This window comes from Balaenoptera musculus, chromosome 6 (genome assembly GCF_009873245.2).
Source record: "Balaenoptera musculus isolate JJ_BM4_2016_0621 chromosome 6, mBalMus1.pri.v3, whole genome shotgun sequence".
Lineage (NCBI taxonomy): Eukaryota > Metazoa > Chordata > Mammalia > Artiodactyla > Balaenopteridae > Balaenoptera > Balaenoptera musculus.
This window is the reverse complement of record NC_045790.1, coordinates 20,510,245-20,582,333: the sequence shown is the minus strand read 5'-3', so window position 1 is coordinate 20,582,333 and position 72,089 is coordinate 20,510,245. Positions and strand designations below refer to the sequence as shown.

Genomic DNA, 72,089 nt, shown 5'->3' with positions numbered 1-72,089 from the left:
ATGTGTTAATGTACACATATTTGTGAATTTTCCAGCTTTCCTCCTCTTATTGATTTCCAGTTCACAATAATGTGTTCAGAAAAAGATACTTGATATAATTTATATCTTCTTGAATTTATTGAGATTTGTTTTGTGGCCAAATATATGATCAATCCTAGAAAATGTTTAATGTTTGCTTGAAGAAAATGTGTATAGTTTTGTTGGTGGATGTAATGTTCAGTTTCAGTATATGTCTTTTAGGATCATGTGATCTATAGTGTTGTTCAAATCCACAGTTTCTTTATTGATTCTCTGTCTGGGTGGTCCTTCCATTGTTGAGAGTGAGGTAGTAAAGTCCCCAGCTATTCTGTGGGCAAGGCCACAGGCTGTGTTCAGCAACCAAGCAGAGCTGTATGCTGGGTTCCATGCCTGATGGTACCAAAGACTGGGATCTGAGGCTGCTCAGGGTCAGTTTTTAGTCTTCCTGGTTATGTAGGGCCTGGGGGTATGCTTAACAGTTGGGCAGTTGGGTGGGGCTGCTTTGCTCCACACAGGCAGATCATAGGATGAACTCTGTGACTGTCAGACATCTGTGATTACACTTCCTGGAGGGGCAGGATTGGAGGCTCAACTCAGCAGTTGGGTGGGAGTGCAAATATGCTCCCCTGCCTAGGTAGGCCTTAGGATGTGTTCTATGGCTGCTGGGAATCTGTGGCTATGCTTCATGGTGTGGTGCAACTGGAGGCTATGCTGTACAGTTGGGGGGAGTGAACATTTGCCTCCCTACCTAGGTGAGACCATAGAATTAGCTCCATGCCAGTACATCCCATTGGCTGAGGACCCAAATCAGGCAGAACTACCAACTAAGTTCCCTGGCAAGATAGGACAACTGGCTTGGCTCTGTAGATGGACAGAATTGCTGGATGAGATTTCTAACTGGGGGGCACTGAAAGCAGAAGCCAATACCTTAGTGTAAATTGCTGTAAGCACTGCCCCTTCCTCCATTTCTATATGATATTCAGTGGTCAAGCTTAGTAGATTTCCCCAGTAACTCTCATAAAGTGACAACCAAGTGGGCTTCCTGGGAAGCTTCCTGCAATGCTAGGGAAGCTGGATGCCCACAGTGGGTTCTCTTTTTTCCCACTGGAGAAACTGTACGCCCAGAGGAGATTTTTTAGCATAACACTGTACCAGCCTGGGGAAGAGGTGATGCAGACAGAGTGTAGACACTCCTCTTAACTTTTCTAATGTCGTTTTTCTTGGCCTCTGTTTTCTAAGGGGTGTTTCAGCCTCACCCCTGAGTTCTGGGATTTTCACAGTAGGTTCCTATCTATAGGCAGCTGTTAGTTGATCTTCATGTGAGGGGGATTGAAGTTGGAAATGTCCCATGACACCATTTTGATGGCATCACTCCCCATTTCTATGAATTTGACTATTCCCAGACACTTCATGTAATTGTACTTTTGTGTCTGGCTTATTCCACTTAACGTAATGTCCTCAAGATTCACCCATGCTGTAGCATGTGTCAGAACTTATTTTATTTTTAAGAATGAGTAATATTACATTGTATATGTATACCATATTTTGTTTATCCATTCATTCATCACTGACATTTTGCTATTTCCTCCTTTGGCTATTGTGAATAATGCTACTGTGAACATTGATGTACAAATATTTGTATGAGCCCCTCCTTTCAAATATTTTTGATATTTATCCAGAAGTGGAAATATGGGATCATATAGTAATTCTATTTTTAAGTTTTAAGGTTCCATAATAGTTTCCCCTTGTAGCTGCTATGTGTTTTACATTCCCACAAACAGTTCTCCACATATTCCCCAAAACTTTTATTTTCTGTTAATAACCATCTTAATGGGTGTAAGGTGATATCTCATTGTGGTTTTGATTAGCATTTCACTAATGGTTAGTGATGTTGAACATTTTTTTCATGTGCATATTGTCAATTTGCATATCTTCTTTGGAGAAATGGTTATTCAAATTATTTGCCCATTTTTTAATTAAGTTGTTTTTGTTATTGTTGAGTTGGAGGAATTTTTTAAGTTTCTGGATATTAACTCCTTATCAGATATATTATTTGCAAATATTTTCTCCCATTTCATGAGTTGTTTTTTCACACTGTTGATTGTATTCTTTCATGCACAGAAGTTTTTAATTCTTATGTAATCAATTTATCTATTTTTTTTCTTTTTACCTGTGCTTTTAATGTCGTATCTATTGGTGTCATTGGCAAATCCAATGTCATGACACTTTCCCCCTATGTTTTCTTTTAAGAGTTTTATACTTTTTAGCTCTTATGTTTAGATTTTATGTCTATTTTGAGTTAATTTTTGTATTAAGGCAAGGGTCAAACTTCACAATTTTCAATGTGGATGTACAGTTTTCCCAATACTATTTGTTAAAAAGACTGCCTTTACTCATCAAGTGGTCTTGTTATTCATGTTTAATGTCATTTGATCATAGATGCCAGGGTTTATTTTGAGCTCTCTATTCTATTCCATTGTTCTCTATGTCTATATTTATGCCAGTATCACACTGTTTTGTTTATCATAGCTTTGTACTAAGTTTTGAAATTAAGAAGTGTGAGACCTCCAGATTTGTTCTTTTTCAAGATTGATTTGGCTATTCAGGGTACCTTGAGATCCATTTGAATTTTAGAATTGATTTTTCTATTTCTATAAAAACGTTGTAATTTTAGTAGGAATTACATAGAATATGTAGATTCCTTTTGGTAGTGTTGACATCTTAACAATATGGTCTTTCAATCCATGAACTATGATGTCTTTCCATTTATCTGTGTGTCTTCTTTAATTTCTATGAACAATGTTTCACAGTTTTCAGTCTACAGGTCTTTGTCTCCTTGATTAATGTTATTTATAAATATTTTATTCTTTCATATGCTATTGTAAATGGAATTGTTTTCTTAATTTCCTTTATAGATTGTTTATTGTTAGTGGATAGAAGTGCAACTGAATTTTGCATATTGATTTTGTATCCTGTAACTTTATTGAATTTGTTTACTAATTCTCAAAGTTTTTTTGTTTTTTTTTTGTTTGTTTTTTTTGTGGAATCTATAGGGCTTTTCTTTTTTTTTTTTACATATAAGGTTATGTTTTCTGTAAGTAGAGGCAATTTTACTTCTTCCTTTCAAATTTATATTTGATTTCTTTTTCTTACCTAATTGCTCCAGGTAGGACATCCAGTACTATATCAAATAGGAATAACAAAAGCTGGCATCCTTTTATTGATATTAGAGGAAAATTTTGGGCTATCACCACTGAGTAGAGAAGGAAATAGAAGGAAACATTTGTTGTGAAAGTTGGGTTCAAAAGGGTGCTAAATTTTGTTAAATGCTTTTGTTTGCATCAATTTAGATGATAATGTATGGTTTTCTTCATTCTGCTTACGTAGTGGATTGCATTGATTGATGTTAATTTTTCTTAAATGTTTGGTAGAATTCACACGTAAACCTATTTGATTTGAGGATTTTCTCTGTTGAAAATTATGAGGATGAGGTTTTTAATTATGATTCAATTTCCCTACTAGTTATAGGTGTACTCAGATTTTCTATTTCTTCATAAGACTATCTTTGTAGATTATGTGTTTCTATGAATTTTTCCATTTATCTTGCTTACCCAGTTTGGAGACAAATGCTTGTCCATTGTACTCTATTATAATCCTTTGTATTTCTACAAAACCTGTAGTAATGCACCCCTCTTTCATTTCTAAATTTAGTTATTTAAGTCTATTCTCTTTTTTCCTTAGTAAATTCTAGCTACAATTTTATCAATTTTGTTGATCTTTTCAAAGAACCAACTCTTGTTTTATTGATTTTTCTTTATTTTTAAAAATTCTCTATTTTGTTTATGTCTGCTCTAATCACTATATTTCCTTCCTTCTGCTAACTTTGTGTTTAGTTTATTTTTTTTCTAGCTCCTTAAGGTGTAAAATTAGATTGTTGATTAGAGATCTTCCTTTTTTCTTTTTTAATATAAGGATTTATGCTATATGTTTCCCTCTTGCTTGCTTCCCTCTTTCCTCTTTCCTTGCTTTCACTGCATCTCATAGTTCTAATTTCCCTTGTGATTTTTTCTTTGATCCATTGGTTGTTAAGAGTGTGTTGTTTAATTTCCACATATTTGTGGATTTTTCTGTTTTCCTTCTTCTATTGATTTCTAATTACATTCCATTGTGATCTGAAAAGATACTTTGTTTTCAATCAGTCTTTTACATCCATTGAGACTTATTTTGTGACCCAACATATGGTCCATCCTAGAGAATGCTCCATGCACACTGTAGAGTGGAAGTTGGGTGGAATATTCTGTATATGTGCCTTAGGACTAATTGGTATATAGTGTTGTTCACACCCTCTCTTTTGTTAATTATCTTCTCTCTCATTGTTTTATCCATTACGGAAAGTGGAATACCAAAATTTCCTACTATTGTTATGAAGTTGTCTGTTTCTCCCTTTAATTCTGTCAATGTTAGATTCATATATTTAGGAGCTCTGACATTTGACACATATATGTTTATAATTGTCTTATCTTCATTGTGAATTGATCCTTTTGCCATTATATAGTATCCTTCTTATATATCCTTCCTATCTCATAACAGTTTTTGACTTAAAGTCTAATTTTGTCTGATATTAGTATAGCCACCCCTGCTCTCTTTTAGAAAATCTTTCCCCATATTTTCACATTTAACCTATGTGTGACCTTATCTCTAAAGTGAGTCTTTTATAGACACGATACAATTGTGTCCTGTTTTCTGTCTATCTTGCCAATCTATATTTTTAGATTGCAGAGTTTAATCCATTTACATTTAAAATAATTATTGATAAGATAGAAATTTTCTTATTTGCTTCCAGTGTGTCTTGTAGCTTTTTGTCCTTCATTTACTCCTTACTGTCTTCCACTTTTTTAAGATGATTTTTTTATTAACACATTTTGATTTCCTCCTCATTTTATTTTGTGTATATTTTATAAATATTTTCTTTGTGATTACCATGAGAATTACATATAACATCCTAAAAGTATAACAATCTATTCCAAATTTATAACAAGTTAACTTCAGTCACTTACAAAACTCTACTCCCTTACAGCTCTGTCCCATTACTTTATGTTTATAATGTCATAAATTATCTCTCTATATGTTGTACCCATTAACATAGATTTATTATTAGTTTTTGTGCTTTTGTCTTTTAAGTCCTGTAAAAGACTAAAAAGTGGAGTTAAGAACCAATATTACAATAATACTGTTTTTTATATTTTTCCATGTCTTTATCTTTACTGGAGAACTTTATATTTTCATACGGCTTTGAGTTACTGTCTAGTATCATTTCATTTCAACTTGAAGTTCTGCCTTTTGGATTTCTTGTACGCTGGTGAAGGTGTAATAAATTCACTCAGCATTTGGTTATCTGGGAATGTCTTAATTTCTCCTTCATTTTTGAAAGACAGTTTTGATGGATACAGAATTTCTTTGTTGATAGTTGCATTTCTTTTGGCATTTTCCCACTGCCTTCTGGCCTACAAGATTTCTGCTGAGAAATCTGCTGATTATCTTATTGAGGACCCTTCATTTTGACAAGTTGCTTTTCTTTTGCTATTTTCAAGAGTCTCTCTTTGTCTTTGACTTTTGACAGTTTTATTATAATTTGTCTCAGTGTAGGTCTCTTTGGATTGATATTATTTACAATTTTTTATGCTTCTTGTATTTGTATATACATGTGTTTCCTCAAATTTGGGAATTTTTGGTCATTATTACTTCAAATAATCTCTATGGTCCTTTCTCTCTCTTCTACTTCTGGGACTCCTCTAATACCTATATTGATCTGCTTAGTGGTACCCCATAAGTCCCTTAGGCTCTTTTCACTTTTCTTTAATCTTTTCCTCTTTTTATTCTTCACACATGATAAAATGTGTGAAATGACCTCTCTTCAAGTCTGCTAATTCTTTTTCTTGTCTGTTTGATTCAGCTATTGAAGCTCTTTAATGAATTTTTCAATTCTATAATTGTATTTTTAAGCTTCAGAATTTGTTTGTTTTTTGTAATTTTGATCTCTTTGTTGATATTCTTATTTTGTTCATATGTTTTTCTGATTTCTTTTTGTTCTTTGTCCACGTTCTACTTTAGCTAATTTCTTTAGTGTCCATTTCTGGAGATTTATTTTATTCCTCTTAATGGACCACAATTTACCCATTTCTTTGTATGCTTTGTGAAGTTTTTTGGAAAACTGGGCAATTCAAAAAAACAGCCAACTTTCCCAGTCTTTGCAGACTGGCTCTGTGCAGGGAAAGACCTTCACTAATTAACCTGGCATACAGGCATAACGTCTTCTTAGGCCTTTTGGGGGCATGCATCTTCTCTGGGACTGTACATGTGCTTTTTCCCCTGATTTTCCCATATACATGTCTGCTGTTTTTTTTTTTTTTTTTTAATTTTATAGCTACTTTTATTTTTATTTATTTATTTATTTTTGGCTGTGCTGGGTCCTCGGTTCATGCGAGGGCTTTCTCCAGTTGCGGCAAGTGGGGGCCACTCTTCGTCGCGGTGCGGGGACCGCTCTTCATCACGGTGTGCGGGCCTTTCACTATCGCGGCCCCTCCCGTTGCGGGGCACAGGCTCCAGACGCGCAGGCTCAGTAGTTGTGGCTCACGGGCCCAGCCGCTCCGCGGCATGTGGGATCTTCCCAGACCAGGGCTCGAACCCGTGTCCCCTGCATTAGCAGGCAGACTCTCAACCACTGCGCCACCAGGGAAGCCCCATGTCTGCTTTTAAATGTCTTAATGTGCCTAAGAGTCTCACCCCTGCTTTTTCCCATGGCATTAGATGTTCTATTGTGTTCCTCTATGTAATCTATGGTCTCCCTGCAGTTTTCAAGTGTTGTGACACCTGATATACAAATATTGCCACTGTAGAGGAAGAAAAACTTCTCTTTCTGCTCTTTTAGGTTCTGTGTCTAAAAGTTAAATTGACAGAGACAGTTTAACAGGAGAAAGAACAATTTTAATTATTTATGTATGAACAGGAGTCTCACAAAAATATGAGAGTCAAAGAGGCAGCCAGATGATGGAGGTTTATATACCATCCTGAGATAAGAAAAGAGTAGGGGTTTGGGACTTCTAGGTGTGGGGAAAGCACATTTTAGGAAGATAAGGAAAGGAAATGTATGTTAAATCAACGTTGCTTTATTATGCAGATAAGATTCTCTCAGGAAAAATTTATCTCTGGAAATAGCTGTCTTTCTGGTATAGATATCTTTTCTAATGGAAATTTCCTGTATAAAAGTAGATTTCCTTTACAAATAGGGAAATTTAGACTTTATCTTAGGCAGGTAAGGGGGAAGTAAAGAGCTTTTCCTGAGTCTGCTGGTTCTCTATTGCCTTCAGCTCAAAATAATTCATATGCCAAAGTGGTATATTTGGGGGCGGCATACTCTGAACGCCTTCATCATCATTCCTATGTGATTTCTGAGTCAGGCAAGACAGAAACTTTGTCCTTTGGACAGCTGCCAGACAAGCTAGAATGTTGCAGATAAGTTCACTTTTTTCTTTTGACCCAAGGGAGGTACTAGGAATTGGGTGCCTTCCTCTGGACCACACTCTTCCTGCCTCTGACTCCAGACTGGGATCAGGGTGAGTAGAACCAACACATAATTTCCTACTGCTTTGAGTGTGGCCTTTTCTTGATTGGGCATTCACTTTGTTGCTGTATATTCTTGACTGGTTTTTGGAGCTCCCATAAACTTACTTCATTCAGTCTGTTGTCATTTACTTGATGTTTCCATGGGAGAACAAGGGTCTGGACCCTCCCAGTTTGCCATCTTGCTCAAGTTTTTTGACCTCTGTATATTCTTAATTGGTTTAGAACTTGGATGGGGAGGGCATGGCATTTATGTACTTCACCCTCAAATTTCTTCAACCCAACATACTGGGACAGTGATGAATGAGGCATTCATGGTGCCCACATTCATTTAGCTTATAGGCAAAAAGGGAAGACAAAATAAATAAGTATAAACAGCTAATAAATAAACAAATAGAAAATGTAAATTAATCATGATCTAGACTCTAAAAGAAGCAGAATCTAAGGACTGGGTGATGGGTGGTGTATTAGTTTGCTGGGGTTGCTGCAACAAAGTACCACATACTGAGGGGCTTAAAGAAACAGAAATTTGTTGTCTCACAGTTCCGGAGGCTGGAAGACTGGAAGCCACAGTTCACAGTTCTAGAGGCTTCAAGTTGTTCTCAGGGCCAGATTCCCTCTGAAACCCAGGGAGAATCTTTCCTTGCCTCTTCTAGCATCTGGTGTTTTCTGGTAATCCTTGGCTTTCCTTGACTTGTAGATACATCACTCCAATCTCTGCCTCCATCATCACATAGTTGCCTTCTCCCTGTGTATCTCTTCTCCTCTTCTTAGAAGGATGCCAACCATATTAAAGTAAGGGCCACTCTACTCTAGCATGACCTCGTTTTAACTTAACCAGTTATTGTGGCCACAAACCTATTTCCAAATAAAGTCACATATTGAGTTACTAGTAATTAGTACTTCACATATCTTTTTTTTGGGGGGGGGGGCACGATTCAGCCCACAGCAGGAGGTGATGAAAGTTGAAACAGGGCAGTCAAGGAAGGCCTCTCTCCAGGCAATGCATTTAAGAATAGATTTGAGGCAAAGAATGTAGTGGAATGACCATGGCAAAATATGCTCACAGAGCTGAGATGCAGAGCATGTGCAACAGCCTTGTTGGGAGGAAAGCCTTGGTGCATTTGGGGAATTGAAAGAAGGCCAGTTTGGCTGGCACCTGAGAGCAGCGGGACATAGGGCATGAAATGAAGTTGGAGAAGCAGCAAGCCACTGGATCATGAGAGCCTTGTGAGCCAACATAAATATTGGGCTTGATTCTAAAAGCTCTGGGATTCTCCTCCAGGCTCCACTCCTCCTCACTGCTTGGGGAACAGACAGGAGATCCCAAGCATAGATGAGGGGAGAGAGCTTAGAAGCTCAGACTCATCTGATGATACTGTCAGTCTTTTTGATTCTTCAAAGGGGACAAGAGTGAGAGGGACAGAATACTTGTTTCTGCTACATATTTTACAGATAGAAAAGGGAGAAATGATGATGTGGAAGAGACAAATGTTTAGAATGAAGGTAAGCCTGAGCACAGTGGAGAAACTGGCCTGCTAAGGAGGAGGAGTGGCTGTGTAAGTGGCTAGAAAGGGGGATGCTTGAAACCAATATCCCATTGTCCTGTAATGTTTACATAATGATGCCAGGGAGCAGGATGTGGCCATCAGTGGTAATGGCTGGGGTATGGTGGGGGAAAAAGTCACTGGAAACAAGGAGATGATGGAAAGAAGAGAGCAGAGCGTGGGATGAATCTTTTAGGTGGTACCGGATCCAGGTAGAGAGAAAGACCACCAGACCCAAAGCATGGCAAGATGAAGGGAAGAAGTTGTCACAGTGTAAAAGCAGGCAGGATTTTGCAGCCAGACAGGGAGATATGGCTCAGAAGATACAATGCATTGAGATCAAGGAGGTAATGGAGCAGAGAGAAAAAACAGTCTCTGTTTGAGATGCTACAGGAAAAGTGGGGACTGGAGAACAATCAGCTTTTAATTAGGGCAAAGGGGTGGCAGGCTCTCCCACAAAACAGTGTAGGATTTAGAGGAACTTGATGAATAAGGCACACGTGTTCCATTGGCTAGAATGGAAGGTTAGGGGAGAAGGGAAGGCAAGGGGTTTGATGGGCTGGATCCGGGGATGTGCAGAGCAGTGCACAGGGTTGCACTTTATGGATAGAATCATCTGTATGTATTCACTAATATTTTAGTAGACCAAGAGAACTAGGTCAACCTTAGATAAGGCAAGGATGAGAAACTCTCTGAGATTACAGAAAACAGATGTCAGCTTTAGTATCTGCGTAGCCCGGGTAAGCTGAAAAGATTAATAACAGATAGCAAGCACGGTGCTTCGTCCTTTTTGGGCTGCATATAATATGGAGGGAGGCAAAGAAGGAGAGACGCAAAACCTCCTTAGACTTAAAAGCATCTGGTACATTTGTACAGAGCCTGAAGGGATGATTAAAAATACAGAAGCAGAATGAAAACTAATGGAATAATATAGAACTTTTATTCTCTGTAAAAAGATCTGCCTCTGAAATTATTTATTCATAACAAATTGATGCCATTCTCTACAAGTCACCCTTGGCTTCTAAAGAGGGTGCTGCCACCCCCCACCACAATCACCCCTCGGGACTGAAGCCTCCTTGCCCCAGTAGCTGGAGTGTTGCTGTTGAAGGCTGTCAGCTGATTTCCTTCCTGGGATTTGCCCTCAAAAGGGCCTGGAGGGAGAATAGCATACATACAATGACTAATCCAGCGGGGGTTCTCAATGTGGGACATCTTTGAAGGGCCAACCCAACTTCAGAGGTCTTGTTTTGGGGCCGGGGAACTTGTGGACAAAAATCAATGAAAATTTTATTTTCTTCTTCCCTTATGTTCATGGGCCTGGGTTTCTTTTCTCCACATAGATGTGAAAACCTTTTTGCATTTCAGGGCTGAGATCTTAGTTTGGAGGATCTGGCCTATATAGGGGTTAGGCTGGAGTGACTCCATGGGGAAGAAGATAGAAGTAGGAGTTTGAGCAGAAGAGAGCCAGCCCTGGAGGTGGACGTCCCGACTGCTCACAAGATTGCTGGGAAATGGGGTGGTCTTCTGGCAGTGGAGTCCTACACCCCACCCTTACATGGTAAAACCTTAGAAGGGATGGCTGCATGGCCAGGTGCTATGGTGCTGGGGAAATGTGAAGGACAAGAAACATCTGGGGAGGGGGTGTATTGCTTCCAGAGCACATTCTATCCAGATGATACCCTTTCAACAATTTGTAAGGAGATATGTTGACATACATTGGTTAAAAATAAAATAAAAAAACAAACTTTAGTGCAATGTGTTTCAAACTCTACTCTGCATCATCACAATTACCTGATCACCTGGATTGTTTGCTAAAATGCAGATGGCTGTGCCCCCCTTTCAGAGATTCTCTTAGAGTAAATCTGGGGTGGGGCTAAAATGTCCATTTCTAAAAATTTCCCAGATGATGCTGATACTGCTGGTGCCCAGAACCACTGTCTTAGAGAAAACAGGATGAAATTGAGACAACGAGACATGTAAAGAACACAGCCCAAAGGTATATCTTTTCATTATGTGCTTGCTTGCTCAGCAGCAAACTAGAGTGCGTCCCGCCTTATCCCTCAGCTTGTGACCCCACTGTTAGAATGTGGCTCTACCTCTCCCTTGATGGTGTCTGGCACTCTGCGGCTCTGTAGGCCCAGGTCCTCAGTGGAACTGCCAGCCCTCACCTGGACTATGCTGCCCCAGAGGAGGAGCAGAGTTGATGAGCTTGGTTGTGCAGTTTGCATGATGTACAAAGGTGACCAGCAGAGGGCGAGAGTGGCGCTGGGGTTCAGCAGGTGCCCCACTCACCCAGCTGGGGACCTGACGTGGGCTACACCTGCCCCAGGCAGGTTCTTTGCACAAAGGGTCCTCTGTCCCTTAAGCCATGTGCTGTCTTGGGGGTGAGGTGGGGAGAGATTGTGTGCACCCAGAGCAGAGTCCTTTTTCTAACTTGCACAGAGGCTAAGTGTACCCGTGCAGAGTCTTAAGTCGAAGGGCAAAGTGGGAATGCAGCTGGAGAGCTTCTCTTTTACAACCCCCCCTCCCTCACCACAGAAGGTCCTGGGGCACGTGTGTAAGTCTGTGGAGAAGCACGGGGCTTGCTCCGAATGGGGGACACTGGGTTGACTGAGCCAGTTTCAATGTGCTTTAGAAAATAGAGGAATGTTATGCTTCTCGAACCTGAGCACATTACCACTTGTTATCAGTGTCTGCATTACCTGGGTGGCTGAGCTCCGTGGGTCCCAGCTGCCAGCAGCCTCAGCGTGACCAGGGAACTTGTTACAATCACACATTTTGGGACCCGCCCCAGCTGTGCCGAATCAAAAAACCTGGGATGTGGTCCAGCTGGCTGTTTAGCAAGCTCTCTCCCCCCAGGTGATTCTGATGCAAGTTAGAGTTTGAGAGACACTGGCCTAGAGCATCCCACCTCCAACAAGCCTAGAAATCTTCTGAGGATCTTATTACATCAGATCCTGAGACTGTAGTCCTGGGAGCAATCTGTTCCTTCTGGCTGATGAAAAGTCAGGGCTTGTGGAGAGTGACAAGAGACACCAGGGCCATCGTTTGAAGCATGTTGTTGCTTGTTTAAATGTGCCCTCTGGGACCCCTGCTTCATATTCTCAGAACAAATAATGATTATATTTGGCAAAATGCAGAATTGCACTGCAGTGTGGAGTTTGCAGAATCAAACTGGCTTCCTTCACCACCTCCATATTCTTGCTCCCTACTAGTTTGGTGCCAGAACTTGCTTTTTACCTTTAATATGTTTACCTCTAAATCTTTCACCCTTCTCTATTCAGCCCTCAACTTCCATTTTATCATTTAACCTGATACCTACATTTTGGGATTGTCATGGGAAACACCTCGATTTGATGGTTCTTTCAGATTGAAGAAATGCAGGCAGACACTGAGGGTCTGTGTCTCTGAGTCCTCCTTTGGGACAGCTTTCCTAGTGGCCATCCACTCCTTTGTAATGACGAGAAGACTGGGAAGAGAGTGATACCCTGTTTTCAGCCATCATTAAAATAGTAGATTTGCTGATGGTAGCCTTAAATGACAAAAATGGTTTTTTATTCATATTCCAATGGCCATAGCTTCAAGGTCAGAATTAGGGTGAATTAGTGAGCAAAATAAATTTTCTTGATTACACACATACTAAAGTAAGATTAAAAAAACAACAATACATATTTCCTGTGAATAGCAGGGCAGAAATTTACTTTGGAAATGAACATCAAAGGACAATGCTAACTGAAATTGTAAATTGGAAACAGTCTTAGAACTGACAAATGCGATTCTTTAAGCGAAATCAAATTTAAAGAACACAAAAATATTGCCCAATTCTTTTAGAAAATTTGTTATTAAAAAAAGAATGAGTTATAATAGGGAGAAGAAATCTTCCTCAAGTGTAGTTTAAATATGGATCAGTGTTATAGGAAAGCATTTTTTTTAAGTGTCGGCACAGAATTGTTAGCCATAAACCTAATTCTTGCTGATTTACCTGTTTTTGATCAATGCTTCTTTGACAACATGTTTTATCAGTGTCAGAAAATATACCTGGTTATTTCCCTGAAATACTAATGTGAAACTACTCAGTGTAAAGGCAATTTTAGCCCCAGATTGTTACAGGAGCCTATTAAATTAGAATGTATTAATCTGCAACGTGGGGTTGGCTGTTCATCATGGCCCGATTTCATCTGCCTTATAAATGAGGTTTTTAATTTAGTAGCTGGACACTGAAAGAAAGCCTTACGCGTTTAGTAGTAATTATAGTTGGTAATGTGAACAATCGAAAACAAAAGAATCTGGTGCACTTTCAATGAAATTATTTTAATTCATTGAATTCGCTGAGAATTCCAGTCTTGACCAATCTATTCCAGGAGCACGCAGTAGGTGGCACCTAAAAGCTCTTTGGAGGCGAGCAGGCGCCATTTAAGCAGGAGCATCTGCCGCTGCAGCAGTTGGTACAGCTGAGAAGTCCGAGATTGAAGGGGGAAGAAGGACGGGGAGCCGGAGGACTGTGGGGCGGCTGTGACCGCCCCGGGCCCGCCCGGGCTGGGCGGCGCAGGTGCGCGGGGGCGGGGGGCGCACGGGTGCGGGCGCAGGTGCGCGGGGGCGCAGGGCGCGGGGCGCACGGGCGGGCGAGCAGCTGACAGCATCGTCACGGCGGCGCGAGGGAGCGCGCGCCCCGCCTGCCTGCGGGAGGAACCCGCATCCTCACAGCCTGCGCTGCCCTGTCCTATGCGAGGCGAGCTCGGAAGAAGCTCTGAGCAGAGTTGCGTTCATCCTCAGGTAACCGATTTCTCTTCCTTTGCTGTGGCTTCGCTGCTTCTTCACTGGGGCACCGACGGCTTTGGCATCCTTGTTTGCCAGCCCCTGAGAAGGGACGCTATCTGGGAGGGCGAGTCAGCAATATAAAGATTGGAGTTGGCGAGGGGGGAAAAAGCTGCATTTCTGTATCCTTGTCAGGGCGGGTGAGCATGTTGGTACACTTTTCTAAAACATGTCCTTAAAGAGAAAAATCTGCATCTTACACATTATTTGGGATTCCTTCCAAAGCAGGAGTTCGTGTTTTAGAAAATTCTACGGTGCAGGTGTTGCTATTAATGTAGAAGTTGATTTAATGGATTTACGAAAGTCCTGAAAAGATGTGGTCCAAAGTGAGTGAAATGCGAGGCACGTTAGGGGCTGCTGTTTTGTTTCAGCGTGTTTTCCTACTAGACCGGAGCCCTTCGCGGGCTTGGCTGAGACTTGGCTAAATATTTTAATTCTCCTTTTAGAGAATGTGTTTCATGACGTTACAAGTGTTTTTTCCTGTTTCGTTGTTGTAAGAACAGAAGATGGGAAAGGCGTTGCATCCCATCTCTAGTTGTAAGATTGTGGTTCCCATTAAGATGACAATGACTGCTGACAGCTCCCAGGGTCTCCTGCAAAGCATTGCTGGCTTCTCGCCATGTGGGAACCTGCCTGAGTCTTCCATCCTGAAAAATGCTGTTTTTCTCCTTTAAAACTCCTATTCACGTTCTATGGGGGTTTGGGAGACTTTTAAAGCTAGAAGCTCTGTGAATCATGTTACATTCATTGAATGGTGAAATACACCGTTGTGGTGGAATTGTTTCTTCCCACTGTGCAGTGACACAGCTTGCCTTCCTTAGGAATTTATTCTACATATTTGCCCACGTTGTTTTTTGAATGACCCCCTTCCGTGTGAGAAGCCAGTCTTAGCATAGGGGACCTCTTTTGCTTTGAACTAAAAACTTACAAAAATATATATTCTTTTTGAGGAAGATTTTCTAGATAACAGTAAAAGGCTGGAGCATTTTACATTCCAAATCAGTCCAAATGCGCTTCTTTTCCAGTGGCATTTGGATTCGAAGAGGTGGAGTGGGAGGGAGAGAAAAGAGGAGGATAAAATTAGAATAAATTTAACAAATTTGTGGGGGAATACTGTTTTTTTGGTTGTTGCCTGAAATTGCAAATTGTCAAGAATTCTATCTCTGGAAATGCAGGAGATCCTATGGGCTGAGGTAAAGGAAAATCCATAGTTCATTTTATAGAAACAGAAGACACAAAGCAGGGAAGCATTTTCATCCCATTTAACACATGGCATTTAATTTGGTAATAGGGACCATGGTGCCTGGTGAACACAGGACGGAAGGGGAGAGAGAGGTGATTGTCTCCACCATCGCACAGAATTGCTGCTCAGTTATCTCTGCAAGATGGCAAATATATGTGCACGGTTATTGCAGAAACCTCCAGAATCTTTTCTTGTTACAGCTTTAATAGAGTTGTTCCAAAGAAGAGACTCAGAAAACACCTGAATTGAATTCCAAGTTGTGGAAGTCCCTTTTCAGCTTGTGTCTAGCAAGCTAGCATTCTCAGCAGTCAGCAGTGCCATCTCACCATGAGAAGAACAGAGAAGACTTTATTCATTTCATGCTGTGCATCTCCTAGAAAACATACCTGATTTTATTAGAAACATATTATTTCAGGAGTAAATACTGTCTCTAATCTAATACCTGCATATCTTATTGAAAAATTAAAACCTTTGAAAAATAACAGGGTTCTTTTTATCAAAATGAGAGTGTAGCTGTGATAATAAACACATATGTTCATTTTTCTAATTTTGTGGCCATAGTTGATATATATTAGTATATTGCAAAATAACATTAATTTAGACAAAATCATTATTTTCCCCCAAGATAAAGGCAGTCAATTTTTGCAGTAGAGAATTTCTTTGTTACTAAGAGGAACATTTGACTGTCTGAGTGAGGAGGTTGCCTGCCAGCTGTTTTAAGTTAAAATGGGCTCAGTGCTGACCTGTAACATTCAGTTCAGATGACCATGGTGCCCCATGCCCGCTTATATGGTGAATCGAGTCTATCATCTGTCTTGTCTGTCTATCATCTGTTTATCATCCAGCTATCAATCATTTATTTATCTACTTGGTATGGATGTTTATAATGGACAGATGTCTTTTTAAAGGCAGAACTGATTTCTAGGACACTGGTTTTGGATCTGATTTTTCTAGGAAAATAGCTGCTCTTAAAAGGGGAGGTGGTGATTGTCATGTTGTCACAATTGCTAATGTTCTTTCACAAGTAAAATTGACGCATGCATGCACATTTAAGGATTAACGTAAAAATTATTTGATTTCAAATTATGTTTTAGTTTTTATTTTTATTATGTGGCTTGCAAGTCTGGCTTCCTTGACCAGGTAAGTACTTTTTAAAGTACTCGGAACAAATGCCGTCTCATCCTCTCCTCCTTTGCTCTTGTCACTAGCAAATTCAGGAAAGGAAGATTGCTGTAGCTCTCTCCTTAGTGCAGTTAAGTGTTTTCCCATAAATCAGTACCGTCCAATAGAAATAAAGTGTTTGAGCCACATGCATAATTTAACGTGTCTTAGTAGTCACAATAGAAAAGTAAATATAAACAGGTGAAATTAATTTTAATAATATATTTTCTTTAACCCAGTATATTAAAAAAATGACCATTTCAAGATGTAGTCAATACAAAATACTAATATTTTACATTTTTTTATGTTGTCTTACAGAGCATCTCAATTCAGATTAGCCATGTTTCCAGAGGTCAATAGCCCATGTAGCTAGAGACTGTTATATTGGCCAGCACAACTATAGAACGTTAACCTTTTGACAAAGCAATTTAAAAGCTGAAATATTAAATTAAACTGGTTACACACTATCAAAAATAAATATATAAATGATCTCAAATTGCTATAAGACCTGTGTCCTACCCTGCCCTGCGATTAAGTAGTTGTGCAGTCTTGAACCTATTTTTACTACTTTATCGGTAAAACAAGAGGATTGGGTCAAATACTTCCCCTGGTTTTATGAAAAATAACCAGTAGATGTGCATTCAACCTGCAGGCAACCTAGAGATCTACTGTAGCAGAAAAAAAGGGAGCAGACTTAGTGGTGGGCATTGCCATTTTGGACCAAGTTTGCTTTGGTCCAGTCCCTGAGGCCCCATGCCTCATTGGAGATCATTCAATTTTCATATTTAAATTACTTTATTGGGCAAGTAGCAGCAAACCCATTGTAAAATCAATAGATAACTAGTGAGCTAGTATTTAGATCTTTTAATATTATCCTTCACTAGCATGCATATCTTTGTTCGTATCTATTTCAACACCCTTAAATAAAGTTTGGTGAAATGTAATGCTTTATAATTGACTGATCCATGAGTACTGACTTCCTGAAACACAGAAATGAATACCTTAATGAAAAGATGTCAGTTTCTTCACCCAGTCTCTGGATAGCTTGTGTGATCAACGAGTGCTGGGTACCATTTCCATCGCATGGCTTTCTGCCCCGGCAATCATGACAGGACATTTAAAGAGAGCTTTTTTTTGTATGAAAGGAGTTTATGCACCGTTTTTCTAAAACTAATTAATGTCTGGAAAGTGATGTTTTTCTGAGGAAATAAGAGAACAGAGGAACACTCCATTAGGCCTCCCTATAGTAATTTGTGTCTTTCTCTGTGTGTCTCTGTCTGTCTCTCTGTGTGTCTTTCTCTCTCCTTCATCCCTCTTCCCCCAACACCCCTTAACTTCCGAAGCTGGGCTCCAGAAGAGTCCAGATAGTCATCAGCATTTAGACAGAGAAGCCTTTGCAGGGGTAACTTATGTCCTCTTTACATTCAGAGGTGTTTTATTGGAGCACCTCTGTGACTTCCGAATTTGGAGTTTATCTTCAGATGATGCTGAGCAAAGAGGAAAAATGATCAGTATCCAGGACTCTGCATCCAGAGCAAAGTCAGGAGTTCTCTCAGGTCTCTGTTACATTAAAAATCCAGCTCAAAGGCATTTTCCTTTTGGTATAAACTTGAACTCATCTCCCCAACCCCACCACCCAGCTGCCACCCCCCTCCCCCCGCCACTTACATATTCACCCATAAGAGCAGTGGGTTATATCATTGCCTTCTTGAAATAGACCCCTGAGATTTAAAGAAAAGTGTCTGTGGAATAGTCCCCTACACTTAAAGAAGAATTGTGCTTCTCTTTTGAGGCCCCTTTGGGCTTCATTGGGTTCTTGACCACAGAGTAGTGGGAGGGCATCGCAAAATGTAAAACTGACCTTACTGTTTTTGTAAGGTGTATGTAAGTGTACATCTGTGTAGGGTCTGTGTAAGCTCTATGCAAGGAAAAAAGAGCCTGGAAATGTTGAATGATAGAAATGACTGGGTGACCTAGATTTTGAAAATTTTCCAGGATAAATTTTCCAGGATATCGTGACAACCACATGTTTATATATTTTTGATTATTCCAAGTAGATTTACAGATGGCACTCTGGGCACCTCTTCTTTGTTCTGCCCTTCTTTTAAATGTTAACTTAAATTCCTCTAAATATACCATCAATTTCAAGATGCAGAAATAAATCAGATTGTTGGAGCAACTATTTAAACATAAAGAATGAAAATGTAGATATAGAGAATGTTTAATGATCTCAGAGTAGGGAAGAATGTTCTAAGGATGATGCCAAACTGGGATTCTAAAGAGGAAAAGCTTGTTAAATTTGGCTTCACAGAAATTTTAAATTTCTGTCCAGGAAAAAGAAACAATATTGAAGGACAAATGGCAGCTGGGAATAAACATTTTCAACTTATTTAAGATGAGGTCTAATTTCCTTAATACAGTAGGTCTCAGATTTTGAACATTCAAATCACCTGATGGGATGGTTAAACCTGAGATTGCTGGGTTCAACCCAAGAGACTCTGATTCAGTGGGGCTATGGCAGTTGGAGCGTGGTCCCAGGTGAGGGGGACAGTGCTGGTCTGCTGAGCACAGCTTGAGAATGACCGCCTTGAAACAGGACAGATACGATCGTTGCAAACTAATAGGAAACTGAGCAGAGCACAGGATCATGCAGGTCTCAAAGATACAAATTACTTTTAACATATGAAGAAATGCTCAGTCTCACACAAATTAAATAAATACAATTTAAACAGTCATGAGAAACAGCCTTCTTGTTACATTGGGGAGGATCCAAGAATTGATAATACATCCCCACTGGGCTATGCCAGGTGTGAGGAAGTAGCACTGTCACACACCATTAGGGGCAAATCGGTGGTAATTTTGGAGAGCAACTGGCAATCTCTACCAAATTTAAAATGCACATACACTTTGATCCAGTAGTTCCATTTATAGGAGGTTAGTCTACATGTAGACTCAAAAATGTGATGAGATAATTATATGTTTGTTGAGCAAAAACAGCAGTCAGTGAGAAACTGGTTGATAAATGATGGACCATCTCTGGAGTTCTATGCAGCTGGTAAAAAGCACAATATGGCTCCGTATGTACTAATATGGATCTGCATGAACACTGGATACTACACTCGCCTTTGTGTGTGCGTGTTTCTGTCACTAATGAGCTGTCAGTTGATACCTATCCCTCTTTGCCTAGATACCATTTTGTTAACACCTGATACCACTAAACTCATAACACATACTAAATGTTTCAGTACAAACCCTCCTGTCCCATTTGATTTGTGCTCTTGACTATTTCTGGCGATTGAAACAGAGATCATGTTGCATAAGATGCCTCTGTGAGTTAGTGTGAAAAAACAAGCCTGATCAAGTTAATGCATTGGAAATGGATATGACATATATATATATATATATATATATATATATATATATATATATATATATATATATATATATATATATATATATATAATGTCATTTCCAAACATGACATATTGGCTTTTTTTTTTTTTACACTGATAATTGTTTTATACTATTTTCATTATTACAGGGACATTCTGAGAATTTTCTCTCATGCGATTACCCATTACCCAGCTCTGTCCTTTAGGACAATTCCAGGTTCCACTGAAGCTGTTCTGTTTCCATTATGGAAACACAAGCCAGGTTTGGGGCACAGGGATCTTGGTCTACAACCCTGAGATGGCCAGTGTGACCCAAACCTTAATTGCAGGGCTTGTACTAATTAGGAACTGTGAGTCTTTAACTCAGCATTGAAAGGCATGTGAGTCATAAACATTTTTGTATCATCTCATTGCCTTTTCCTAAGACCTGTGAAGACCAGCAAAATCAGAGTTCCTACTCTGACTACAGTCTCATGTGGCCTGGCCCTCCATTGGTCAGCCTTATCAGGACATTTTTGCCCCGGCATTGGGACTATGTTAAAATACTGATTCAAATATCCATGACGTAAGTATAACCCATGTTCTCCTACAAGCAGGTGTTATATTAACCACCTGGTATCGTTCCTCAGAGTTCAGCTTTTGATGTGGACCTTTTATAAGGCATCTCTAACCTTTTTGATGAATCAGAAAACATCACAGTCATCCATTATTCGCTGCCTAACATCATTGTTACATTTTTTAAAAGAAATACGAGATGTTCTGAAAATTGCTTGGCAATATTACATGTTAGTGTAAAAAAACTTCCTCCAACACTTCATAATCCAGAGCTCCTTGTTCAGTTGTTTCTAATTTGGATTGGCCTGAATGTCTTATTGGGTTTGCTAAACCTGGGTTGAAATGCAGGTTCTGCCACTTACTAGCTGTGCATCAGTGCACTGTTTGTTACTTTAACCACCTAAGTTCTCACTTCCCTTATCTGTGAAATGGTGTTGCTGATACCCAAATCAGAGACGTTTTAAAGATCAAGCTTGTCTGGGACCTCTCAACACTGGCTAGATGGTCAGGACTCCTGGGCTGTGTTGGTGTTTGCTATATTACCAGCATCTTAATGGTTCCTCTCTCTCACCATCTCAGATTTATTCTCCTTTACAACCTGGCATGAAGCCCATTGTCTCATAGTTGCACGTTGCTTCTGGATGGAATTCTGGCCTTTAGTTTTAGCTTTTCCTAATTTACCTAGTATGTACACTCTTCAATTCATCTAAAAATATTGACTTTTTTCTTTACATCTTTGTCTTTAAGCCAGACCTACAGGACTCCCTATTTTGTATCTGGTTAAATCCATGTTCCCTCCTTCACCAGCACTGTTTTCCTCTGGTCTTTGACTGAGCTCATCTCCCCTCAGGCAGTCCTGACTCTAACTGAGCTCACAGTTTTGAGTATGCAAGAATATCCCTGCTTGATAATTTTGTCATTCTGGTCTTGAGTTATTTATCTGTATAATGACTCCAGGGGTCCTGGCCTTGAAGCCTGACAAGGGCTGGTGGTACTACGGCCTGTCTGATGTTGTCTGTCATTGGATTCTAGACACATCAGGAGCTATAGCCTTTTACAGCGAATTTTGCTGACCTGCCTAGTAACCAGAGAACAGACACAAGTATGTATTCACTGATTAATGGTTCCCAATTCCTGACTGTATGCCCTTGCCTTTTCTCATTCCATCAGCTTCGGAAGTCCTGGATATTCTACACTCACCAAGGGCATTGCCCTCTGGTTTAGTCTTCTCACTCACCTTATGTTCAAATGTCATCCAAGTGACTTCAGTATTTTCCCTCCACCTCTCTTAAGCTCCACACCCACAGTCACAGGGGATCTCATCAGTGCTGGAGGCTCTCACACTTCCAGAGAGAATCTTCTCTCTGACCACAGCAATCTGATTCTGCAGCATCCTTGCTCAACTTCTCCTTGAGCCTCTCCCAGAACTTACACTTTATCTTGCTAATATATTCAGTTACCGTCCCATTAACATTTAAACATGTTCATGTCTCTATATTTAATCAAAACTGGGTACCACTCAGCCACCAATTCACAACCAGTCTCAGGAAATATTTCTAAGCTGCCTGTATCAATGTCTGCATCTCATGATCACTCCTCAACCTATGGCAATCTAGCTTCCGCCCAGGGTGCTTTTGGAGCATCTCTTGCTAGTGTCACCAGTGACCTTCACTGCTTCTCAACCAGCAGGTGCTTTCGTGTTCTCACTGTACTTTACGTCTTCCTACCAGTTTACATAGTCAAGCCCTCTTCTTTTTTGAAGTCCTCCCTTTCATTGGCTTCCACAAAATCCCCTTCAATGCAGCTGCTTTTGTTTCTACTATTTGTTCACTCCTTCTCTTAATTCTTTGCAGATCTACTGCCTTTTCAAACAGTACAGTTTGGAGTCTCCTGAGGCTGTCTCTAAGTCCTGTTGTTTTTTTCTCTGTTCTTACAAGCCATCTGATCTATAGACTTGGCTTCAATCCCTACCTCAGCACAGATGACTCCCACCTGTGCATTCCAGCCCCCGATGCTAGAGCTGCCCTGAATGCATTTCCACTTGCCCACTTGATATGAGCCCTCGACTGTCCCAAAGGCACTTGGTGCTCTGTCTGCTGAAAATCAAGCTCATGATCTTCCCCTAAATCCTGGCCTTTGATCTTATCCCATCTCTCCAGTTCCACCAATTGGAAACCTTAGGAGTTTTCCTTGACACCTTATTCTCTCTTACTCCACGTCTTAACTCTTTCCTCCACCAGCCATCACTCATTGCTGTTGATGTCACTTTAACTGTTTTCTGTCTTTCCTGCTATCACTCTAGTTTAAACTGTCTGTTTTGGGCCCTTTTTATTTTATTTTATTTTATTCATCCACTTTAAAAAAAAATTTATTGGAGTATAGTTGATTTACAATGTTGTGTTAGTTTCAGATGTACAGCAAAGTGAATCAGTTATACAGATATATATATCCACTCTTTTTTTTTTTTTTTAGATTCTTTTCCCATATAGGCCATTACAGAGTACTGAGTAGAGTTCCCTGTACTATACAGCAGGTTCTTATTAATTATCTATTTAATGTATAGTAGTGTGTGTATGTCAATCCCAATGGGCCCAATTTATTATAATAGACTTCTTGTCCTCTTTATACGGTAAAGCCAGACCCCTTCAACGGCTGTGGGTTGCCCTCTGAAAGCCCATATGATCTTGGCCATGCCTCCCTTCTACTAGCCTCACCTCATATCACTTTCCTCTTGCTGACAGTGATGTTCATGCCACCCTCCTTCGAGTGTTTGGAGGGCTCTGTCTCCACAGGGCCCTCACATGGTCTTGGCCTGGCTTTGTTAATACACTCCTGTAGCAGAGGGCCGTGGACGAGACCTCTCCAGTGGCAGAACTGCCCTGCCATTGACTTAGTGGTATGGTCCACACTAGTCCTCTGTCATTGTAGCCTGGAAGCCACGTCTGAGATTCCGTCCAGCCCACCACCAAAGCAGGGGTAACTACCGCAGGTTCATGCCAGGTAGAGATGAAGCCCAAGGTCTCTGCTCACGTTGTTCTCGCCTGAGGCGCGTTGGTTGGCCTGGCCTTCCCAGTTTGTTCATTAGAAGTAAAGTGCAGATTCATTCAGACACTGAACGGATTCTTATTGTGCACTTTTTATGGGACAGGCAGTGTTCAAGCACTAGGGAGACAGCAGTGAATGAAACAGATAAAACCCCTCATGGAGCGTATAATGTAGTGGAAATAAACATAGTTTTAAAAAGGCAAATTGCAAAGCGTGTCAGAAAGGGATATGTGCTATGGAAAAAAATAAAGCAGGAAGAGGCTAAAGACTGCCAGGGTTGAGGCTAGAACTGTAAATTCAGATGAGGTGGTCAGGGAAATTCTCACTGAGAAAGTGACATGTGAACATAGGTGTGCGGGAGGTGATGGGGGAAGAGTGCTCCAGGTAGAGGGAACAGCCAGTGCAAAGGCCGTGAGGCAGGAGCATGGCAGGCATGTCCAAGTAGCAACAAGGAGACAAATGTGGCTGGAATGAAGTGAGCTGGGGGGGCAAAATAGTAGGAAGTGAGAGTACGTGTGGGGGCAGAGCCCTTCACCTGTTACTCTCAGGGAGACAGGGCAGCCAGTGGGTTTTAAGCACAGGAACGATGTAATCTGGTGTCTGGGTGGGGAGCTGATTGGAGTGGCTCAAGGCCTGAAGCAGTGACCACTTAGGAGGCTGTGGCAGTGATCCAAGTAAGAGGTGACGGTTGCTTCGAGAGCGTGAGGGCAGTGGGGAAGATGATTTGTGGCTAAGTCTGGGCATGTTTTGAAGATAATGCTGACACACTTTGCTGATGGGATGGACATGACGTACAAGAGAACAAGAGGGGTTCAGGAGGGCTCCAAGGGTTTTGGCCTGGACAGCTGGAGAGAGAATGTGGGTACTGATTGAGATGAAGAAAATTGTAAGCAGTTTAGGGTGATATAGGGGTTTCAGTTTTGCACATATTATATTTGGGATGTCCCCAAGGCATCAGAGTAGAGATGTTCAGGAGGGAGAGAGACTTATGACTCTGCAGTTTAAGAAAGAAGCCTGGCCTGTGGGTATGCAGTTAGTTGGACATTGTTGGCATGTGGATGACATCTAAAGATGTGAAACCCAATGACACTGATGAGAGGGTGATCATAGCGGGGGGTGGGGGGAGGTAGCAAGGATGGAGGAGTGAGGTGGTCTTCTTACTGGCTTGTTAATTAGGAGTGATGACACTGACCCACCTCCCCTGCCACCACCCTTGCCCCAGCTGGACCTCCTGACTGTCTCCTGCCCCTCAGAGTCCTCAAGGAGGTCTTGGCACAGCGTGAGTCAGACCTATCACTTCTCTGCTCAAAACCCTCCATGGCCTCCTGTCCTTCCCACAGTAAAAGCTGCCTCTACACCACCCCCCATCCCCTGCCATTACCTTGCTGGCCTCATCTACCTTCCTCCCTCCCTCCATTCTAGAATCCTCCCTGTTCCTAGAACATGTCATGCTAGCATCTTTGCTTATACCTGCTGTTCTTTCTGCCAGGGAAGTTCCTCTCCCATGTATTCAGAATTCACACCATCACTGCTGTCAAATCTTTGCTCCAATAGCAGCTGGCCAGGGAGGCCTTCTCTGGCTTCTGGCCACCTCTGATGTCCACTGTGCCTCCTCAAAATGTAACTGAAAGATACTGCATTGATGTGTTTTGATCAAATGCACTCACACCCATGGAAACCCTTCATCTGAAAGATTTAAGATGATAAAATAATGATTTTCAAGTTTTTAATTGTGCAGATAAGAGAGCTTTTAAGGGAAACATTTGCATTGCTTTTGGTAAAATCATGTATAAAAATGCCTCCACCGTTACATCTACTTTCAAAATGCTCTCTCCATAGGACAGTTGTTTTTCCAAAGCAGGTACTGATCCCTCCCTCATGTTTTAAAATGTCATCTTTCTATTACAGGGATGGAGAGGGGTGCTTATTTTTGGAAAATACCTGCTGTGTGGCATACTGCTAACAGCCACCTGCCACCCAGAAAATGGTTATGAATGTAGAACAATTGCTTTTTGTATAATAGAAAACCACATGACTTGCCTTTTAGTTCTGCAACACTTATATTTTCTTTGCAGCAAGAGGACTAGTGAACCATCATATAGTAGAAAATATTTTCATGGTGGTTCCTTATCTTCTTATAAAGTATTATAAGGAATCTACTACGTTGTAAAGGTCTTATTTCTATATATTAAAAAATAAAATATCCAGGGCTTCCCTGGTGGCGCAGTGGTTGAGAGTCTGCCTGCCAATGCAGGGGACACGGGTTCGAGCCCTGGTCTGGGAAGATCCCACATTGCCACGGAGCAACTAGGCCCGTGAGCCACAATTACTGAGCCTGCGCGTCTGGAGCCTGTGCTCCGCAACAAGAGAGGCCGCGATAGTGAGAGGCCTGCGCACCGCAATGAAGAGTGGCCCCCGCTTGCCGCAACTAGAGAAAGCCCTCGCACAGAAACGAAAACCCAACACAGCCAAAAATAAAAATAAATAAATAAATAAATAAATAAATAAATAAATAAATAATTTAAAAAAAATAAATAAAAAATAAAATAAAATAAAATATCCAAATGCATGATATCCAGAAGCTCCTGCCTACTTTTGGCTTCAGCTTCTTTGCTGCAAGAACTGACTGATGAACAGTGCAATAAATTCATTCACCTCTGGTTCTGTCTATATAATGTCACCACAGATCCTCATGTAATTTTTTATTTCACTTGACATTGCCAACCTATGAGCGGTTACTCTTACGCAGATTTTTCAAAACTTGATTTTGTTACTTTAAAGAGTTCATTGATCTTTTCTGGTACAATTTTCCTTGGTCAGCTCACAAAAATGTATTTCAACAGCAGATAATCAACATGCGCTAAAGTGTTTCTGATGTGTCCGGCATTGGGTTGGATAAAATAATGGGCTGGTGGGTGAATTCCATGGGGTCCCTGCCTTAATGGCACTGATATTGGAGGGAGAGGGAGAGAGAAAACACAAATAAATAAATACCAAGAGAGAAAAAACAAATAAATAAATACCGAGAGAAGAATAAGTATCTTATTATTGAAAGAGAATCATTCCAACAAATAATAGATGTGCTGAAGTGTGTTTGAAATATTTCTGCTTTGCTCTGTTTAGTAAATATCTCCCCTGTGAAACTTCTAATATTGGCTCTTTACACCTTCAGCATTGTTTTCTAATTATCTTCATACAGGACTCTGAGAAAGGCATGCATTTTAGTTTGTCATCATGCATTTTGGTGTATTATTTTATATATTTTATTATGGCAGAAAAATAACTATTTTTCCAATGACTTGTGGCATTTTGCCTTTCAATGTTAATAAGAAGAAGATTCTAAGCATTTGAAAAAATCAAGTTTAGTTAAATTTTGTAACATACTGGATTAAGTATAATGTGTTAAACTTTGCTAAAAAAGTATAGAGATTTGTTCTACAGTGGTGCAACCCAATAGATAAACAATGTGAGCCACATATGTAATTGTGTATTTTGTAGTAATCACATTTAAAAAAATACACAACTGAAGTTAATTTAAATCATATGTTTTATTTTACCCAATGTATATGAAATATCATTTTAACTTGTAATCAATATCAAACTTATGAATGAGATATTTAACATTCTTTTTTATACTAAGTGTTCAAAATCCAGTGTGGGCATCTCAATTCAGTCTAGCTGAGTTTCAAGTGGCTACAATACTGGACAATTCAGTCCTGTGGGCTTAGTTTTAAACGCAGTGGCTAAGAGTGATGTGTCACAGTACCATTGATACAGTATAAAATTAGGGCCTGGAAGTAGGTGTAAAATTTAATTGGTCTTCTCAAGAAATCTGACTTTTTTAGCCTGGTCGGATTGGATTAGATCCTTATTGCTATTACTGTGTAATGTGGATGACACAGGAGAAGGGCTGTCTGCTCTGCCAGTGCTGCTAAGAGCGTGGTTTTTAATTCATAGTTTTGTTTTTGCTAAAAATATTTTACTTACAGTCATGTATTTTTAATGTAGTAAAATATACATAACATAAAATTTACCATTTCAATTATACGATTCAGGGGCATTAAGTACATTCACATTGTCGTACCACCATCCATCTCCAGAACTTTTCATCTTGCAAAACTGAAACTCTGCACCCATTAAACAATTAATCCCCATTCTCCCCTCCCCCCAGCCCCTGGTAAACCACCATTCTACTTTCAGTCTCTATGAACTTGACTACTCTAGGGGTATTTCATGGAAGTGGAATCATATGTTATTTGTTCTTCTGTGACTGGCTTATTTCACTTAGCATAATGTTCTCATGGTTCATCCATGTCGTAGCATGTGCCAGAATTTTCTTCCCTTTTAGGCTGAATAATATTCATTTGTGTGTATATACTATATTTTGTTTACTCATCTGTTGATGGACGTTTAGGTTGCTTTGGCTGTTGTGAATAATGCTGCTAGGAGCATGGGTATATAAATATCTCTTCACTTGTTTCAGTTGTATATCTATACAGCAATTATATATCTGTTTTAACTATGTTGAGTATATACCCACAAGAGGATTGCTGGATCCTATGGTAATTCTTTGTTAAAGTTTTCCCACAGTGTATGCTCTGGTTTAGATTCCTAGTCAAATTGCACAAGGATTCTAATTTCTCCACATCTTCCCTAACATTGTTATTTTCTGTTCGTTTTTTGTTTTGATTTTTGGTAGTAGCCATTCTGGTGGGTGTGAGGTGATATCTAATTGTGGTTTTGATCTGCTTTTCCCTGATAACTAGTGATGCTAAGCATCTTTTCATGTGCTTATTGGCCATTTGTATATTTTCTTTGGAGGATATCTATTCAAGTTCTTTATCCATTTTTTAATTGGTTTTTCTTTTTACTATTCAGTTGTAAGTGTTCTCTGTATATTCTGGATATGAGATTCTTATCAAGTATATGATACACTTTCTCCCATTGTGTAGGTTCTCTTTTAACTTTCCTGACACTGTCCTTTGTTGCACAAAAGTTTCTAATTTTATCAAGTCCAATTTATCTATTCATAACAAATCGCAAGGGGCGCCAAATAGCCAAAACAATATTGACAAAGAACAAAGCTCAGGCTTCATACTTACAGATTTCAAAACTTATTATAAAGATACTGTAGACAAAATTGTGTGGTACTGGCATAGGAAGAGACATATAGACCAATGGAATAAATTTAAGAGTCCAGAAATAAGCCTAATTTACATTTACAGTTAATTGAGTTTTGATAAGGGGATCAAGACCATCCAATAGAGAAAGAATTGTCTCTTTAACAAATAGTGCTGGGACACTGGATGTCCACAGGTAAATGAATGAAGTTGGATCCCCTCACACCATATTCAAAAATTAACTCAAAATGGATCAATGGCCTAAATATACAAACTAAAACCATAAAACTCTTAGAAGAAAATGTAGAGGTACATCTTCATGATGACAATGGATTCTTAGATATTCCAACGCCAAAAGCATGAGTAGCAAACTAGTTCATGATTGTGTGAAGGAATCTTTTTTATCCACTTGCCAATTTTGTAAACTTTCATTTGGCTAAAACTAGAAATCTACCTAACCAAGTACACGTACATAGAATCATGTTCCAATAGATTGACAGTGAAGGAAGGGCCCCAGGCTGCACACAGCCGCACCTTAAGCCATCACCCCTGGCTGTGAACACTTTCTTCTCCTTGCTGGCAGAGTTTCCATCCTCCAGTTGTCTTCATCTTTTGGCGTTGATTTCCCCGCATGGTTATCATGCTGCATTGGGCAAACTTGGTAACTGATCCTTTGACTAGGACAATACTCTTTTTAATCCACATAGTTTACCTTTTTACTTCTCTTACCCACATAGAAAAGAAATAAAGCAGAAAATGGCCCAAACATAGTCAGGCTCTTGGCAGTCTGAAAAATGTCACTAAGTGCATTTTATTTGGCTGTTTGGGCTTCTTGGCTGTCATATTTTCCCCAAATGGAATTGTTTTAGACAAACATCAGTGAACTGTATTTCTGTGCCTAAACTGTGGGCTTATTTGCCTCTCAGTAATGAAACTCTTAAAGAATAATTTATTCTACCCCTTCCATTCCAAGAAATGTTACAACTTCTCTATTTCATTGTTGCAGATATTACTAGTCTTGTGATGAGTGCCTAAGGATTCCCCCCCTGTATGGGACGGGGGCTCCATTATCTGGGTGCAGATGTGTCACCTGCTTTAATAGCACCTGCACTAATATTGCTAGGGTGGGTGTCTCCATAACACTATGAAACAAGATTCCTGAAAAAAGGATTCTGCTTCTTTGGAGAAGGATGAGCCATGGATATTTAACTCTTCTTTATGATCAGGCAGGCATTTCCCACTAATAAATCTCTAATTTTTTATGTTCAGCTAAGAAGGTACATGAAATGGATCCTTAATTAAATTAAGATTCTAAAAATATGTCAAAGTACACTCTCTTACCTAGAGAATGTATGTTCTGTTAAAAATTGTTAATTTCTTTTTAAGTTATGCTTATTTATGTTGTATCAGCAATAGTCCATATTTTTACTTAAATGACCCATTTGCCTTTTATTAGTAGTAGTTTTAAATATAGGCGCTCAAGTACCAACTTTAAATATGGAATTTGCTTAAAGGTAATAAAGTTTAAATGTTGTAATGAAGACAAATCTACTTGAGGAGAAAGCATTGTGGAAAATCAAGGCAAAAATTGAGCAGTTATAGCCTATATAAACTTCAGGAAATGCAGGTGCCCTTGATCTCAGACTGCTGATGGGACTTTTTGGCAGGATAGTATACTAAATTGTCCAGCTTTTCCAAAGGCTGACAGCTGAATTCTTGTAATCTATGATTTTTCTCTGGTTTCAACTGTTTTTTTTTTTCCTGCATTTGTCATTGATTTTTTTTTTATTGAAGTATAGAGTTGATTTACAATGTTGTGCCAATCTCTGCTGTACAACAAAGTGACTCAGTTATACACATATATTCTTTTTTTTACTATTATTTTCCGTTATGATTTATCCCAGGAGATTGGATATAAGACCCTGTGCTATACAGTAGCACCTTGTTGTTTCAATTATTTGTTTTTTGCAGCAGGCTTAATTCAGGGTAAAATGCAGATAAAGATGGTGGTTTTACCTGAGAAGGTAAACCTTCTGAGAAGGTTTTACCTGCTGCTTCTTTCTTCTTCTTTTTTTATTTTTAATCTCATGCACATGAATTTAATGTGTCTTCCAAAGGATACTTGAATAGGCAACTTTTGTGACTCAGGAAATCAAAGTCCATTTTCCCTATGATCCTAGGTGGGCCTAGGATAAGCCTCTGATAATTCTGCACCCAATTACAATGTGGAGGAGGTTTCCCCACACATCCAACGATTCTCCAGACACCAGCTGGATGTCCTTCCATTTGACTCAATTCTGACACTATCACCCAGAGATAGCATCAGCCTCCAAAGTTTGAGGGCTCACCTACAAGACTGCTCCCTGCTTCAGATGCCAATCGCCAAGTCCAGGTTGTTACCAACTAGCTGTAAATCAGAGGTTCCTGCTAGCCCCTCCTTAGGTTTGATTAGTCTCCTAGAGTGGCTCACAGAACTCAGGAAAACATTTTACTGACTAGATTACTGGTTTATGATAAAAGGATACAACTCAGGAACAGCCAGATGAAAGAGATGTATAGGGAAGGTATGGGGAAAGGGCACGGAGCTTCCATGCCCTCTCTAGGTGCACCATTCTCCCCATGGCTCCATGTGTTCACCAACCCGGAAGCTCCCCTAATCCTGTCCTTTTGAGTTTTTGTGGAGGCTTCATTACACAGGTATGATTGATTAAATCATTGGCCATTGGCTACTGATTCAAGCTCCAGGCTCTCTCCTCCCCTTCTCCTCCCGGGAGGGGGGAGGTGGGGCTGAAAGTTGGTTAGTTATCCTGGCAACCAAACCCTAGTCTTTAAGTATTTTCCCAAAGTCACCTTATTAACCTCAACCCAGGTGATGGAAAGGGGCTTGTTATGAATAACAAGACACTCATATTACACCTTTATGGTTCTGAAGTGTTTTTAGGAGCTAAGGACCAGAGGCCAAATATTATAACAAAAGATGCTCCCACTGCTCTTACCACTCATGAAATTCCAAGAGTTTTGGGAGCTGTGAGCCAGGAACCATAGACAAAGACCAAATATATATGAGAAATACATTTTGGTCATCTGCATGACCAAATATATACTTCTTATCAATCAAAATATTGCACCTCTAACCTGATTTTCAGTATTTAAAATGTCTCATTTTGAATCTTTATTATAAGACACACATTTTTATATTTTATGATACCTTGGGATGGATAGTTTACTGCCTTTCCTTGATACTTTCCCTCATTTGTCTGTTTATGTATACGCTTTTTAGAAGCGTAAGGGACTGTAGAGACAGTTTAGTCCAAACAAGTTCAAGAAAAGGAAAGTAGAAGGGTGTATGTAAAGTCATTCCAGACAGCCTTCCTATATAGGGGCCAGGCTGTTGGTGAACAGATCTGCGCATCAAGAGAATGCACTCTAGCTGCCCTTCCCAGCCAATATGATACTTCTTTAAATCAGTGGGCTACAAGAGACCAACAGACATATGGTGAAGCCAACCATATGAAAGAGAAGGAACACAATGAAGAAATGGAACCAGAAGTATCTCAGATAAGAACAGCAGCAATAAATCTCAATTAGCATTCTTATTGAAATTCTGCATCATATCACCTTTCCTGAGATAACAAAGTGCTTCTCTGAAAAAGAAAAAAATCAGAGTACAAGAAAGTTTATTGACAACATAAGGAAAAGATTTTGAGAAATCAAGAACAGGTATACTTGGTCCATCCTGTAATACAAGTTTCAGAAAGAGGAAAAAGATATAGGGATTGGGATGATGTAATTTTAAAAAGAAAAAGAAAAATTTCCCAAGCTGCAGAAAGGGTTAGGTTTTTAACCATCTACTTCACCCCCCTGCCCCCCCCCAAAAAACCACCGTAGTTAAAAAGCAGTTCTAGATATAGCCTAGTGAAATGTCATGACTCCCAGAATAAAGAGAATATCCTAACCCTGACAAAGAGAAGGGAAAAATACAACTTTGCTACAAAGGAAAGAGTATCCTACTAGCTTTGGATTTCATGTCAGTAACCATGGATGATAATATTAAATAATTTTTAAAATCTGAAGAAAAAAGAATATGAACTTAGTTTGGCTGCAGAATTCTATCAATCAAGTGAGGGCATGAGCTCAGAAATTTTAACATCATCTAAAAGAATTTATCAGTAATGTTTATACCAAAGCGTAAAATGAGTCCAAGGAAGGTGATAAATTGAAATACAAAAGTTGTATTACTTAAGCAAAAACAAACAAAAAAGCTAGAAAAAGTAAGACCCCAGTGTTGCTGACACAGAAAATTATGCAATCAGCAAAGTTTAATGAAAATGACGTTTCCCTCTCAGTGGGTCCAGTCCTGTCTACTTCTGCAATGAAAAATCTTTACAAAGTCCTTTTAATGCTGTTTATTGATAGGGTTTAGAAACAACCTGCAGAAGAACCACAGAAGACAATTTAAATTTTGAAACAAATTGCAAATATTATATCTGGAAAACATAAATACTGACATGTACTTTAAAAACACAGTATACCTAACAAAATTAGGCAATGGAGGAAGGTAATAGTGCTAATTTCATAGAGAGAGATGTTCCAAAGTCAGTAAATCAAGACATTAAGATCTATTATTCAAGCAATGAATGCATTATTTAAAATTTAACCGTGAACACCAGGAAACAACTGAGTTTCCATTCTTTTTAACAGTGGTTATTTCTGGAAAGAGAGACTAGGGCTGCCGAAGGAGGGGGGTCTGGATGTGGCTAGAAGAGTATTTTACAATTTTGTTTATTCTTTTTTTAACCAAGTACATGCATTATATCATTTTTAAACAAATTTATTTGCTTTTAAAGTTTTTAAGCTGAACAGCAGGGTTGGTCTGGGAAGGTTTAATCGGGGCTTCCTCTGCCGTCGCCTACCCTTCCTTCTCTCCCTGAGGACCAACGTGCTGTGTGTGCATCCTGAATCCCAGTGGCTCCTGCTTTCTTCCAGATTTGCTCCATCAGATATCCATCAGCAGACCCATACAGATACTCTTTCCCACCCGTCTAACCCTTATCTTAACCTTTGCCAATTGTCTCTTCTCCTTTCCCTAATCTCCAAATTTCCTTAAAGAGAAATCTACACTTCTTGTCTTTGAAGCCATCTCATCTCGTCACTCTCATACCCATTGCAGAATGTCTTGTACTCCCCAACACCACTTAACTGAAACTTTGCCAGTCTTCCTTTACTTCTGAGCGACTGAGCCACACTGACTCCATTTTGTCAGCTCCATCGTAGTTCTGCAATCCTACCCCTTCTCTTCTCTGCATGACTGAGCTTTTGCCTAACTCACAAAGAATATGTCCAAGCCAGATAAATTTCTTATCAACTTCTACCCTTGCCTTCATCTGATATGAAAACTGGAAGAGTGCCTTTGCTGCCACAGATGTTCATGAGACCCCCTCTGGGGAGGAAAAAATCCCGGTTCCTGACAGGTACAGACGTGCTTCTCACTTGGTAGTCAGATTCTATATTTCACTTTGGCCCCTTTAAATTCCCCTGTACCCCTTTCAGCAGGGTGGAGTGCCGCTGTGAATGCTTCTGGATTGCTGTCTGCCTGATCCAACCCGTATGTAAGTTCACTTCAGTAAACTTCATAATTCTACTTTATGGGGTTGCCTGCTTCATTTTTCAGTCTCGAAGTTCCTTCTCAGTTTGGGAAATATTATTCAGTATCCCTATCTTTGAACAACTTCCTACTCTCCAAAATCAAAGCCTTACTTTCTAGGTCTATCATACTTGAACTCTAACAATAGTATTACTTTAACTGGGGTCTGAGAATGAATCCTATTAGATTTCCCAGTTTTTAAATTTTTAAAAAAATTTGTGATTTTATTTCCATGATAACTTTAAAAGAACAAAATCATTCAGAATAATCTGTATAACCACCTTATAACAGTGTAGTGTTAACACCTTTGTAACCACCACCCATGTGAAAATATGCACATTTCTAGCACCCAGCAGGCTGCCTAGCACATCTCCACTGTCAGATTCAACCAGGTTGTTGCATGTATTATTCTTTGTATTGTTCTTTGCGTTGCTTTTTCTTATGGTATGAATAAATTAATTCAGTGTATTGCTTTTTATAGTATGAATATTCCATTCTTTGCTTATCATTTCTACTGTGAAGATGTGTGTTGTTTCCGTCATCTGGCTATTAGGAATAAAGCCGAGCCTGTTAACGTTTAGCACGTTATTTCTCCCACCGAATCAGTTTCAGAATCAGTAGACAATGTCATCACATACAGTGGAATGCTGCCCTATACAATGTCTTTTTTAAAACTACAGCTTTATTGAGATATAATTCACCCAATTAAAGTATACGCTTTAGTAGTTTTTAGTATATTCACAGGGTTGTGCAGTCATTACCACAGTCAGTTTTAGAACGTTTCATCACTCAAAAGGAAACTCTGTCCACTCACTTCCCATTTCTCCCCAATGTCCACGTCACCCCATCCCTAGGCAATCACAAATATCCTTTCTCTGTCTATAAACCTGCAATTCTGCATGTTTCATATGAATGGAATCATACAATATGTGTGGTCTTTCGTTACTGGCTTCTTTCATTTAGCATCATATTTTCAAGGCTCATCCATGCTATAGCACTTATCAGTACTTCATACCTATTTATTCTTGAATAATATTTCATTGTATGGATCTACCACATTTTACTTATCCCTTCATTAGTTGGTTAACATTTGGGTTTTTTCCACTTTTTGGCTATTATGAATAATGTGGCTATGAATATTCACATACAATTTTTTGTGTGGCTCTGTTTTCATTTCCCATGGGTATAGAATTATGGAAAACACTGGGTCTTATGGTAATTCTGTTTAAGCTTTTGAGGAAGTGATAGAATGTTTTCCAAAGCAGCTATACCACTTTACATTGAAACCAGCAATGCACAGGGGTTCCAATTTCTCTACAACATTGCCAACATTTGTTATTTTCTGGTTTTTTTTTTTTAATTTGTGATTTTGTTAAAGTCTGCCAAGTGGCTGTGAAGTGGTATTTCATTGTGGTTTGATTTGCATTTCCCTAATAATTAGTAATAGTAATGTTGAGTATCTTTTCAAGTGCTTATTGTCCATTGGTATAGCTTCTTTAGAGAAATGTCTATTCAAGTGCTTTGTTCATTTTTAGTTTTTTGGGTTTTCCTTGCTGTTATTGAATGGCAGGAGTTTATTATATGTTCTGGAATTAATCACTTGTCAGATATATGATTTGTAGAAATTTTCTCCCTTTCTCTGGGTTGCCTATTACTTTCTTGAAATCAAATTTACCTATTTTTAATCTTGTTCATGCTTTTGATATCACATTTAAGAAACCATTGCCAAATCAAAGATCACAAATTTATGCCTATATTTTCTTTTAAGAGTTTTATAGTTTTTGGTCTTACATTTAGGTCTTTGATCCACTTTGAGTTAATTTTTGTATATGGTATAAGGGAGGGATCCAATTTCATTCCTTTGTATGTGAATATCAGTTGTCCAGCATCATTTGTTGAAAAGACTATTCTTTCTCTATTGAATTTTCTTGACATCCTTGTCAAAAATAAGTTGACTGTAAAAGTCAGAGTTTATTTCATATATTTGTCTCTCCTGTGCCAATATCACACTGTCTTGATTATTGTAGCTTTGTAGTGAGTTTGAAATCATGAAGTATGTGTCCTCCAACTTTGTTCTTTTTTTTTTCAGCCAACATTGGTTTGACTATTCTGGGTCTCTTGAATTTTCCTGTGAATATTGGGATCAGCTTGTCAATTTCTGTAAAGTAGTCAGTTGGGATTTTCTTAGGGATTGCATTGAATGTGTAGGTGATTCAGGGACTATTGCTATCTTAACAAAATTAAGTCCTCTGATACATACACATGGGTGTCTTTCCACTAATGTAGGTCTTCAATTTCTTTCAACAATATTTTGTAACTTTCAGAGTATACATTTTGTACTTCTTTGTTAGGGTTATTCGTAAGTATCTTATTCTTTTTCATGATATTGTAAATGGAATTAGTTTCTTAATTTTAGATTGTTCATTGCAAGTGTGTAGAAATACAATTAATTTTTAAATGGGTATTGTATTCTGAAAACTTGTTGAACTATTTTATTAGTTCTAATAGTTTTTAGTGGAGTCCTTAGGATATTCTATCTACAAAGTCATGCCACCTGCAATATAGTTTTGTTTCATTCTTTTCCAATCTGGATGGCTTTTATTTCATTTTCTTGCTAATTCTCCTGGTTAAAACCTCCAGTAAAATGTTGAATAGAAGCTGTAAGAGTGGAAACTCTTTTTCCTGATCCTAGGGAGAAAGCATTCAATCTTTTACCATTAAGTATTGTGTTAGTTTGGTATTTTTCATTATATGCCCATTATCTGGTTGAGAAAGTTCCCTTTTATTGTTGGTTTAAGTGTTTTTGTTTTAACATAATGGAGTGCTGAATTTTGTCAAATTTTTGTATCTACTGAGGTATCATGGATTTGTCTTTTATTGATATGGTGTGTTATGTTATATACATGTCATGTATATATATATGTGTGTATATATATATATATATACATACATATATATATATATATATATATATACATATATATATATATATGAAACCAACTTTGCATTGCTGGCATTGCTGGCATAAATTCTACTTGGTTATGATGTGTAATCTTTCTGTATATTGATGGATTCAATTTGCTAGTATTTTGTTGATTTTTATATCTATATTCATAAGAGAAACAGGTCTTTAGTTTTCTCATGACATCTCTGTCTGGTGTTGGTATCAGGGTAATATTGGATTCAGAAAGATTAAGAAGTGTTTTCTCCTATTAAGTTTTTTGGAAGACTGTAAAGAATTGGTATTAATTCTTCTTTAAATGTTTGCTGGAATTCACCAGTGAAGCCATCTGGACCTGGGCATTTTGTTTTTAGATAGTTTTTTGATAACTATCCAATTAATAGTTCTATTCAGATTTTTGATTTCTTCTTGTGTCAGCTTGAGTAGTTTCCATCTGTTTCATCTGAAGAATCTAACTTGTTGGCTTACAGTTGGTCATGCCCTTATAGTCTTTATTTCTGCAAGATCAGTAATGTTTCCTCTTTCATTCCTGATTTTAATAATTTGAGTCGTCTCACTGTTTTGTTTGTTCAGTCTAGTGCAAAAATTAATTTTGTTGATATTTTCAAAAAACCAGATTTTGGTTCTATTAATTTTTTCTGTTGGTTTTCTATTCTTTATTACTTTCCACTGTAATCTAATCTTTCATTTTTCTTCCTTTGGGTTCAGTTTGTTCTTATTTTAAAAAAAAATGTAACCATTTAAAACATCAAAGTATAGTTAATTTACAATGTCGTGTTAGTTTCAGGTGTCCAGCAAAGAGAATCAGTAATACATACATACATATATATGTATGTATGTATATACATATAGATGCTTCTTCAGTTTTTTGCAAGGTTAGGGATTCCAAAGTGTGCACAAGAACAGCTGAGTATTTAATTGAGCAGATTTGCAGGCAGATGTACATGGTGAACTCAGAAAGAAATCAGGAGATGAGATGCCACAGTCCTGGGCTTTGATCTGATCTGTTTGCCAGTAGACATCAGCTGCACATACCCATTTCCTTCCATGGCTAATTATATTTAATTTTTACTGGTGTCTGAAAATGACTTTGAGCAATGCCTTTTATTACTGTCCCTTGGTTACTCTAAGATCAGAAAAGTGAAAGTCAGCACAATGTTGCCTGGAGAAAATGGGTTCCATGCTTCACATTACCGTATTACGTGTCTACTTTGTTTTAAAAATGTTGGCTGTTTCTTGATTCTCTACTTTTTTGCATGTCATATGCCCTTTCTTACCAAAGAAGGAATAGGATGAAAGATGTTTGATAATCTATATGTCAGGAAAGGGGTGATGTTTGTGATGAAGGGAAACCCCATTCTACTCCATTTTAATGACCATTAATAGTGGTTTATATTACTATCTTAGTAACACTTGACTTCTTATAATTCTTAAAAATAGAGCACCCATAATCATTTTAAATTTGATTAATAAAAGGACCCTCCAAGCTTCTTAGTTAACTGTCAACTCCTACTGCTAAATGAGAGTCCACACCATGGCCTGAGTAGTGCCCAGGCCCCTGTGGCCAGCTCTCTGTCCAGCAACCTGTGGGACAGCAGCCTGTGGGACAGAGATACCCACAGTTTACATCCCTGCCTCACCTCTCACTGGCTGTGTGAAGTCGGGGACATTACATTCCCCTATTCCTTCTGTGTTTCCTCATTTCACAACAGGGATAATGACACCAGTTCTGCAGGCTGGTGAGGATTTCATGAGTTAATAGAAACACTGAGTAAAAATTGCATTCTCCTCGCCTTTAACCCCCTCCTTGTACTTTTAAAAAATTACATATTATGACCAGTGTATTGAGTATTCACAGTACTTCAGGTTAAATAGTAAAGATCTGCTGTGATTGTGTGTGTGTGTGTGTGTGTGTTGGGGCTTGGTTAATTTCCATCTCCCCATTACCTTTCCTGGATTCTGCTTCCCTCGGGCTGACTTGGCATCTTTTCCCTGGGCACAGGGTGATGTGAGAGCAAAGCTGCTCAGAACCATGGTCCAATAAGGAGAAATAGACTGGCTCAAGTTATCCACTCAGTAGATCAACAGCCCTATTGAAAACTGGAGATTAGCTATAATTATTGGATTTAGAATTACAGAATTATAAAATGAAATTTGAATTTTTCTTGTGTTGGGAAAGTGAAAGCAAACTGTACCATTTCAATTTTGTTTTAAGCTATCAAGAGAGGGTAAAGCAACCTTTTCCTAGATTTTTCTTTTACCAATTCTCTCAAACATCTGGTTCCTTTGCTAGGTGCTTCCTAGTTGATCGTTGGAGCCCTCAAGCAACATGCCAGAGCAGAGCAATGATTACCGGGTGGCCGTGTTCGGTGCAGGTGGTGTTGGCAAGAGCTCTCTGGTCTTGCGGTTTGTGAAAGGTACATTCCGGGAGAGCTACATCCCCACTGTGGAAGACACCTACCGGCAGGTCATCAGCTGTGACAAGAGCATCTGCACCCTGCAGATCACGGACACCACGGGCAGCCACCAGTTCCCTGCCATGCAGCGGTTGTCCATCTCCAAAGGGCATGCCTTCATTCTGGTCTACTCCATCACCAGCCGGCAGTCCTTGGAGGAGCTCAAACCCATCTATGAACAAATCTGTGAGATCAAAGGGGATGTGGAGAGCATCCCCATCATGCTGGTGGGGAACAAGTGTGACGAGAGCCCGAACCGCGAGGTGGAGAGCAGCGAGGCCGAGGCGCTGGCCCGCAAGTGGAAGTGCGCCTTCATGGAGACCTCGGCTAAGCTCAACCACAACGTGAAGGAGCTCTTCCAGGAGCTGCTCAACCTGGAGAAGCGCAGGACCGTGAGCCTCCAGATCGACGGGAAAAAGAGCAAGCAGCAGAAGAGGAAAGAAAAGCTCAAGGGCAAGTGCGTGATCATGTGAACTCCCTCCCGTGGGAGCAGCAATTGTGTGTCTCCCTCTCCTCCCCTCCCCCTCCACGTGAAACCCACAGTCGTCAGGGTAGCATGTCAGATGCCCACGTGTTAAATATTGCATTTTGACCGAGATGTGCGCTGTTGTCCTCAGAGGGCATTTTACACCACGACCAATAAGCACCCCCTCTCCAGAATCAGGGAATCTGACAAATGCTTAAAATGAAAACTAACATGCTCAGCATCGCAGGGAACCAAGTGGGGTGCCAGCCGTTTATGGAGGCATCGTTCGCCATCAGGAGGCGTGAGGGCTTGTGCCCTCGGAAGCACTGTGTGCCGATAGGGGGAAGTACCATCTGCATGCATGTGAGAGCATGTTAACCCAGAGCTGCAGGCACCACCCCCAGACCAGGCATCCCCTCTGCTCAGAAGCCAGTGACAACCCTTGGGGAGGGGAGGGGTGGGAGGAGGTGAGAAGACCAAGCCAAAGTTGTTCGGTTCCATGGTTCTTTTACTGAATTAAAAATAACACAGCCTCTCTACCCGCCAGAGGATGTTCACTGTCAGTTCCCAGCTGACCTGTGAGCCTTGCCACTCTGAGGGGAGGTCCTCACCTCACTAAGTCTAGTTATTAGCAGGTATCGTTTTAGCCTTTTAGGGTATTTCTTTCCACATAAAATGATGAATTCACTAAGAGTGTGCCACTCTGTCGGAAATTCTTCAATTTCCGTTTAAAATGTTTGTGTAAGGATATTGTGACAATACTAAAACATTGCAATAAACGCTCCTGTGTGTTATATTTTGAGAGTCTGAGAAATGTGAAGTTTCCTTCCTTTGACCCATGAGGGGTATAACTCTTCCAGCCCTCAGATTTTAAATAAAAGCAATTAAAGTAGCTATTTTTTAGACATTTTTGTCCTCCAACATGATTTTCTTCTTTTCAATAACTCGATCTGCGTCCAACTGGGTAACAGCCAGCAAAGGCCATCCGAAGACCAAAAGCACATCCATTTTCTAACAGACACGGACACGTCTGTGCCATACTTTGCATCTTAATGAAATACGTTGAAACAAAGGTTGTTCACTGTGTTTTTGATGATTATCTATAACAAGTATATTCCTGGGAAATGCATTCAAGTAATAGATTATCGTGCATGTTCCATTAGAAATGTCTTCTAAGAGCTGTTCAATGCAGGGTTCACTCTGGAAATGATTATTTTTTCCTCCTAATGATCTCGTGTGCATCCTCAATCCTTCAAACCAAATTACGGCCACTGCTGGTTCCAGCATGCTGGGTGGAAATGGGTCCGGCAGGCTCTGTCACAGGCCGGACATAGCCCACTCAGCTTATTCTTCTGCCATCCTCAAGGCTGCTTTGGGTCTGCTTCCTGAAAATTCCCACTGACAGGGCCTGTAAGCTCTCTTGTTTGTTCCAGCCTGCATCCCACTCTGGCCTCCTCTGGAATTTTCCCTTTCAGCACACCTTCCTGTCACCTGCCTGGCAGGCAGAGAGAGTGATGTCCTCAGGGTCATGTAAGGGGAGCTTCTCGGCTGCTGGGCAGCAGCGCCCAGCTGGGGCAGGATGGTCAAGTTTGGACGTTTGCACATGCCCTTCTCTCCTGCACTTGTTGTGTCTTTCCTGTGCCTCCTGCTGCAGCAACTATTGTGCAGTTCTGTGCTCTCAACAGATCCTAACTTAACCTTTTTCTGGTTAAATTTTCTTGCCTTCATCTCATCCCCTCTCCTCTGCTAATAACTCATCCTTGTGATGTATTTAGTGTGTGGGAGGTACTTTGAGAACCATTGGCTCCATGGTCAGCCCACCTCTCTGGCCTCCTAGAACAGAACTTGGGCAGGGAGGGTAGAGAAGTGGCCTGGGTGCCACCAAATCCCTCTCCAAGTCCCAATGGACACACCTTCTGATGGGCTCCTTCTGTTCCAAGTGGCTGTTCCACAGCCTTCACAGTGAGATCTCATTGGTGTGTTTTCTAGAACATTTGCTTTTCAACTTGTCCCTACCATTTTTTTTCTATTTCCATTCTCAGAGAGATGTCATCCATTTGTAATCTGGATATGGGTTAAGTGGAAGAAGAAACAGGACTTCATGGCCAAAATGAACTTTAGAGATCTTGGGTGGGTTACACTAATGGTAAAATGTGATGTCTGCCACAGGCTGTAATGCCCATAGGGCTCCCAGTATGTGGGCTCCCTGTCAGTGCCCCATTCTTCCTAATCCAAGTTAGAAATTTATTTAGCCCTCTCAAGGCGGTGTCTACATTTTTAAGTATTTACAGCTTGATCAATATGAGAAGCTTGTAATTATTGAAAATCTGATCTCATTCAGGACACATTTTCTTCCTTTGTGTTTTGCCTGTGAGTTTATTGGAAGGCCACTGATGCTTCAATCATGGGTCTTTATTCTGAGATCATTTTTTATGAACTGCACTGAGGATATAGATGATTATCTCAAAATAATATTTTCGGAGCTCCCCAGTGGACATTCAGGGCTCGAGGAGTTAGTCCCACTGAACCAGATGTTTTTAGCATTTATGTGGGCCAGTCCCCGAATAAGTAGTTGTGGTTCTTGAGGACACATCCTGCATTGCATATGGACACAGAAGATTTTGACCTTGCCACAGTAAGTTACAAAACTCAAAATATTGCTTTGAAGATGGCACTCTGGGAATAAGCTTGGGGCTCCATGGGTCCCGTTCTGTCCCTGCCAATCCCTCTTCCATCTGGTGATAAGCCATGGGCGTGCCCTGGGCATGCATGCAATACAGCAAGACCAACACAAGAGCAATATTGAATTGTTCATTAGATCTAAAATTATATGTATATAAAATATATATAATTTATCTTCCTGCATTTTGAAGTATAAAGTAGTACATTGTACATATCTGTAAGCTAGTATATTTGTTTCACCATTTGTAATATTTAAGAAATGCTCTCTTTATAGAACAGAAGTATTAAATATCCCAAAAAAGTGCTCTGTGATACTTAATTTTTTTTTTTCAAAATTTGTAATGTGTTGCTCCTACATAAGCTCTCTGGAAATATCCATAACTAATGGGACACATGTAAACCCTCAAAGATCCATCCTGGAATTCAGTGCCCCACAAAGACAGTGTGTGGACAGAACATTTACGGAGCATGACTTTTATACATGTGGGATAGCAATGTGTATATTTATATTTAAGGTGTATTTACTGTTATAATTCCATTATCTATTTTATTTACAGTTATAAAAATCATTCTTGCATACAAGTTTCTAGTTGCCAGTGATGTTCTGAAAATAAGAATATTAAAATAAAGCTTCGGTTCTGACACACGGCTTGAAGGTGGTGGTATTTCTTACTCTTCAGGGCATAGTGGGTCTGTGATGGTCTTGCCCTAGTTCTTCTGCAGCTGCTTTCTTGCACCTGTTGACCACATAAGAGATTGTCAGGCCCTGCAGGTCTGGGGTTGGCGACCGCAGCTGCCCTGCGGTGTTCTAAGGAAATTTCCTCACTGTTTGTCACTGGGCTGACATTATGCTCCAGGCAGAGTGAGGTGAGAGGGAAGGAGTAGGGTCAGGGCCCCTCCCTGGCTTAGAATAGGAGTAGTGAAGTGGAGAAAAACTCCTCTTTAATCCTGTTTCCCCCAAATCTCCTGGCCTCCTCACAAAAGCCAGGCTATTAAGTGGAGTTGATGTACAAAGCCCCAGCACTGTTCCTGGGCACAATTTCTGTTTGACACCCTTGGTCCTTACTCCTTCTTCTCAACACCAGCTATAAAATAAACCTGACTTTTGATTTTGAAAGACAACAACTATCAACAAACCACGGTCAACTATGACCGTGGGCAGGTTCTTAACTTCCCTGTGCTTCTGCAAAATGGGAATTATTAGCATCCGCAGCATGAGTGGCCATGAGAATTAAATTAACTATAAGCACAAAGCAGTTGGAGCTATCTTGTCACAGTTTGAGCCTTCAGTGGAAATAAAACCCCTCGGACTATGTAAGACTCTGTTTCGAAGGTCTGTGGCAGTGTGAAAATTAATCTATGCAGATACAGCAATCAGCCAGAACCTTTCAGTTTCTTTAAGCCTCTTTAACAGCTTTTTCCAGTCTGGCTCTCGGCATACTCCACCCCTCCTCCCCCTCCCAAGATCATTAATACTACATTATTCAGGGATTTCTCCATTTACAGAAATAATTAACAACCAGCAGGCCCCATTAGACCCCATTAAAGGGCATCCCATCCAGTGCTTATCAAGCTTTAATGTGCAAATAAAACACTTGAGACCTTGTGCTTCAGCAGAGTCTGAGTCAGCAGGAGGGGGTGGGGCCTAAGAATCTGCACTTCTAACAGGTTCCTAGGTACTATGGATGTTCCTGGCCCACTGACCATGGTTTGAGTAGCAAGGTTGTAATCTACTTATACTCCAGTTTTGTTGCACATTGGAATGATGTGGAGTTTTGAAATTTATTGATACTGTTGCGGAGGAAAAATTTTCCTCTACCCTTCTAGGTTCTTCTGGCTGGCCTATAACAGGGAAGAGCCAATTCTGACTCCATGTTGGATATGTTTCTTTTACTTTAACCTTTGCTTTTCTTTGCTTTTGTTATTATAATCACTGTCTATAGCTGTAAGCATATGTAATGGCCTGCCACAGGGAACCATGCCCCTCTACCTGACTGTTAAACTAAAAGGCCTTTGTTCAGCCCACAGAGAGACATTCTGACTCTGCCCACCTGTGAATGGCTGCAGAAAAGAAGAAATTAACACATCCCCTCCGATTTTGCAAGATAAATGGCCTTTGTACTTTACTCCCTCACCTCCTCCCCGTCTCTGTTCTATAAAAAACTGGCATCCAGGCCCCGATAAGATGGTTTTTTTGGGGACCCTAGTCCGCCATCTTCTCGGTCTGCTGGCTTTCTGAATAAAGTCACTATTCTTTGCCCCAATGCTTCGTCTCCCTATTTGTTGTCCTTTCGTGTGGCGAGCAGAGGGAACTTGGACTCAGTAACAGTCCTAATAATTACATTGACATGAGAGTAACAGGAGAAAAACAAAATTTAACTATGTACAAAACTAGTTAGAACCAACTAGGCCCAAGAACCAACTAGGTAGAAGATTGGCTCTCCAGTAGACCTTGAGCCTCATTATATGCTCACTGTAATACATTAGCATGCTAAGTGATACACCCACAGGTGCCATGACAGTTCTGAGGCTGACCATAAAAGGCCAAAAATTGGAAGGTGGCCCAGTTGCTGGGAATCCCCACCTCATCTTCTAAATTGTTAAAATGTTCCTCCCCCTCATTAGCGTATGTAATTACCCAGCCCATAAAAACTAACCACCTCCACACCCCAGGGTCACTCTCATTGAGATGGCCTGCATTCACTTTCTGCCTATAGAATGTGTATCTCTCTGAGTAAACTCGCTTCCACTTTACTATGGCTAGCTCTTAAATTCTTTCCTCATTTGGCAACCCGCCCCAGGAACTCTCCCAACTTGCAGGAGAGATGGGACATGACCATTCTCCTGCACCCCCTTCTCCAGCAACAGAATCTAATATCCACAAAAGAATATTACTGAGACATAATTTTTCTCTCTCAACATCGCCCTCATTTTTACCAAAGAGAAACAAATTAAGATTAACTTATTTGAAAAATGAGTCTAGCTTCATTACACTTGGCCTGGCTATTTACATAAGTGCAGCAAGAATAGTGATTGACCACATAGACTCTTTTATTCTGCTTTGCTGGAATTTTTCATAAGGAATCCCAGGTTGAACTTTTAAATGCTTCTCAAGACTAGGATGCAAAGCTAAGGACTTGTTTGTCATCAGATTTCCCCTGCAATATCTAAAGGTTTGGGTTAATTCCTTTGATTTTGAGGTCTACAACATGTTCAGAGGTTCCTGCACTTGCCAAGAAGTAACTTTTTTACCTGGTTAGGCTATCGGGAACCCTGTAAGCAAGGTACCAGACTTTTTTCAAGGGACTTTATTGGCTCCACTAAGTCAACCTTAGTTCCTTAAACCTGTTTAGTCATATCTGAGTTTATGCATGCCTCTCTCAAAGGCTGACATTCCAGTCAAAGCCTTGGTAATATAGCCAGTGCTTCCAATTGTGTCCTGTTACAAAGAGAACAGATTCTTAGTGAACTTATGCAAAAAACTATGTTGCCATAAAGAATACTCATTGAATTTTCAAATTCTGGAGGAATCAGGTAGGGAGAAAAAGATAAATGTTTCAATTCTGCTTCAAAGGAATAATTTACCAAACTTCTGTAAGTCATAGTTTAAGAGGAAAGTTTTCCTTATATCTGGAAAACAAAACATTAACAAAAATTAACAATGTTTCAAACAAAAAAGTCGTAAAAGTTATAATCATCCTATTCATTCAGTCCCATGTAATTAATTCTTGTTGATCTTGATCTTTAGTTAGCAGTTTTATGAAGCCATCTGTTTCTCTATTTGTGTTTTGTAACTTCTTGCCTAGTTTAGTGGTACGATCTGAAAGTTATCAGAGACAGCATTTTAGAATATGTTGAGTCCTTTCCATGAATTTCTCTGAAGATGAAACATATTTGAAAAAGCAAAAAGACTTAAAAATGATCATGATTAAGTATCAAATGAGAATTCATTAATGTAATTGACAAGGAAATTTGGTTATTTTTGTGACACACATTTTAAAATAGTAATTAGAATTACAGACAATAACATTATACTAGGACATATCAGATTTTTAAGACTTTTATATATTTTCTAGAACACTTACATTAATAACATTTACCCATACAATATAACCTCAGAAGTTTCATTATCACTTATTTGATAATGTTTCCCATGTAATTTAACATATCAAATACACCTAATTAGTTTAATCTCTCTCTTTTTGTAAGGAGAGAGAATATATCCTTTGAGATGCTCCAGGGGCCCTCTAGAAACTCTCAAAGTTAGTTTTTGGTCAAAAAGACTTCATTTAGAATTTGGTTTTGGGGAAAATTTGTCAAAAATATCAGAGATTTTAAAACACTTGGTCAAATAGGATCATAATTTATTGTGAAACAATACTTATTCATTTAACCATGACAACAATTAAAGACTTCACAGGCAAATACAGAAAGTTAAATAGTTGTACAAAGCTTTAGCATTTTAATATAGAAAAGATTCAATTTTTTAAAAATAATCAAAAAGCTGATAAAGGCAAAACATAGAATCTTTGTTTTTCTAGGCAGATTACATTAAAGATAAAAAACAAAACAAAACAAAACCTTTCACAAGAGCAGACCAATAGTCCAATAAACCTTTTTCTTTTAGCAGATGAAGGAAAATTAAGGTTTAGTTTTACCTAAGTACATTATTGACATTAAAGCTTATTTTTAAAAACTTTATAACAAATTCATTGATCACACATAAACTTTCTTTCTTAGATTCCTTTTTCATAAACCTTCTACAACTTTCTATGTCCATTTTAGTTCATCCCTTGTTGTTTTTTTTTCCATTCAGCTTTATTTTAGGAAAAAATTATTTTATTTTCCCTCAACAAAAATGTATCTTCATATCTCATACCTTTTCTAACCAAAAACACATCCTACTTTCCTTGCATATAAAGTTGTTTCCAGTAGCTTTAATCAAATATATTAATTAGAATTCTTAACCCTTAGAAACTTTAATTTCTAGTGAAAACTATGAAGTAAGCAATTGTGAACTATTACACCAGCAGTCTTTAGACTGGCAAATTTATGAATACATTTCATAATTTCTAGAAACATACATTTCCTCACAGCACAAGTTTTCAATGTGGCATATGTCATGTTTATGAATAGACTCAAATATCTTTAGACTCTGTAATAAGAAGTCAAAAGTAGATAGACTTGTTCAGCAATTAATGTCTCAGTATTTTATCTTATCTGGAAATTATCAGACATTTAATAAATCCCCATCATTTCAATTAGCAAAATTCTAAGGGTGGAAGTTAAAGAGGTTTGGGAAACTAAATGGATATATCGTAAAACAATCGACGTAACTTAAAAAGTTCACCTAAACATTCTTATCTCATTTACATCTATTTAATTCATTTTTTAAAAATAATCATACTTAGATAACTCCTGAAGATTGAAGATTTAACAAGACATTCAAACTATTAACCATCACCTTATTTTTCTTGATGACAAATTTTGTAACAGAGATAAGATAAACTTATTTGAGTTTTAGTACACCTAAGTAGAAAAAAAGTATTATATTTAATGTTGATAACTCTAAAGACATGCCTGTATTAATTAAACCAACAAACTTAAACTAGATTTTATTTACCAAAAATTATCCTAGGTCACATAAATTTGAAAAACATATGGGTTAGTTTCTATTATATTTATGAGATTTAAATATACTTCATTGATAAGTGCTTAATTTTAAGCTAATTAAATAGAGCTCAAATTAAATTTGGCAATTGTACCTGAAGGTAGAAAATTACCGTATCTATAATACACATACATAGACATACATACAGACAGACACAAACAGAGATCTTATAGTTTTCATTTTAAAATTTCAGTCATGAATTACATATAACAATATAAAACTCACTAGTTTATAAATAACTTTTGGAATAAGTTAAGTTTATAAGTGCAGATGGCTAAAGCTTTGTACTCTTTATGGGAAGACTTTTAAGATTTGTATTTGTCTTTGACAAGAAATCTTAAGAAGGCGGAGAACTAGATTTTGGGCAAGACAGTCTTCCCAACAGTATGTATTTTAAAAAGGCAACTCCCCCCGCCACCCCACTTTTTTTCTTCAGTCTGGGCAGATTTTTAATTACCTTCCAGGATGTTTACATAGACATGGTAAAATTTACAACTTCAGAAGACAGAAAGAAAGCAAGTTTTCTCTTAGGATTTTGGGGTGTATTTGATTATTATAGAAGTCTAGGGTAATTATTATTTAAACTTTTTCTTCTTTTTGTTAAGTACAGATCAATTGTACATCCAATATCCTGATTTTTGTAATATCTGCAAATGTCTGGTGGTAAATAGGAATATGTCTGAGTGGATTTGAGATATTTCAGAATTATGCTTTTGTTTTTCTAAAGACTCAAGTAGTAAATTGAGTATTGTTGATTTTACACTTTTTTGCTTTTCCGTAAGCTGTCTTCAAAGAATTGGGTAGGTTTTTTCATCATGTTTAGAGGTTGATTTGCTCACTCAATCACACTGTTTTGAATTTGCCTTTTTATATCAGGAAGAAAACTTCCAGCTAAGATGGAAATCAAAATATTTTTATGTTTTTTATGTTCTACTGTCTAGAGGACATTAATTATTTGGGACGGGGGTCTAGGATATATCTGCAAAGGACATTGCATAGGAAGACCTGAAGCTGGAAAGCCTGATTATAGGGCTCAGCAAAATGGAGGACAGGAGGACAAAACCTTATTGTCCATCCTGGGTGCTGCTGCTTAATTTATTTCCTGGTTAGAGCACTAATATGAGTAACCTGTAGACCTTGGTTCTAGAAATTAGGCTGGAGCTCTCTCTGTAAATCTTGTAGAGAAAGGGAAGTTAAAATAAGCAGCTGGGTGTTTAAGGGCTTTTCCGCAAAAGGTGAAGGAGTTTTGGGAGTTAAGGGAATTCGCTGAGGAGATGGGGCTATATTTTAAGAAGGGAAATTTATATTGGATGAGAACTTCAATTTTGTTCTAAGTTTAATTTCTGTTCTTTCATCTTGTTAGGGAGTCCGTAAGGTTAGCTGTTATATTTCTTTGTATCCACTTTTTAATTTGGTCTGTCCACAGATACCAATAAGAATTGTAAAAAATATCAATTTAGATTTCTAATTTAAAGGGTTATCATCTGGCTATTGGCACACTGGATCTTAATAGTGACCCAAACCAATAATAAGCCTTTTTATGGCTTAACCAAGGATGCAGGAGGCATCTCACGAAAGAGTTCAGCCCTCACAAGATTCAGCAAGTTCATTCTCAAAGATAACCTGAGAAAGCAAAGACCTTAATTGCACAGGTGGTAAGTAAGGATGGTGTGGTGAAAATGGTGTCTCAGGTCTCACAGGGAAACCATGAGATACGTCCAGTTACAAACCTAATAATCTATGACACCAAGCAGGTGCTAATGGAATCGTATTTTCCAGCACTAACAAAACAGCGATAGTTGAGACAACAAAGTCCCCTGATGGGCTGTGACCCTTTGTGACAAACTCCCCTGATGGACTGTGACCCTTTGTGACAAACTCCCCTGAAAGCTGGCACAGCCAGGTAAAGAGAGTGCTGCTTCTGACTTTGTGTCTTGGAACTCCAGGCTATTCATTCATCTGGCCACCAGATGCACCCCAGTAAGCTGCACCTCCCAAATGGCAGAGGCCAGAAAGCATATTCTCACTGGTCACAAAGCCAAGGTCTCAGAACATAAGGTAAAATGAAAGGAAAAACCTCATCTAGTTTTTACCTAGGAGACCCCCAGCAAAATTTATCTAAACAGATGTCGGTCTGATGAGATCCCTGAACGTACCAGAGGTCGGCTTGAGCAGTAGCCTTATGGGACCCATGCCAGCGTTCTGCCCTATTTTTTTTCCTCCTTATGATGAACAACACAACAGAGAAAGGGGAAAACAGTGACCATCTCTAGGAAAAAAAAAAGGGATGAATGATTGTACTCATTACCAAATTTTCACCAGAGTTGTTAAATCCAAGGAACAAATTCCACAAGTACTTTCTGCTAATCTAAATTTAGAAAAAGAAAAGGGTGGGGTGGGAGGAATTGGGAGATTGAGATTGACACATATACACTATTGATACTGTGTATAAAATACAACTGAGGGGAGCATACTGTATAGCACAGGGAACTCTACTTAATACACTGTGGTGTCCTAAATGGGAGGGAAATCCAAATGGGAGGGGATATATATATATATATGTATGACTGATTCATTTTGCTGTGCAGTAGAAGCTAACACAACATTGTAAAGCAACTATACTCCAATAAAAATTACAAGTAAATAAATAAATAAATAAATTTAGAAAAAGAGAAAAAAGACTCTCACCACTTTTACTTCCACCAGACCTTGCAAACAGAGATTCAGGAGGCTCATGCAATAAGAATTCTTACATTCTGTGGCATTTTGTCAGAGTTCCCAGAACCTCTTTATCTGCACAAGTCCTGAGAGAAAGCAGTTTCCAGCCAGTGAAGGTCCTGCCAACGAAGCCAATTGTTGGGAAGGAGAAACTTTCCTCTACATTTCTAGGTTCTTCTGGCTTGTCTAATAATTAAATTGACACGAGGCAGACTAACAGGAGAAAAACCAAATTTAATTATGTACTTATGGGGGCTCCATAGGAATATGAGGCCCAGAGAAGTGACCAAAATGGACAGCTTTTATACCTTTTAGACAAAGAAACTACATTTTTTGAGAACTGACATGACAAAGAAACTTAGATTTGGGTACTAATTAGTGAAGAATCTAAGAAGAGTTTGTTTACATACTGGGCCCTGAATTCCCTATTTCTGGTGATAAAGGTCTCTCTGTACTTCCTGGTGCAGGGAAGCATGCCTTTCACATGGGAGATTTATTTCCCGCTTTCAGGGGGACAAAGGAGGGTCAGAGTGTCCTTCTTGCACTGGCTATTTGTTAAGGAACCTTAATTCAAAATAATCAATATGCCACTTTGACATATTTTGTCACGGCCTGCCCTGAGCCCCATCAATATCCACGCCCTACCCCAGAAATCATGATTTAGTAGATCTGGAATGTGGCTGTGGCTTTGGAATGTGGAATAAAGATTAAGAACCACTACTGTTAGCCAGTTTTAATTGGGAAGGCCTGCCAGCTTCATAAATTTCCTGGGGTGGAGGAGATACTTATTAAATTAAGTTCCCCTTCAATGAATATTTTCCAATATTAAATTGGTGAAATTGGTGTGAGGGTCATAACCTCCTCTATGTGTAGCATCTCCCAAGATTGGCATTGAGAGGAAATTATAATCCAGGTAGAGAGTGCCCACCCACCACACCACCTAGAGCAGTTTGGTCAGCTCTAACTGTGAGGTGATCTCACTGGCCTTGGGTCTGAACCCCAGCAGCGGTCTGGAGTGTCCCATCCTTACCTAGCCCAATCCCAGTATGCCATGCACTCCATTCTTGACAACTCCTCATGTTTCTTCAGTGCCTGAAAATACCAAAGTCCTATGGCTCCCTTATCAATCATGCCTTAGCTCTGCTGATATGCTATTGCCCTGATTCAGATACCATGAATGTGATCAATGCTCAGCGCTTCTTACATTCAACACTCAGCGGCTACCTCATTCCTTTGACCTGAGGCAATGGCTCTGCCCCACTGCTGTCCTGCTGCAGACGGGGTATGACTTTGCATGCTCTCCTATTTTCACATTTCTGTATTTCTCTCATTTGCTTTCCCATTCCATTACTTTTTCCTAACTAAACGAAGTCTTTTCCCATCCTAGTATATCACTAGTCATTGGTGGACCCGAAGAGGAAGGCATGTGACTCAGATATTTTAAAGTAGCTTTTATTGTCATAATGATAATTATCATTATTATTTTTGCTTTTTTTGGTTTGCTCTTATAACTCCTCACACTCCCTTTGCCCCAAGTAACATGGGGGGTAGTTAGCTTAGGTATTGTAATTTTATGTAAACTACCAACTTCCAGCTGAATTGCTATAAAGAGAGAGATCTAGGGGTCAGAAAAAAGCTAAGTGGAGATAGAGCCACTCATAATGAATTTACAATGAAAGTTCTGCAGTTTCTTAATCAGGGGCAACAAGGGATATAAAGTAGATGTGAAATGTTTATTTCCCTTCTGTCAAAAGTCAAGATTACGTTCTTTGTGGTTCATCTAATAAAAAAGACACATAGCTTTCAGGAAGTACCTCTCCAAGTGCTCAATAGCCCCCAGTCAACCATAGTAATAAAACAGCCTTCAGAGTTAGATACTATAGATATAAGTATCCCCAATACCCCAATAAGACAACCATAAGGTAAGTATCAGGAACTCCATGGAGGGTGAGGAAATGAACTTTGTTTAAGATATCATGGTCACTGTAAAACTGACAACATACAATTATAAAGTGGGTGTGTCAAAATGCATTACTTTCACCATGCTGTTTTTTCTGCTCAGAAATCCCTTCTTTCAGTCTCCTGGTCCCATCCCTGCATATTAAAATCTTTTCCTATATTAAGGCTGCTATCCAAAAACTCCTCTGTGAAGACTTCCCCAGTCATTTAAATCAAAAAAGAATTCTCTCCCTTTTCAGAATTCCTCTTGATTCATTTTTTCCTGTCTTTTCTGGCTCTTATGACATGTTTTGTTACTCTGAATTGATTTTTGAGCCTGTCCTGATTTGTTCCATACTATTTAACCTGAAATCATTGTTGAACTCTCTTGGCAACCTGAACTGTACTTTGGACCAGGAATGCCCTGTAAACACTTGTTAGAAGGAACAGCCAACCCCACCTAATCACTCATGGTGGGATTCTGTGCAGTTCTCCAAACATTTCTATCCTCCCACTCTGGGTAAGGGTAGGACTGCACTTCCTGGTGCTCTTATCATCAGGTTGGATCTGACCATTTCTGGCCAAGGTGTGTGCATGGAAGAAATACCTGTCATTTCTAGGCTGGAGCATTTAATCCTCAGTAAGGGGCCCTTCTGAGCTCTGCTTCACTTCTCACACAGGGGTGGCGATGTTCCAGACAGGGGTTGATCCATTGGCCTGCATCTCAGAGTAAGGACAAGGGTGAGATAGGAGCAAAGCCCCCTGCTAACCTGCAGTGTATACATACCCCAAGGGAGAAATAGACATTTGTTATTTTGTGCTATTGAGATTTTGGGGGTTGTTTGTTACAGAAGTGTAACCCACTCTGTCTTGACTATTACATTATTCCTGGTTTACGATCTCAAAGATTAGCATTTCCTTCTCATCAAACTTTTCCTCTTAAAATAGCAAGTGAATAAATAAAACCTATACAATACAAATAAATATGGTACTATAAAGGATGAAATTCTTAGGACATGCCAGAGTCACACTTGTAAAGGTTTTTTTTTTAATTCTCCTTTGACAGGTTATTAAAAAAATTTCTCAAATTTAGGCTGACTAATGTCAACTAAAAATGAATTAGTTTACAGAAATTATGCAAAGAAGTTGGTCCATCAGAGGCCTCTTCAGGCATTCCAGGATGTCTTGCTTTTGCCCCATAAGCCAGTATGATTCAAAATGTGGTCAGTTGAGTAGACTGTAGGGATTTTCATAGTTTTCAAGGGAAAGACAGTGAAACAGTTTTTCTTTAATTCTATACATTTTACAAATGTGAACTATAAAACAAATTGACTTTCACAGAAATCCCATTGAGTTCCTAATAGTTGTGTTCTCAGCAGCTGTTCCAGAAGCAATGGGATTTGACATGTTCTCTGGGCTGGTATTAGGCACTTCACCTTTGCTAGTGTGTTTTCATACTTGTTGCATGGACTTTCTTGGTTTGTTAAATTGCATTTTTTAATGTCTAACTCATGATTCAATGAAGCATAATGGCAAGATGAAAGAATAGCAAAACACTAAACATACAATGTCATAAAACACTGGGAATCTCTCTATGAATATAGTGAATCTGTCAATCTGTGAGCATGATAATTTTCTAAGACAGGAATCTCCTCCCTCATCCTTTAAACAAAGGTGTTTAAGAAATAAGAGGAAAATATCTGACAATTTGATATTATGTGTCTGGACTCATCAGGTCAATGAGTTGTCCTTTCAGAAAGTTTATCAATTCATCAAAATTTTACCATCGTGAGTAAAGCAATCATGATCTCATTTTTTTACAGAACAAATACAAAATAATATTTTTAAGTGTGAAATTAATGAATTGTTGATAAAGAAAATGAATAAGCCACAAATTGTATTTTTGTCATAGGAAGAGACACAAGTCATACTATCACAGAGAGGCCTATAAGACCAGACTCTACGTTTATTACAGATGTTCTCAGAGAGAAAGCACAACTGGCTTTTTGTTAAAATTCCTTTATTTATTGTTAGATATTGTGTAATACTAATGGCCTGCCATGTAGAAGGACAGTGACCAATGTGTTAGTGTGTTTGCTGATTCTGTTCCATACTTGAATCAGTTCATAGTGTACTAGTGGGACACATGGGGGGTCAACAGAGAATTCATGCTATGAAAGAAGATGTTCTGTTGTTGTCATTTGTTTAATTTGTGGTTCTTTTGTAGAAGGAAATATGTTCTGCAGAAGGTACACTGTGGTCAGAACCCGTAGGGAAAGGTTTCACCTGAGTGCCAAATCACGCACTGCTTTATTCTCCAAAGCAGTTGGTGGTTAATGATTTGCTTCCCATTCCTTATTTATGGTTCAAAGAAAAAGTGAAAATTGGGAATACGATCAAATCACAGCCACCAGCACCTTGGCAGTCTTCTATGTTTAGAAAAAGTGGAGAGGCCAGGACATATAGCATATTTCTTTTCAGCACTGAGTATGTTGACAGCTGAAAGAAAAGGCACTTACCAAGTTTTTGACATTAAAGATGAGTTAAACTATTTTCTTTTTGATACTGATAATGTCAGTAGCATGATCAAGTGATAAATTTTTGGGACACATTGAGTACCTTGACATGCTTGAACTCTTACTTCAGGTCACGATATTATGATATTTTTACATTAAGGAGAATGTATTATATGTACTTATTTGGCTGAATGTAACAGCAAAATCTCAAATGATAGTTATTGAAACAAAATAGATTTTTTTTTTCTTTCTCACTGAAAGGAGTCCAATGGCTTCATGAAATCATGAGGGATCTAGATTCATTAGATGATTCAGCTTCCCCTTCTCTGGGGTGTGGGACACATACTAATGGCCCATAATAGCTCCTGGAGCTCCAGCCATCAAACTCTCTGCAGGCTGACAGTAAGAGGATGGACACAAAGGTAAGTATGCATAATCCACAGCACTTCTGTCCCCTCGCTGAGCAGAACTTATTCATATAACCACTGCTAGTGGCCAGGAACACCCTGGAAAGACTGTCTTTCTATCTGGGAGGCAGTGTGCTTTTCTAGAAGTTGGGGATCTGCTATTAAGAAGGGGGAAATGGGTATGGAGAGGCAACTGGCTATTTTAAAATGTAGGTTTTATTATTTTTCAGGTATGGTTAGACCAACAGATCAGGAAACAATTGTCATTGAAAAGATAGTTTGTTATACTCATAGATCTTAAGAAGAGGGGCATGCCATGCCATGCTGTGGGGTGGGGGAGCATGCAGGGAAGTACCGGGAGGCAGAGGGAGAAGGGAAAATGTGGACAAGAGCCTTTATTGTGGTTTCTGTGGGAAGGAATGAGCTGAGCAAGACAGGGTGAACAAGTTTAGGACTGGCTAGTTTGAATAATTTCAGCAGACTCTGGGGCAAAAGGGCTGTCTTTGGTTGTCTGTTATCTGGCTTTGGGGTGATTAGGGAAGGGTCTGAGTGTGAAAGCCCCAGAAAGGAGGTGGTTGGGATGTGGGCTCTGCAACAGTTGACTTGCATAAAAACGGTGTGCTCATATGTGAGTTGTTTATTGTCTCTGGGAATTGGCTAACCCTGGGAGGGACAGTCCTTCCAGGGTCAATAAAGCCCCAGATGTCAAAGCATCAGAAATACAGAAAATACAAGACATGATAGATACACTGGCAATCTCTGTCATGGATAGGATATCAAGATTTCATGAGATGGCTCAATCACCAACATTTTCCCAATATCTTATGTTTTTCTAATTTTGTTAGAGAAATAAAGCAATGAATATTTTAAAACCATATCCAAATGCTAAAAAACAAACAAACAATGAAGAAGCTCTTTCTAAAGCCAAATGAAATAAGTGACTACATTAAGAATCCATTTGCTATGATCTCTCCATTGAAACTTTTAACTTCTGGCTTTTAAGTGTTACTTGCTCCATAGCCAAAATCGCTGTTAGGTTGTTAGGTTTTCCTAATTTGGTAGAAATAGATGACCAATAAGAGATACTGACTATGGGGACTTCCTTGGTGGTCCAGCAGTTAAGACTGCAGGGGGCCTGGGTTCGATCCCTTGTCAGGGAACTAGATTCCACATGCTACAACTAAAGATCCCACATGCAGTAATGAAGATCCCACGTGCCACAACTAAGACAGCCAAATAAATAAATAAATAAATAAATAAATAAATAAATAAATAAATGTTTTAAAAAAGAGAGAGAGAGATACTGACTAAGCTATGAAGTCTGATGCATGGTTCAAGGCATCCGTTGTCTGGTCAGATTGAAAAAGACCTCATGAAAAGATTAGGGGACATGATGGTTCCTAGAGGACACCTCTTCTCAAGCATAGGAAATTTCATGTGGGGTTCAGCTGTGCTGTGGTCAAGGGATATGAGTTTTTCTTGACCACACAGAGCATTCAGCCCCCATCTCTCTGTGTAGAGGTTCTTTTAAGTGTCCAGAACTGTTGGGTGGCAAGTCTCACAGGGCATGGTGTGGAGGATGTGGTGATACATCCACACCCAAGGATCCTCATCCTTACTACCCCTTCCAATAGTCCCCTTGGTCCCTGTAGTCAGTGGTGTACTGGTGCCAGCTCCTACTGCATCACAAGAGTCAACTAAGCCCATTTTTTCCTAACTCTGAGTTAAGTGAGTTGAGATCAGCCACAACAGAAACATGTACATCCTAACAATCTCTGCAGATTAGGACTTTCCTTTCCTTCCCTCCCCGCCTTTCTCCTTCCCTCTCCTTCCTTTCCTGAAGAGCTGGTAAACATTTACCAGGACACTGTTGCTTGCAATGTACGAAAGTGTTTTACCTCTTTTCCCCTCTGAGACTTTGTTCTCTGAGTGTTTTCTTCCCCTCCTGCTTGCTACCCATCTTCATCCTACTTTGACTAGAATCTTCTTCACTGGTGTCCCAGCTCGTCAGTTACCAGTTTATTGTTATATTCATCACAAACAATTACATTCTATTTTTTAAAATTTATAATATTGAGGGCTGGCAACACTGTGGTGAAAACTAGTTCAGCATTTTGGAAGCATTTTTGGAAGCATTAAAAAAAAACTCTGAAATATATTATAACCCAGTGACCTAACATTCCACTTTAGGCATATCTGAAACTAATTTGAAATACAGAAGAAATAATCTTCTGCTCAGAGATGTCCTTTTCAGCCTTAATTAGTAGAAGATTGGAAAAAACCTAAAAAATGTCTATACAACAGCAAGCAGTCTGTGTGCTATTGGATGGTGAGGAGAACAGTCAGCCCGAGGCACTGTCAGTGACTTAATTATAGAAGAAAATTTAAATCAGGTTTACTAAGTCAAGAAAGGGTGTCTTGTATACTTTGGAAAAACATTTGGAAAAGTTTTTCTGGTTAGTGCTCAATTAAGCCAGGAAATTAAATTTCCCAGAATGCTCGATTAATTGAAGACTCTCTTAACTGAGACTTTTGCAATCACATTTAAAACAAGAAGCTTTGGAGAGTCTTTAGAGTTGGGCTGTTTCTGCTGTAGTTGGTGTAGATAGAAAATAACAATGCAGCTCAATATCAAAGAACAAGCAACCCAATCAAAAAATGGGCAGAAGATCTAAATAGACATTTCTCCAAAGAAGACATACAGATGGCTAAAAAGCACAGGAAAAGAAGCTCAACATCACTAATTATCAGAGAAACGTAAATCAAAACTACAATGTGGTATCAGCCACACCGGTCAGAACGGGCATCATCAAAAAATCTACAAACAATAAATGCTAGAGAGGGTGTGGAGAAAAGGGAACCCTCCTACACTGTTGGTGGGAATGTAAGTTGGTACAGCCACTATGGAGAACAGTATGGAGGTTCCTTACAAACCTAAAAATAGAGCTATCATATGATCCAGCAATCCCACTCTTGGGCATATATCCAGAAAAAAACATAATTTGAAAATATACTTGCACCCCAATATTCATTGCAGCACTATTTACAATAGCCAGGACATGGAAGCAACCTTAATGTCCATCAACAAAGGAATGGATAAAGAAGGCGTGGTACATATATACAATGGAATATTACTCAGCCATAAAAAAGAATGAAATAATGCCATTTGCAGCAACATGGATGGACCTAGAGATTGTCATACTGAATGAAGTAAGTCAGATAAAGACAAATATCACATAATATCACTTGTATGTGGAATCTAAAAAAAAAGGTACAAATGAAATTAGTTACAAAACAGAAGTAGAGTCACAGATGTAGAAAACAAATTTATGGTTACCAGGGGATGGGGGGGAATAAATTGGGAGATTGGGATTGACACATACATACTACTATATATAAAATAGATAACTAATAAGGACCTACTGTATAGCACAGGGAGCTCTACTCAGTACTCTCTAATGGCCTATATGGGAAAAGAATCTAAACAAGAGTGGATATATGTATATGTATAACAGATTCACTTTGCTGTACACCTGAAATTAACACAACATTGTAAATCAACTATACTCCAATAAAAATTTTTTAAAAAATGAAAGAAAATGATAGGGTTAAGGTTTTTACATTTAATTTTGTTTTATGAGACTTGGTAGTTTATGACCTCCAAAAATACGTACATTCATACTCCAACAGCAAGGTATAAATGCATTTTACCAGCAGTTTCAACAATCCTATGTATTATAATAATAATAAAAATAGTCAATTTGATATGCAAAAATTAGGTCTGACTTTAATTTGCAAGAACTGCTGATAAATTTTCAAAAATTTTTTGACCATTCATATTACTTTGGAGAACTGCCTGATACCACCCTCTAACCATTTTTTCTCTGTGTGGTCATCTGTTTTCCTAATGATTATAAGAACCCTAATAATATTTTGAAAATCAACCTTTCTTAAATAATTGACAAAAACTGTTTCTACTTTTTGAATTTCAGGGGTTGGGGAGGGAAGACAAGAGAGGAAATATGGTTTGGGGTAAGACTCTTTCTCCAATTCAGAAATTAAACAGTTTTTTGCTGCTAATTATTGAATAATTCACATTTTAATAATGTTCCTAATATCTAAACATACATACATTAACATGTGTCCCTGGCTTTTTTTAGCTCATTCCTTAGTATGAAGTCTACTAGACTTATCATAATACACACTCATTATACTTATTTTTTAATCTTTCATTGACATGTTGTACTTATCTGTTCACCTGAGTTAGTTTTACAACAGTTTTTGAAATTTTTAAAATAAAACTTGAAAAAAAGAAAAAAGAAAATAACAATGACAAAGCCCAGCTCTGGAAGGCTGGGTAAGATCTGCTCTGCCCTGTGATTGGGGGCAAAAGGATATCCTCATTTCCTCAGCTGTAACTGGGAGCAATATCTTTTAGGATATCTTTTAGGATTGAATAAAACCCCAGAGGCAAAAGATTTGGCACAATGTCATCACATAGTAAACACTCAAAATGTCACAGCAATGATTGCCTCAATCATCTAGAGCTGTTCCCAGGCAGGTTACATGAGATAATATCTCACTCCTTATCTTGAATCCTACATTCAGTCTTGAATACTACTTTCCTTTGTCTTCCTCTTTCTTTTTATAATTGTAAGGCCATGTTTTCCATGAATCAACTAGAATCGAACCAAAATATGTGGCGCCCTGAATTACTTTTCTTCTAGGTTAAATTTACACTGCTTCCTTCCACACTATCTCTCTCTCCTCTTTTAAAATCCTCTGTTGCTTTCATTCACACACAACTCAAAATAGCTGCTTTCAGGAAGTGCTAAATATAGGTAATCTGAAAGAGCCAGTTTTATCCTTCCCTTCAAGATCCTGTTCCCTTTGAGTTCTTTGAGAAGAAGATTTGCTCGGGGGGTTTCACTTCCTTTTCCTGATGTAAACCCCAGTGGCCCCTCATGTTGTCTTGGGGCCTCATCCTCCAGCTGCCAGGACAACTGACGCCAGTGGCCACCTTACTGCAAGTCAGGGTCTCTGTGATAGGTTGCTGCCCTCCCCACACAGTATCCGCAGAGGGCTGTGATGGGCTGAAGTGTCCTTCTTTTGAAGGCCTGTGCTCAGTTGTATATATGGGAAACTCCAGTGGCAATGGCTTGAACAAGGTCTTCCTCTTGGTAATCAGCAAGCTTGAAGGGATGCATCGCAGGGGTCCTTCGATTTCTCCAGGCACCTCCATCTTGGTTACTTGAAAGATGGCTGCTTCAGCACCAATAACTGTGCAACATTCCATGCAGCAAGCAAGAGGAAAGGCAAAGGGGAAGTGAGCATGCAGAGGCAGGCCCCCTTTAAAGGAGCTTTCTGGAATCCCTACCTCACAACCTGTGCTTGTATTTCATTGCCAGCATTATCTTCCATGGCCACCCCTCCACAAAGGAAGTGAGAGTGTTACTGGTAGACAAGGCTACCTACAATGAAGTTGGTATTTTTTTTTTTTTAATTTTTACTTATTTTTTATTTATTTATTTATTTTTGGCTGTGTTGGGTCTTCGTTTCTGTGCGAGGGCTTTCTCTAGTTGTGGCAAGCAGGGGCCACTCTTCATCGCGGTGCTCGGGCCTCTCACTATCGCGACCTCTCTTGTTGCGGAGCACAGGCTCCAGACGCGCAGGCTCAGTAGTTGTGGCTCACGGGCCTAGTTGCTCCGCGGCATGTGGGATCTTCCCAGCCCAGGGCTCGAACCCGTGTCCCCTGCATTGGCAGGCAGATTCTCAACCACTGCGCCACCAGGGAAGCCCCTGAAGTTGGTATTTTGATAGAAAAGGAGAGAGAGCGTACCTGCCTGGTCCCTTTGTTATTTACACTGTCACCCTGCACAACTGTGTTTGTCTGTAAGAAACCTTGAACAGTTGGGGTAACTAAAGGCGACTGAATCATAGAAAACAACCTCATTCCTAGCTTGGCTTTGTTACTGTCCTTGTCAAAATGTCTTTTCCAACAAATTCAGGACACACCCCCAACTCCCACCCAACACACACACACAAACACACACACACACACACACACACATACACACACACACACAAAAGGGTCTCTGAACTTCACCCCATTATGCTCTTATCCTCAGCAGTTACCCAAAGTCTCAATTATTCACTGCCAAACAGTGCTTCTCTAACTTGAATAATGAATGGATAACTTTGAAAAGAAAGAGGTTGGTGAACCTCTGGGTAGTGATCTACACTGTTTGTATTTTAATTGTTACTTAATATGTAAAATACAGAACTTGGTTGAACTTCTTAAGCTTTTGGCTTTTATGCATCTTTAAACAAAAACAAAATTTCAGAGCAATTTCAAACAAAACTATCAATTTTTGCAATCACTTAAAATCAAATTAGCATAATTGATTTAATGGGACACAGGTTTTATCCTCAGTGGCTGCTCTCAGGTGCATGAGGCACCCATGGCTCTGATTCTGCAGTGTGGATGCCTGCGGCAGAGTGTGCTAAGTGCTGGCTCAGGTCTCTCATCATGTTTCTCAAGTCATTGCAAAAATTATTATTTCATAGTGCCCCAGATGCCATTTGGCCTCCATTTCTTTCCCACCAATGATAAATAAAGTTAATTTCCCTTGATATTGAGGGTATCATAGATAAAAGTGGGGTTTCAAGGCAGGATGTCAACTCAGGTGATCCTCCTATTGTTGCCGGCTGTGGCAACAATTAACCCCTTCTATTTCCTTCTCTGCGTTCCCATCAAATTTTGCCTCTAGGTACTTCCTGAAATAAGAAACTTCCTAAGAATATGAAAACAAGAAAAAGCAAAACTTCTGCTTATAAAGGTTTGATTAGAATCTCAAGAAAGTCCTATTATCTACTAAGAATGGGGGTGAAGTGGGTGAAGGGGAAAATTGGGTTCTTTCAGCATATAAATGTCTCATATTTTTAAGAGAATAAAACAGCTTAATTAGGTGTCTCCATGCTTTTGGCCTTGTATGAAATCTGTTCAGAGCCTTGCAGTAAGTGGGTTGGGGAAAGGAAAAGTCAGTTCTCTCATCAACAGCAAGGACTAGCGAGAGTTTGGCACACTGGAAAACCTGGAGCTAGGTGAGGCAGAGATGAGTTTATCAGTCTCTTGATAGAAGAACATTTTTATGATTTTGCTATATAATTTAACATCAGAATTTTTTGATGCAGTTTCTTAAGAAATTAATGACCACACACTATCCCAGCATTCCATCTTGGTTGGGAGTGTCCACTAAAAACAGTGGAGGAAGGCAGGGGAAATGCAGTGGGTGGTATTTCAGAATCACTTACATTTTCTTTTTCTTTCTTTCTTTCCTTTTTTTCTGTCAAATTGCATCCTTCCCTCTCTGATTCTGATAGGACATTCCCCCTTATCCCCCAGTAGGTGCTTCTAGCTGAGGGTTACCAGATCCATGAGTGTCCCTAGGCCCTAAGACATTGTTGTTCTAGGCCCTGACTAGTCCACCTCCTTTATTTACAATTTAGAATTGCTCTCACTGTTGAATGTGACTTAGATGAATTTCCTCTTCTGTTCCCTCCTCTGCTTGTTTAACTAAATCATCTCATTGCCTAGTGTCCACAAATAACTCTGGAAATAAGTTTGAAATTAGTTGTGAAAAACTGAACTTCCCAACTGTATTAGTCAGGATAGGCTCTGTTGCATAGTGATAACAAATAGTCCCAGAATCTCAGTGCCTTAAAGCAACAAAGGTTTATTTCTTTTTTTTCCCATTCTTTAAAAAAAAAAAAAAATTTAACAAAGGTTTATTTCTTACCCTGCTACATGTCTTCTGTTCCTTAGCTTGGACATTTCTTCTGACAGGATCTAGGATGTTAATGCAGCATAAGTTAAATGCTGTGAATTCTGTGACAGAGGGAAAGAGAGCTCTGGAGGGTTTGAGACAGGCAATCAGGAGCTCTGGAATAAAAGTGACACACATTGTTTCTGCTCACAATTTATTGACCAGAATTAGTCATCTGTTTCGACCCAACCTTAAGGGAACTAAGAAATATGGCTTTTTCATATTCTGAGAGGGAAGAAGCCAATGAGGAAGGAAATGGCTGGCAAATAGCACTAATGATTGCCCCCTAATCCAGCATTCTGGCTGGGTTGAGGGTCTTCTCTAAAAAGCAGTGAAACTACCTTGAGTAACTAGCATTGCTCCTTCTGTTGGTAGATTTACAGCTTTTATTGAGAATATGCACTTACGAAGGAGGATACAACCATCTATACCAATGGTTGGAAATGAGATCATGTGCCATGTGGGAAGGATAGTGTCTGCCTAGCCAATCTCAGCTACCATTTTGGTCTATATTGACTGGTTATTTTGTTCAAGTTATTTTCAATTTCGTGCATTTAGACAAAGGTCACAGTCTCATCAGAGAAGCTTGCTGAAGACTGTCCTGCTGAGCAAGATTTTGGAGGCAGGAATACCCCTATGAGGATTGAGGAAAGGTACTTTAATTCCCCGTAAATAGAAGTACCAGCTAAGGTGGGAAAGGTGAGGTAGGTGGTTTTAATGACGCTCCAGGGAGCAGCCAATGCTGGAGCAGCATCCAAGGACTCTTACTACCAGTTGAGAGTGAATTCTAGATATTGGAAGTTATTTCCATGACAATTAGTTGGAGGAAGGTGGGATATTTTTCAAAAGAGGGATTCTAGAGCATTTGAAGGAAAAGAGACATACTTAGCCTCCAAGTTGTCTAATTCTGCACAGAAACATAATTTTAGATGGCATTTGAAATTATTTACATAATACATGCTTTATTAGGCACTATCAAGAGAAAAACATGAATGTCATTGGCAGCCATGGAAACCTTGGCAAAATCTGACAATACTTGTATTTCTGCCTCTTCTTCTCCCCACAACAAAAAGAAGTAAAAAATGGAAACTGGAAACTGATCAGTTATAAACTACAGGGAAATGGAAATTTTTATTTAAAAGAGAGAATTGTACTGTTGACACATTACATTTGTATATAGTGTTTTTCTCTATAAGCCCCCAAAGCACATTGAACCATGGTAATCATGCTCACACGCTTCATATACTTAAGTTCTACGTACACTGAAAGGACAAATAAATAGATGCACCAAAGTACCAAAGTAATCTGCCCGCCTTGGAAAACAACAGGATGAACTGATATCACCATCAACTTCTGATAAAAATTCTATATTCATTATATTGGATTGGCCAGAAAGTTCTTTCGGGTTTTTCATAAAACGTTACAGAAAACCTGAACGAACTTTTTGGCCAACCCAATAGTTCCTGTGGAATGTAGTTGACATTGTCTGGGATAGAAATTGATTAGTTCCTTGAGAAATGATGAAACCGTGGGTAATTAGTCAGATCCAATTCACCTTCCTTCAAGGTCATTTTAAGACTTGCATGTCCTCTAAGCTGCATGTAACCTAAACGATATGATGTTTGCTTGAGTTGTTTTCAGCTGTGTCTAGTTTGAACTGAGCTGGTTGAGGCTGGTAGGAACACTGACCCTTCAACTGGGCATGCGCGACTGTCTGCTAGCTCAGTGACCCTTTGAATATGCAGAGGCCTGTAGCTTAGTTACGCCTGTGCAGAACGATAGTTATTTGCACCTTTTTCCAATCACCATTCCCCATGCTCCCCATGCCTCAGACCACCCTGCTTCTTTATTCATTATCCCATAAATACCCTGAGCCCCTTGTGTCAGGGGAGGCAGTTTTGAGACTTGCTCTCCTGTCTCCTCACTTGGATGCCTTGCAAGTAAACCTTCTCTTTGCTGCAAACCTAGGCATCTCAGCGTTTTGGCTTGCTTCCCATCAGGCAAAGTGAACTTGGTTTGGTAATGATGTGATACGTGCAATAAAAACAAATGGTCATAAATTTGGATTGTAATCTGTAGTGCATGGCTGCAAAGCTGAAAACCAAACTCAAGCTTTAGTAGTTAGGAAGTTTCAATGGCAAGTGAATATCACCTTTCGGCTTTACAGGAAGTAGACTTTTCTTTTACATCACTCAGTATGAACGTCTATGCTTTCTATGTCTGAAAAGTTAGCAGTAAATTAAAAAAAGAGGAACAGCAACATGCTGGAAAAATAGGAACTTCAAGAAAATGAACAGGGGTTGTTTGTGAGCCTTGAATCTTCACCAAATTCTATGGATCTATCTAAGAAACAGACAGCCAATGGCTTCTGTCCCATTCTATACCCAGTTTGGGTGGAGAAACCCACGGGTTAGTGTGGATGATGTAAGCATTACAAAGGGAAAAAAGAGGTGTGGGTCTGGGCTCCTGTGATCGGAGAGGACAGTTGGAGGTTGTGTGGGGAAGGTGACTGTGGCCCTGAGAGCTGCACAGGGACAGAAGACTGAAAAGAGCCCTGCAGGTGTGGACAACAGCACTTGCAAACACAGTTCCCTCATGATCCCTGATGAGGACCAGCTTAAAAAGATGGATACCATATAAGATTTTTAAAAATTTATTTTTGTTCTTTTATATTTTAAATCCTTGTTGTTTATTTCATATATAGCAGTGTGTATCTGTTAATCCCATACTCCTAATTTATTCACCACCACCCCCCCAACTTTCCCCGTTGGTAACCATTAGTTTGTTTTCTATGTCTGTGAGTCTGTTTCTGTTTTGTAAATAAATTCATTTGTATTATATTTTTAGATTCCACATATAAATGATATATTTGTCTATCTCTGACTTACTTAGTATGATAATCTCTAGGTCCATCCATGCTGCTGCAAATGACATTATTCCATTCTTTTTTTTATGGCTGAGTAGTATTCCATTGTATGTATATATACATGTATGTATATATACATATATATATATATATATATATATATATACCATGTCTTCCTTTTTTTTAGATTCTACAATTTACATTTTATTGAACTTGCTTTATAATATACTTTCCCATCTAGCCACCCTATTTATACATTCATCATCTGTTGTATTTATTGTTTTGAGGCCAAAGTAAGTTGAAGACTTTGTTACACTTCTCCCTAAACATTTCAATATGCATGTCATTAGTTAGAGTTCAGTAATTTTCTAAGGCTCTCTTTTTCTTTTAATGTAAAATTTACATATAACAAAAAAGTATGAATCTTAAGTGATACATTGGCTGAGTTTTGACATATACATACAAGTGTGTAATCCAAACTTCTATCCAGATACAGAATAGGATCATCAGAAATCTCCCTCATGCCCCTTCCCAGTCATTCCCTGCCCTCAACCCCCTTCAGAGGTAACCAGTGTTATATTTTTATGCTGTCACTTAGATCTGCCTCTCCTAGAATTTCACATAATGGAATCACAAAGTATGTACTCTTTATAGAAGGCTTCTTTCACTCTGCATGCACCATGTCTTCTTTATCCATTCATCTGTGATGGACATTTAGGTTGTTTCCATGTGTTGACAATTATAAGTAGTGCTTCTATGAACATTGAGGTGCATGTATCTTTTCATATTAGAGCTTTCTCTGGATATATGCCCAGAAGTGGGATTGCAGGATCATATGGTAACTCTATTTTTAGTTTTTTAAGGAATCTCCATACTGTTTTCTATAGTGACTGTACCAGTTTACATTCCCACTAACAGTGTAGGAGGGTTCCTTTTTCTCCACACCCTCTCCAGCATTTATTATTTGTAGAATTTTTGATGATGGCCATTCTGACCAGTGTGAGGTGATACCTCATTACAGCTTTGATTTTCATTTCTCTAATAATTAGCAATGTTGAGCAGCTTTTCATGTGCCTGTTGGCCATCTCTATGTCTTCTTTGGAGAAATGTCTATTTAGGTCTTGTGCCAATTTGGTTTGTAAGCATTTTTAATAGGAAAATAAGTTCATTCTTTTTCATTTTCCAAGAGCAGGCCCTTTCCCCACCTCCTCATTCCCCACCCCCAGATTGGTCCTGTTCTTGGAGCCAGGATACACTTGAGTAGCAGGGCCTCCACAGACATATGGTCACCTGCAGGAGAAAAGGCTAGCCAGGCACACAAAATCCAAGGAGATTTTATTCATGCCAAGTTGCACAGGTCCGATGGGCTCTTAAGCCTTGTTTCTGAAAGGGCATTCACAATACTCCTTATTTCAGAAGGAGGAAAGTCTTTTCTCTCTTTGCATTCTTCCCAATCTCCCCTTCAATAAGAGATCTTGTTAGAAGTGAGGCAAGAACCTTCTAAGAGAGACTGTGGGTACAGATGATAACCCCTATACTTCGAGCACAGGTGCCAACTTGCATGCTAAACAAAAACATCTTTGTTCATATCTCTTTGGGTTTATATGACTATACAGAGGTTACTTTGTGAAGAGTTGGTTCCAGCACTTTATAAAGAACATGTTTTTTAACATAGAAAAGAATATGAAATGAATGTGTCCAGTGAACCAGCAATTGCACTCTTGGGCATTTCTCCCAGAGAGATGAAAATTTATTTTTATGCAGAAATTTGTACAGGAAGGTTTGTAGCAGCTTTATTTGTAATAGTTCAAAACAGGAAATTACCCAAATGTCCTTCAATGGGTGAGTGGCTGAACAAACTCTGGTCCATCTATGTCAGGGCATACTCCTCATCAATCAAATTAGACGATTATTGATGTACTCAACAACTTAGGTAGGTCTCAAGGAAATTATACTGAGTCAAGAAAGCCAAGAAAGCCAAGCTCAAAAGATACATACTGGGTAACTCCATTTTTATAGCATTCATGAAATAACCTAATTATAGAGATGGAGAACAGATTGGTGTTTATCAGGTGTTAGAAATAAGGGAGGAGAGTTGGGGTGGCTACAAAGGGGTAGCATAAGGGAGTCCTGTGCTGATGGTTCAGTTGAGTATCTTGATTGTGGTGGTGGCCACATGAATCTACACATGTGATAACACTGCATAGAGCTACACACACACACGAGTGCATGTATAACTCATGAAATATGAATAAGTTCTATGGATTGTACCAATGTCAATATCCTGGTTTTGATATGTACTATAGCTGTGAGATATGGGGAAGGCTTATGAAAGGTGTGCAGGGCATCCCAAACATTTTTTTTCGACTTCCTACAAATTTATAATTATTTCAAAATAAGTTAAAGCAAAAGCAATGTGTAACTAAATAACTCAATTACTGCCACTAATTTGGTGCAGTATTCAACAGCCTTTTAAACTGTAAAAAGGATAGTATTTTAGAATGTGCACATCATCTGTATACGACATTACAAACTTAAGATAGAAAATTTAGTAGGTATCTAATGCCAACCAATCACTGTTCATGGATCTATTGGGGTTCCACTAACGCCAATGGACTCAGGTTCAATATGGAGTGAAAACAGCTCCTGCCAGTGCTAAGTGTACTTTAAAATAAGTACACCTATGATTCAAATAATTATGAAAGTTCAGGAGGTTAAGTGATCTGTTTCTTTTCTAATGTAAGTATTTAATGATATAAATTTTCTTCTAAGCACTGCTCTTGCTGTATCCTACACATTTTGATAAGTTGTACTGTGATTTTTATTCTGTTCAAAATATTTTCTTTAAAAAAATTTTCACAAGGGTTGGAAAACTCACTTTCCAACTATGGTGGGCTGAATAATGTTCTCCTCAATGTCCACATCCTAATCCCCAGAACCTGTGACTATGATATTTAACATTGTAAAAGGGACTTTGCAGATGTGATAGTTAAGGATCTTGAGCTAGGGGATGATCCTGGATTATTCAGTTGAGCTCAGTGAAATCACAAGGTCCTTATAAGAGAGTGACAGGAGGTCCACAAGCAGAATGGAGATGTGGTGATGTTAGCAGAGGCTGCAGTAACGCAATTTGAAGATGGAGGAAAGAGCCAAGAGTGAAGAAATGCAGGAGGTTATGGAAGGCATGGACCAGATTCCCCTCTGAAGCCTCCAGAAGGAACCAGTCTTGCCAATGCCTTGCCTTTAGCCCATAATACCCATCTCAAACTTCTGACCTCTAGATAATAAATGTGTGTTGCTTTAAACCACTAAGTTTGTGGTAATTTGTTATAGCACTCATAGGACATTAATACACCAATATTTATTTTGAAAATTTTAAACGTCTGATTAGTTGCAAGAATAGTATGAGGCACAACCATATGTCCTTCACCTGGATTAACATTCTGCCATGTTTAATTCCCTTCTATATGTGCATGTGTTTGGCTGACTCATTTGAACATGAGTTGTAGACATCATGTCACGTTTCCCGGGAACATTTCAGCATGAAGTGAAGAACAAGGACATTCTTTTATGTAAACAGTAGAATTGTCACAGTCAGCTTCTTTAATATTGATGTAATACTGTTATCTAAAATAGTTCATAATTGAATTTCTCCAGTTATCCCAATAATATCACTTATTATTGTGATTTTTTCTCCTAATGCAAGACCCAATCAAGGGTTCCACATCACATCTAGTTGTCATGTCTCTGTATTTACTCTTTTAAATCTGACAGGTTTCCAGCCTTTTTGTTTTTCCCTCTCATGATATTGATAATCTTGCAGAATCTGGACCAATTGTTTGTAGAATGTCTCTCACTTTGGAACAATGGATTGTTTTCTCATGACCAGATTCAGGATAAACATTTCAGAAGGAGTTCTACATAGTGATGTTATGAATTTCTCAGGGTCTCACATCAGTAAGCATATATACATATATGACTTTAAATTTTATTTTTAAAAAGTATCATACAGTAAAAGAGACTCACTTTTTGATGTACAGTTCTATGAATTTGAAGACATGCATAGATTCATGTAATTCCTGTAAGAATTAAGATGCACGAAATAGGTCCATTCCCACAAAAAAACTGCTGGAACCTACCCCAGTCCTACTGAATCAGAATCAGCATTTTAACAAGACCTTCAGGAACATTAAAATTTGAGAAACACTGGTTTAGAGAACTTAAATAATATTTGAAAATTTCTTGGCCTGTAGAAGACCATCAATAAATGATGCCATCTTAAATCAGTCTCTCCTTCATTATTAGAAGGTTTTCCAAGTGCATATATTTCTGTTGAATTATGTGAGAAAGAGCCACTGACTTATAGTTTCAATAAAGCAAATTACACACTGGTCAAAGAAAGACATGTTCTTGCTATAATCACCATTACTGTATCATTTCAGTGATTATTAAACCATCATGTCTCTAATTTGGTAACTTCAGGAAACTTTCATGAGCTGAGATTATTGACACCTGCCCCCTGTGTGTGTAGTTTCACACAAACCCATGCACACTTGCAAACACTCATACTTTAATTGACTACTAGAAATAGTTTTTTGTTTATTCTTAGTGAAGATGCTGCTATAAGAACTAATTCCCTGATCGAGCCTTCTACTAAGGAGAGCATTCTGCTAATACTGAGGAAGCTGAGTGGTTTTCTGGGTTTCCTGCACATCATCACTTATCCTGTAGCTGATATGAGGAAGACCCTGCAAAGGACCGGCAAAGGGGAAGTTGGGCTGGGGTAGGCAGTTCATGGTCAGTCTTTAAGTGTTCATCTAGAGCCCAGTGTACTAGACAGGCTCAACCCTTTCTAAATCTTGATCGGTTGGAGGCTAACACCTCCATGTCTTGGGAGGACCTTGACAAACCTAGGGAATATAGGACATGAAGCCTTTCTTATATCATGTTAATGGCCAATTTCAAGACCATTTTAATACATCAACCCATTAAATCAAAGCGAGTACTCGCATATTTGTGTGATGTTGCATTAAGGGTACGGATCTCTTAGAGGTTCATGGTCCTTAAATGTTAGCTGTCAATTCCCCAAAAAAGATTACTTCCCAAATTTGTGTTGATCAAGTAAAGCTAATTTTTTCTAGATTTATTGAGTATGGGAGAACACCACCTTGGTAGTCATAGTGTCTCAGAGTGGAAAGTCAGGGGAAGAGGTTCACAGGGTTTTAAGGATGCAGATGGCTGATTTTGCAGCAGTCTTTCCATGAGGGAACTGGTTGGGTTGGGCAGAATTTATGCCTGGGGTTGGTGTGCATAGAGAGGGAAGGTTGAGAAGAAAGTATTGGTTATATATCAGTTTTGATAATAAGCTATTTTAATAAATAGTTGGTTCACAGTCTTATCTTTCAAGCAAGTATTTCCTGG

The 72,089-nt window shown here is 39.1% G+C and overlaps 1 protein-coding gene across 2 annotated transcripts; it reads left to right on the top strand.

Moving 5' to 3' along the window:
* The first annotated feature begins 13,794 nt into the window (after positions 1-13,794).
* DIRAS2 (DIRAS family GTPase 2) lies at positions 13,795-42,136 on the top strand. 2 transcript variants are annotated; one of them, XM_036854128.1, is made up of 3 exons: positions 13,795-13,958; positions 34,067-34,125; positions 39,416-42,136. In XM_036854128.1, exon 3 carries the CDS (start codon positions 39,452-39,454, stop codon positions 40,049-40,051), a length of 600 nt encoding a protein of 199 aa, XP_036710023.1. In that variant the 5' UTR covers positions 13,795-13,958; positions 34,067-34,125; positions 39,416-39,451; the 3' UTR covers positions 40,052-42,136. The 2 variants fall into 2 exon arrangements, with proteins under 2 accessions (XP_036710023.1, XP_036710022.1); XM_036854127.1 differs by lacking the exon at positions 34,067-34,125 and having other exon boundaries at positions 13,796-13,958.
* The last annotated feature ends 29,953 nt before the right edge of the window (positions 42,137-72,089 follow it).

Bases quoted from the DNA above. Each gene is read 5' to 3' on its own strand.
- DIRAS2 (XM_036854128.1), top strand. From the start codon at position 39,452: ATGCCAGAGCAGAGCAATGATTACCGGGTGGCCGTGTTCGGTGCAGGT.